This window comes from Nicotiana sylvestris, chromosome 7 (genome assembly GCF_000393655.2).
Source record: "Nicotiana sylvestris chromosome 7, ASM39365v2, whole genome shotgun sequence".
Classification (NCBI taxonomy): Eukaryota; Viridiplantae; Streptophyta; class Magnoliopsida; order Solanales; family Solanaceae; genus Nicotiana; species Nicotiana sylvestris.
In genome coordinates, this window is record NC_091063.1 from 17982841 (window position 1) to 18054929 (window position 72089).

A 72089-nucleotide genomic window follows, 5' to 3' on the forward strand; every position below is an offset into this window, starting at 1 on the left:
ATCTAAGGTAACCTTCCTGGCACCTCCGCGCTGCATCGTGTCTCTAAGGATGCACAAATGGGGATCATCATACTGCCGATTACGGATACGCTCCAATAAAGAAGAACAAGCGACCGTGCAAGCTAATACCCGACTAGGCTCAGAAATATCCAATCTCACGAACCGATTGGCCAAGGCCTGAACATCCAAGGCAAGCAGCCTCTCACCGACCGGAATATAAGAAAGGCTGCTCATACTGGCTGACTTCCTATTCAAGGCATCGGCCACCACATTAACCTTTCCCGGGTGATATAAGATAGTGATATCATAATCCTTCAACAACTCCAACCACCTCCTCTGCCTCAAATTCAACTCCTTTTGCTTGAACAAATACTGAAGACTCTTGTGATCCGTGAACACCTCACATGCCACGCCATACATGTAATGCCTCTAAATCTTCAATGCGTGAACTATGCCTGCTAACTCTAAATTATGAACTGGATAGTTCTTCTCATGAATCTTCAACTGCCGCGAAGCATATGCAATGACCTTGCCATCCTGCATCAACACTGCACCGAGCCCAATACGAGAAGCATCACAATAAAGTATATAAGGCCCTGAACATGTGGGCAAAACCAACACCGGTACCGTAGTCAGAGCTGTCTTGAACTTCTGAAAGCTCGCCTCACACTCATCTGACAATCTGAACTGAGCACCCTTCTGGGTCAACCTGGTCATCGGGGCTGCGATAGATGAGAACCCCTCCACGAACCGACAGTAGTAGCCTGCCAATCCCAATAAACTCTGAATCTCTGTAGCTGATGCTGGTCTAGACTAGTTCTTGACTGCCTCAATTTTCTTTGGATCAACCTGAATACCTTCTGCGGACACAACATGACCCAGGAATGCAACTGAACTCAACCAGAACTCACACTTCGAGAATTTAGCATATAACTGACTATCCCTCAAGGTCTAAAGAATCACTCTAAGATGCTGCTCGTGCTCCTCTCAGCTGCGGGAATATATCAAAATATCATCAATAAAGACTATCACGAACAAATCCAAATAAGGCCTGAACACTTGGTTCATCAAATCCATAAAAGCTACGGGGGGCATTTGTCAACCCCAATGACATAACCAAGAACTCATAATGCCCGTACCGAGTGCGGAAAGCTGTCTTAGGGACATCGGATGCCCTAATCCTCAACTGATGGTAGCCAGATCTCAAGTCAATTCTTCGAAAATACTCTGGTACCCTGAAGCTAATCAAACAAATCATCAATCCTCGGCAATGGATACTTATTCTTGATTGTAACTTTGTTCAATTGCCGATAATCAATACACATTCTCATCGATCCGTCCTTCTTCTTAACAAACAACACCGGCGCACCCCAAGGCGAAACACTTGGCCTAATGAAACCCTTCTCAAGCAAGTCTTGTAACTGCTCCTTCAACTCTTTTAACTCAGGTGGGGCCATACGATACGGCGGGATAGAAATGGGCTGAGTGCCCGGAGCCAAATCAATGCAAAAGTTAATATCCCTATCGGGTGGCATACCCGGCAGGTCTGAAGGGAAAACATTAGGAAACTCTCGAACAACGGGCACTGAATCAATAGAGGGAATCTCGACACTAGAATCACGAACATATGCCAAATAGGCCAAACACGCCTTCTCGACCTTACGCCGAGCCTTCACATAAGAGACAACACTATGGGTAGAATGACTAGGAGTCCCTCTCCACTCTAAACGAGGCATACCCGGTAAAGCTAAGGTCACAGTCATGGCATAACAGTCTAAGATACCAGTCCATCTCCAATATAACATCAAAATCAACCATGTCTAGAAGCAACAAATCCACACGAGTCTCAAGACCCCCAATCACCACAATACAAGAACGATGGACTCGATCTACCACAATAGAATCACCCACATGTGTAGACGCATAAACAGGAATACTCAATGAATCACAAGGCATGACCAGATACGGTGCAAAATAAGATGACACATATGAGTAGGTAGACCCTGGATCAAATAACACTAAAACATCTCTATCACAAACCAGAATAGTACCTATAATGACTGCATCTGAAGCCTCAGCCTCGGGCCTGGCTGGAAGGGCGTAACATCGGGGCTGGGCCCCACCACCCTGAACTACATCTCTGGGACGGCCTGCAGCTGGATGGCCTCCACCTATAGCGGCCTGAGCTCCACCTCTAAATCCTCTACCTCCACCTCTAGCACCTCTACCCCCACCCCTAGCTGGCTAGGCGGTCTGTGGAACACCTGGTGCCTGGACCATAGCACGGGAACCCTGCTGCTGTGACTGAGTACCCACCAACCTCAAACAAGCCCTCCTGATATGACCATACTCACCACACTCAAAACATCCACCTGAGTGTTGTGGCAGAGGAAACTGAGATTGACCCTGGCAACCCGAATGACCACCCCGAAAACTCTAAAGCGGCGGTGCACTGATAGGAGCTGGTGGTGCACTGTAGGACTGCTGATTGGAATACCGCATCTGCAGACCACGACTACCTGAAGTGCTGTGAGAGACCTGAAGAGCTGACTGAAAAGGCCTAAGAGGATGGCCTCTACCATATGAATCCCTGCCTCCAGACGAGGAACCACTAAATCTACCTGAATAATGGGGCCTCTTATCCAACCCATGACCACCTCCCTGCGACAGGACCATCTCCACTCTACAGGCCACATTGGATGCCTCCTGAAAAGTGATCTCACTCCCAGCCTCCCTAGCCATCTGAAGGCGAATCGGCTGAATAAGACCATCAATAAACCTCCTCACCCTCGCTCTCTCGGTAGGAAGTATGACAAGAGCATGGCTAGCTAAGTCGATGAACCTGGTCTCATATTGGGTAACAGTCATGGAACCCTGCTGGAGGTGCTCAAGCTGCCTCCGATAAGCCTCTCGCTGAGTAATGGGGAGAAACTTCTCTAGAAATAGCTGTGTGAACTGCTCCCAAATCAAGGCTGGCGATCTGGCTGGTCTAGCTAAGCAATAATCCCTCCACCAAGTCTTGGAGGATCCAGACAAGCGAAATGTAGCAAAATCAACCCCATTGGTCTCAACAATACCCATGTTCTTGAGAACCTCGTGGCAGCTATCTAGATAATCCTGGGGATCCTCAGTAGATGCACCGTTGAAAGTGGAAGTGAAGAGCTTGGTGAACCTATCCAGCCTCCACAAAGCATCGGTAGACATAGCCGCTCCATCACCGGTTTGAGCTACCACACCTGACTGAACTGCTCCAACTGGCTAAACCGTTGGAGTCTGAATCTCAGGAGCTACCTGCTCCGGAGTGCGAGTAGCAGGAGTCTGGGCCCCTCCTCCAGCCTGAGAGACGGTTGGTGCTACAGGAAGTAAGCATGCTCGGGTGACACTCTCCATGAGGCCCACTCATCGGACAAGAGTATCCTGAAGGACTGGGGTAGCAATAAACCCCTCTAGGACCTGAGTTGGGCCCACCGGAGCTGCTGGAGTCGGAACCTCATCATCAAAGTCAATTTGAGGCTCCGCTACTGGGGCTGCTGCTTGGGGCTGAGCTCTACCCCTACCTCGGCCTCTAGCACGGCCTCGGCCTCGCCCTTTGCCCCTCGTGGGAGCTACTGCTGGGGGCTCGTGCTGCTGAGCAGTAGATGAGGAAGCGCGTGTTCTCGCCATCTACGAAAGAACAGAGTAAAAGTTCAATTAGCATTGAGAAACGGAACCACACGACATGAAAGAACAAATGCGAAGTTTTTCCTAACTCTGTAGCCTCTAGGGGATAAATACAAACGGCTCTGTACCGATCCCTCAGACTCTATTGAGCTTGTCTGTGAATTGTGAGACCTATGTAACCTAAAGCTCTGATACCAACTTATCACGACCGGAATTCCCACCCTTGGGAGTCATGATGGCGCCTACTCGTAGAAGCTAGGCAAGCCACGAACTTAGAAATCTTTAACTCTTCTGTGTTAATCCTTTTTACAACTCATTTTAACAAGTGATAAACACCTACATGGCAGCGGAATATGAGATTTAAGAGGAAGTCTTAAATAAATATAAAACCAAAATATTTTGAAAGTCAACACATGCCTCTACCCAGAAACTGGTATCACAATATACATGGACTACTAAGAGTACTACTTACAACAGTTTGAAGGAAAAATAACGTTGTTTGTCTCGGATACATGAGATAACAGAACAAAATAAAAGATAGAGGAGACGCCGGGCCTACAGACGCATGCAAGGCTACCTCGGTGTTTCGGTGGATTGAAGGCTGGCTCCCCTACTGCTGCTAGTCAAGTGCCATTCCGGTATCTATACAGAGTGCAGAGTATAATATCAGCACAACCAACCCCATGTGCTGGTAAGTGTCTGGCCTAACCCTGGCGAGGTAGTGACGAGGCTAGGTCCATAGTCCAGATAAACTTGTGCAGTTATATAATATACAACAGAAATATAAACAGGTAATAACAGTTTGAAAGGGAGGGGGAAACATGCTTCGGGAAAACATGTCAATTCTATTAGAAACTTAATAAACTATGAAAGAACACTCGATGTCTACAATCAATACAATAACAATACTGTTGCGGCACGCAACCCATCCCTTATCATTTAACATTGTTGCGGCGTGCAACCCGATCCAATATAATATCTGTTGCGGCATGCAAGCCGATCCACATATATAACTGTTGCGGCGTGCAACCCGATCCAATATAATATCTAATAATATTGCGGTGTGCAACCCGTTCTAAATATACAATCCACAATAATCATAATTAACCGTCCCAGTAAGGGATCAACAATAGACTACACTATCCTGGCAAGGGAACTCCACAGTACAAGTATATACATCCCGGCGAGGGAGAAACAGCCATAGCCAAACTTGTTCCAACACCTAGCTTTCTCAACTATAACTCAACTAGTTTCAACATCTAACTACCTCATCTATAACTAAACTTGTTACAACACCTAACTACCCGGCTATAACCAAACTTGTTACAACACCTAACACGAAGAATCATCAACCTAAGGGTCAGTAATATCAATTAATAACACAATGCAAGGGAACCTCAACTCAACAATAGCCCGGCAAGGGGCAACCTAATGATCTCTTTTCTTTCTCACTTTTACTTCACAATTCACTTCACAACTCGAGCCAATGCTCTAGAGTTTCGATTATCACTTATACTTTCACAATTCGTTATACAACTGGAGCCAAGGCTCCTAAATGTTCATAGGTCACAATTCTTTCCACAACTTTACACTACAGATAGAAATCTTCACCAAGGCATGAATAATACAACGAGATCATGAAAATCACAAGATAAGACTCACGGTCATGCTTGACACCAACGCATAGATACTCGTCATCATGCCTATACGTCGTACTGAACAAGAAACAAATAGCAAATAGGACACAACTCCTAATCCCTCAAGCTAAGGTTAGACCAAACACTTACCTCGATGCAACGAACACAGTTCAAGCCTCAACTACCGCTTTACCTCTTGTTTCCACCACCAACACGCTTGTATCCAGCCACAATTTATTTAACGATATCAATAAATGCTAAATGAATCAATTCTAATGCATGAAAATAGGTTTTATAAGTTTTCCCCAAAAAGTCAAAAATCGACCCCAGGCCCGCTTGGTCCAAACCCGAAATTCGGATCTAAACCCGATTATCCATTCCCCCACGAGCTCAAATATGTAATTTGTTTTGAAATCGAACCTCAAATCGAGATCCAAATCCCCAATTTTTGAAAAAAAACCTAGGTTCTACCCAAAACACCCAATTTCCCCCATGAAATTAATTGATTTGAAGTTAAAATCATGTTAAAAGATGTTAATGATTGAAGAAAACTAGTTAAAAATGACTTACACTTGATTTGGAGAAGAAAGGTTATTTGAAAAATCACCTCTTATGTTTTTAGGGTTTTTGAAAAGTGAAAAATAACTAAAAAGTTCGTTTATATATACTACCCTCGCCAAAATAAATCAATAACAATGAATCAAACCTCAAAATCAGAAACTTTTTTTTCTCAAACTTCATCAAGCATCAAATTTAGCAATTTAGGTCTGAATCACGTCAAACGATGTCCGTTTTCAACCAAACTTTACAAAAATGACTTAAACCATATATAAGACCTGTACCAGACATCGGAACCAAAATACGGGCCTGATACCATCTCTTTCTAATCAAACTTCATTTCAAATTTCCTTAAAAAATTTCAGAAAACAATTTCCTTTAAAAATTCATTTCTCGGGCTCGGGACCTCGGAATTCGATTCTGGGCATACGCCCAAGTCCCATATATTTCTACGGACCCTCCGGGACCGTCAAATCACGGATCCGGGTCCGTTTACCCAGAATGTTAACCAAAGTCAAGTTTATTCATTTTACAGTCAAAATTTATCATTTTTCACAAAATTTCATATTTAAGCTTTTCAGCTACGCGCCCGGACTGTGCACACAAATCTAGGTAACTCTAAATGAGGTTTTCAAGGCCTCAAAATATGGAAGTTTTGTTTTAAAATAAGTGATGATCTTTTGGGTCATCACATACCGGGCCCAAACGGGCCGAACGACTACTTTTAAAAAAATCCAAATTTTTTTAGCCGTTGCAACATTTAAAAAATGGTTGTTGGCCAGCAAAAATAGTCGTTTGGGCTTTATAAAATAGCCATTTACCTCCCCCCCCTCCCCCAACTTTATTTTAACCCCAAACTTTTTATAATTACACTTTTTCCCTATTTTCAACTATAAATACTCCCTCATTTCTTTTATTTTCCTCACAAAATCATCAATCTCTCACTCAAATTGAAGTATTCAAGTCTTCACTCATCTCTCATTTCTCAAACTCAAATTCTTAATTCAAGTTAAATCATGCCCGGTGATTCTAGATTGCGCCTATTTATTTTGGAATACTTTAATGTAATAGAAGAAAATGAAGAAGTTTACATAATAAAATGCAAGAACTGTGGTCGAGTCTACACTCATCGTCCAAAGTTAAAGAGCACAGGTTGTTTAAGGAGGCATATAAAGAGTTGTCTTGCGCGTTCTCCAGGCATTCGTATTTAAGATTTTAAGTTGATTTGAGATAATTTGTATTATTTTAAAATTATTAAACGTATTATGTTTAATGTTTAGTTTGTTAGATTAGTTTGAAGTATTATGTTGAAGGCATTGAACTTTAATGTGAAGTATTAAATGTAAACTTTAATTTGCAACTTTAATACCGAGTTCATCTTAATACATACATACATACATACATACATACATACATACATACATACATACATACATACATACATACATACATACATACATACATATATATATATATATATATATATATATATATATATATATATATATATATATATATATAATCTTTTTACAATATTTTGTCTTTTAAATTTGAATTAAAAAATTTTAAGTCATAACTATATAATATAATTTACAAGAAATTGCTTTAGATAAAAAAAAATTTAAAAAAAACCCAGGCCCACTTAGCCCCCCCTCCCCCCCCCCCCAAAACAAACACACACACATATATATATATATAAGCAATGTATATAGTAGATATATTATATTGTAGATATAGATATAGTATATATAATATAAATAAGCTATATAATTTACAAGATATTGCCTTAGATAAAAAAAAAAGGCCATGCCCACTTAGGCCCGAGACCGACCCACTTAGCCCCGGATCATTAGTTCGTGATCCCAGTCCTGGTCTGGTTACCTCCAAAAGCCCACGAAGTTCGGGATCGTTTAAGCCCGGCCCGGTCCCGACTCATTTGCGAGCCTTATATCCATGTAATCTTGATGGAAGACATTACATTATGGACCTTTGGATACAGAAAGCATACCCGTGGATGGTCAACATTAAATTGTTGACCGACTGAAATTTCTTTCAAACAACCTAAGCTGAAATATTTGCACAAGGTTATTTTGTGTGATCCCTTCCCTCTTTTAAGTTCCTTTTGCGAATTGAAGAGCTCTTTTGCTTTAGCACAAGTGCTTCGAATCTAATTTGCGAATTACCAGCAATCACCCGATCAATTCATGCACCAAAAGAATTAGAAAATTAGAACAAAATAACTTGTATAAAATATACAAACTTTCTCTCTCCAATTTAATATACATGCCTTGGTTTATAACAAAACAAACTAAGGAATAATCAGTACTTGTACAACTTTAACCGGGGAAGATATTTGTTCTAGTCTAAGACATAAGATTTTAGAAGACTTCTTAGATTTATGTAAATGGAGTTTTCTTGATGCAAAAGTCTCTCGATTTAGGAAGAGCGGATTTGGAATTTCGCATAAGAAGTATAGCGAGAATACACCTAAAAACAGGTTGTTCCTTGAGTCCATTTAATGTTAGAATTTTTACCATATTCAAATAAGAAAAAATTTAATGTACAAAATCTAATTGATTTAGAACTCCTAAACATTAGGGAAAAGATTAAATGACAATTTTGCCTTAAGTGGAATCTATTATTTAAGGGTAAAAAAGGCGAACGACATTTCGCTAAAGGCCTTCGTGCTTTTAATATAACTAGTGTCTATGAACGTGCGTTGCACGTTAATAATGGCACGTGTAGCTTTACAGTTTCTGCTTTGGTCAATTTTGGATCTATTGATCGTACTTAACATAAATCACCTCCCAAACTATTACTTTTCTATCAAACGGTTCATCGATATCCAATATATCTCTAAAACTCTGGGCGATTGTTTCGATCGTCTGACGATTAGACAAAAACACTTCATCCCATATTATCACTTTTGCTTTTCTTATAAATTTAGTACTATTGATCTGATTTTATATATTTGTGATGGTTATTTCAGTTATTTGAAGAGGTATATTAAATCTAAAGTGAGTTGTACGACCTCATAATAAAATTATTGCTGGTACACCACTTGTTCTTATTGCTAACAATATCATGTCTCTTGATCTGACATTTGCAAGTAATGCATGACATAGGAATATTATTTTGATTCCGCCGGAGGCATCTACAAAGAATAATCGCACTATACTAGGATCGATTTTTTTATAATATAGTCTTGGAAGCTTATTCTTGTTTAGGATTTAGCTTTAATTGTGCTTCCTCAAATACTTGTATGGACCTTTTTAATATTATATTTTTTTTCAATTTGAAAAATAAATTTACTCATATAATGAATTTTAAAAAATAATTTAATTGGATTCTTTGCTAAATAATTAATTGAAAAATTTAATTATTTGATTTTATTTTCTGTTGATTTAGATTCCTAATATTAGTTAATCTCATATTTGAATATTTAACCATGATTATAATTTTATCCACCATAAATTTTATTTTCAAAGAGTAAAAAGATCGATGACATTTCACTTTTAGATCTTTATGTTTGCAAAATCATTAGTGGTATTGGCTCTTACCAACATTTTTCTTTCTTTTCTCACACATTTATATTCATAAAAAAAATTCTTAGTTGTTCTATAATAACTTGGTCTATTATTCTATATTACACAAAAATTAATAGCAAAAAAAAATTATTTGAGTATGAAAGCAGTTCAAATATAATATAATAATATATTATCGTGGGTATTTTTTCCTCAATTTCAGCGCTTTATGCAGTCCGTTTAGCATTACTTTTTTCGGTATTGAATATTTTAAAGTGGTAATGTATTACCGATATGGAGGATTCTTACGAAATTGATTTTATTAAAACTTCCTACATATTTTTAATAAGAATTCAATAGACAAGCTTGTATTAATTTTAAAATCTTAAATATTAAAAAATTAACATATAAGTTATTGTAGTCCAAAAAAATAAGTTATTATAGCTATGTCCTTTCCCTATGAGTTATTCTTTTTAATATTTTTGGGGTATTTCGGTCTATTAGTGTTATATTCGTGCTTTTATAATAATATGAGCTCTCCTGTTTCTAAATGAACTTGGACAATATAATACGTTTTCAAATTAAACTAATAATAATAATTTTTTAAGAAGTATATCTTAAAAGTAATAGTGTATGCGGCAAATTCAGAAGACTTGATTTCTCGCTGTCGGGGCATTTCGGAAGCATGCCTCGGGACCCCGAGGGCGGGAGGCCGTGACCAAGTTCCCGACCTCGAGGCTCGTCGGAGCCCGACTCAGAGGAAACGAAGACCGAAGCCAGGACGGATGAGGAAGCCCCCAAGGCACATGGCTACGTCTGACAGGCCCGACCTATCCAGAGCCTATGCTGAGGCATCACGTCAAACCATCCCATCTCCGTACTTTGTGTTTAATCTCCACATATTTGTACCATACCGTGTTCCCTCGCCTATATAAGGGGAACCCATACTACTTTGTAAAGGGCTGATGTTGCTCCATTTTCTCCACAAAAAGCAATAATATCTCTTTCTCCTATTTTGTTCGTTCTCATGGCTCGAGACCGCTTTAACATCTATTGTCTTCTTACTTATTGCATGCTATATTGCGCAACTTTGGCCGTAAAGAGTCTTGCTTGATCGTATCCTTAATTGTTATCCTATTCCCGGTTGCCCCCGATAGCTCGAGCTCGATTCGAGTCCCGACCCCGAGGTCCTTATCGACCGGCTTTGCATCCAGGCAACAGGCCCCTTCGGTTTGATTATTGTCTTGTTTTAGCTCGCATTTCATTGTTAAGCTTCACGTTCTTAGCATCAACTGCTCTAACAACTAGCTCGGGAATAGATCACGTATTTTTAGAATCCCATTTACAAATTTAATTGTTGTTACCATTTTCACGGTAAACAGTTTGGCGCCCACCGTGGGGCTAAAAATAATACTCCTTCCGTTTCATATTAAATGAGGTATTTTCCTTTTTAGTTTGTTCCAAAGCAAATGACATATTTCTAAATTTGAAAATAATTCAACTTTAAACTCTTTCATTTTACTCGTTTACCCTTAATGAGAAGCTTTTATAGCCACACAAATGTCATGGTCCCACAAACTTTTTACCCCTTAAGCTTTTAAGACTACAAGTTTCAAAAGTCTTCTTCTTTTTCTTAAACTCTATACCGAGTAAAACTACCTTATATAATATGAAACGGAGGGAGTAGTGATTATTTTCTTGCTAGTTTCATCACACAAACGCACATTATCTTTCACACTTTTTCTTGCCCAAGATCTTTTGATTTCAGGTTAATGTCCGGCTCGGTAAGCAAAATCGAGAATGACTACCCCGAAAACCACGGCAAAAATAGTATGGTTGCGCCAGGGGTTAGCGCGACACCGCAGGACCCCGATAACATATTTAGGTCGATTCAAGCGGACTTGGGCTTGCAAGGCGCGCAACAGGTCGACGAAGCCTCACGCGCCAATGATAGCATACGTCGCATTGACCAATAGGAAGCTCAAAAAACCCCGGCCTGGGTAGAATAGAAAGTCAGTCTTCATGTTATTTTTGAAGTGTTGCAGGCACGACAGTTGGCTATCGCTCAGCTGCAAAGTCGCCCGAAGACTCCCAACGCAGTAGCGCTGGAAACACCTCCTTACGCTGAGCTAGTACCCGAGAGATCAAGTAATGACGGATCGGTAACCGACCCTGCCGCAGTGAGGATGCTTGGGAATCTCTTCGAAAGGATCGAATCAGGTTCGTGGAAGCTCTTACAGCAACCGTCTTCTGAGGAAACTATCTCGGAACTTGCTTCACAGAAACCCGGAATGCCGAAACCCCCCAGGTGCGACAGGACCTTAGATCCCTACGGGCGCACCACCACTTACGCGTGCTCATTCAAAGGCAGCGACCTCCAAGATGATAAGTTCGGGCCCGTCTCATTGAGGAAGTTCGAATAAACTCTCTCGAAAGAAACCATAACGCAGCACCACCGCCTAGCACCTAACCTCACAGACTCGCCTACCATACCCCGCGGAAGCACGCGCCGATGCCATCAAAGCAGTACTGAAAGGGCCCGATACACCTGAGGCCAAATGAAGAAGAAATGAAATACCGTGGGAAGCCGCACCCCATTCCCTGATAGGACGAATGAGATCGCTCCCGGTTTCGGACGATCGGACGACACAGGCTTTCACCAGAGGCCTGAACGAAGCATGCCCCGCGACTCCAGGACATTTCAAGCGAAGCCTGATCAGATACCCAGCCGAAGTCTGGTTGGATGCCCACACCCGGCACCAGCCATGAATCGGGGCCGTGGACAACCGTCCGGGAACCTCCTCGGGTTCGGTATATCCAAGCAGACTCCCGCCAAAGGAGCTAATGCCAAACGGATGGAGGTATCATCCATGCGATGCGAATGGAAGGAACGACTCGAGATGCAACCCACCTCACAATAATAGGGAAATAGACCGAGGACAACACCCTCGAGGAACCCCCAATAGAACCAGATTCAACAAGGCACAGCTGGCAGGGAAATCCCGCCCAGCTGAGTACAATTTCAGCGTTACTATACCAAACATCGTGATCACCATAAGCGAAACCGGGAATTCCAGGCAGCTTAGACCTATTCGACCAAGACCCCTTCAAGAGAACAATGGCCCGGCGTAGGAACCGCAGGGCGCACGCGGTCACCGGCTCAAAAGAACGACAATTGTGTTATTCAATAGTGATCACTACCAAGTATCAACGAGCAGTCAGGCTCGGATCCAGATCCAAGGGAGGAAGGAGATCGGGAAAAATGAAGCTGACAAGCCACGTCGTATTGCCACGATAGTAAAGGGGCGGTGGCACCCTTCAAAGATCCACAAAATACAGAGTGAAAGTGCTTATCGCCGGAGAAAGACGGGTCCAAGGAATATACCTAAAGGATACCATTGCATCCAAGGAAAGGAACGCCGAGACTTTGCCTCGGCCTCGTATTAACACGATTGGTAACCCCCTCCCTCATTTGACCTATTTCAAATAAAACATATGTTCATGAGTGCTGATGGTTCGATCAATTATACCGACAATGTCAGGCCAAAGCTAATGGGGCGGTTCGGACTAACGAACCAAATCACTCCCACATCTCGAATCTTTGATGGATTCCAGACGCCAATCGCCACAACAAACAGGAAGGCCCCTCCCTCTATACAGCCCGCCTGAGCTCGGGCTGGAACGCCAAGCCTACGAAACACGGACATTTCATTCAAATGACAACGGGCACACCGTCCGGAGGCGACTTCGACCACACTCCACCAAAGGGATGAAACTCCACGACAGAGGTGGGACTAAAGTATTCGATAAGGAGCTACACGCGACGAGAGGAAATCCCTCACCATATGACCCATCGCCGGCATCAATGCCTCCGCCCTCGAAGGGATCAAAGGGTGAGCAGAACCACATCTTCGGCCAAGCCTGGTTGAACACAGCAGAAGGCTGTATTAAGGGCTCGCACCTCGAAAGGGCAGAAACATACCAGACCTCGAAACGTCGCCTACACATCCCGAATCAGGGAAGAAATACTCCGCTCTCTTGTTGTTTCTTTTCTTTTGCTAACCTATGTGCAGGCAGTTAGCCGAGGAATTCATAAGTTCTAACTCCACTCGGAGATCCGAGGCCTCTATGGGGACCGCCATGCTTTCTTCCATCAGCCGGACTTCCAACCTAAAGAGGGTCCCGCCAGTAAGATTATTAGCAGAGCAGAAGAGGATCCGACGAAATCGCGAGCCTTTCTTCTACAGTCAGACGACGTGCGATGGCCATCTCTTAAGAACACCGTCCCCTCGGAAGGGCCAATAAGTGGCAGGCCAAATTTCAAAACGGAATCATGTAAACGGATCAGATGATCAGAGGAGCCGCATCCACGCGGGCCGAGCTCACAGCAACGAGACGACATGTATTTACAGCCTATATTTACGCCAAGCAATAAAGAATATCTTTTCGGCATTTCATACTTCGAAAAAGGCTATTTCGGCATATTCGCAGCAAAGGCCTCTCCGTTCAATACGTCCCGAGATACTAGGAGACTTAAACGGTTCAACGCCCACACGGCCCCAGGGTCGAAACCCCAGGCCCACAAAGCCCTCACAATGCAACTCCGAGTTCGGGAGAAGCGGTGTCAATCTTAAACAAACTCGATGACTTGGAAACTATCGCCAATCGCCATACACTGGAAAATCCGAAACTGTAAGACCCCTAGCGGGCAGACTCGGCATAACCAGATCTATTCTACATCATACAAACTATAAGACCTCAATAGGCATGACAAACTGTAAGACCTTAATAGGCATGACAAACTGTAAGACCTCAACAGGCATGAAAACCCCAAAGTTTAGGCTATACATCGCATTCGTAAGAATCCCTAAAGGGCATACCCTCGGTGTAGACGCCTAAACTATTGCTTGGGATCAAAAATGGCTACGTCCAAATGCAGATGACTATGGTCAAAACGGCTGATACAGCCAAAATAATGCAACTCGGGGACACCCGACTGTCGCTAAAAATCGCAGGTCACTACTTCGAATATACTTCGGAAAGAACCGGTTAAAACAAGCTTCCCTCAACTGGCAAAAACGAGCTCCGACCACGTCAGCTCCAAACCATAAGAGCGTCGATCTACTCGACCTACGAGCTATGAACCTTACAAGGTGCTCAAAACATCGCCGACAACGACTTGAAATTGAGGTTCCTCTGGAACCGACGACGGGTCAGGCAAAAATACACTAAAAAGACATTAACGAGCGGAAACAAAGCCTACAAAAAATCCCACGAGCAAAAATAGTGTAAGAGCCATTGTCCTACGGGCCTCATATTGAAAAGTCTCTATGACCAAACAACGTAAGAGCCATTGTTTCCAGCTAAAAAATTTTGACAACTTGAGGATTAAAATGAGCTCGAATCGTAATCCGATTCGGAGACCGGATCCAAAATAGTTAACTATGCAAGCCTCCGGGCCATATACTGAAAGGTCTCAACGACCAAATGGCATAAGTGCCACTATCGCCGGATAAGAAATCGAGAAAATTTAAGGGTCGATTACAGCTCTCAGAGACTGGACTCGAAAACTGCAATATGCCTAAGGGCATGAGTGCCACTACCGCCGGCCAGGAAATCGAGGAAGTTTAAGGGTTGATTACAGCTCGAATTGCAATGTGACTCGGAGACTTGACCTGAAAACTGCAATACGCCTAAGGGCATGGCATAAGTGCCACTATCGCCGGTCGAGTAAACCACCGGGCCACGCTCCCGTAAGGTCACTTCGACCTAGAGCATAAAGGGCCATTATCATCCGCCCATGTAGGCAGGAAAGAGCTTGAGGATCAATTGAAGCTTGAGACACATTGCAACTTGAAGACTGGACCCAAAACAGTTGGAACGAAAAAATCCCCAAGGGCAAGAGATAAAAACGATTACTACCTTCCCGCACGGGAACACAAAATTCGAGGACAAGAAGGCTTGAGTCGGAGCCCAACTCGGAGACTAAGCCTAAACAGCCGGGCCAAGCACAGAGGCCCCAACACCTACTCGCGCCAAGGATCGCACTTAAGAGCTCCCGGGTCTGTCTGATCCGTTCTGGACCTATGAGGACCTCGCCAAACACCAAAACCAGCCTGCCCGATCAAAAGCAACAACAGAAAAAAAAGGTACAAAAGAAATAAAGCCTCAAGTTTCTTCTTATATATTACATTCGCAAAAAAAAAACGCATTCTCCATCTACAGGCATACCCTACGTATATCAGAGGAAAAGTGACAAAATGGCGAAATCTAAAGCGACAAAATGGCAAAATCTAGAGCAACAAAATGGCAAAGTCTACACTCTACGCTAAAGGCTACAGCTTGTCAAATTCGCCCTCAGCAACGTCAACAAGAAATAACCGAGCGTCATGCTTGTCCGCCCTTGCTCGAGCCAATTCCTCCGAGAGGACGAAGCCCCTTGCACCGACCTCCTCGAGTACCTCTCTTCGGGATCTACAACGAGCATATTCCTCGATCCTCTTCCCCGGTCGAGGGCTCACTTCAGCTCGGCTTGGGCATCAGTAGCATCCTTCATACGAATCGCCATCTCACGATCAGCCTTGGTTTGGCTTAATGCCGCTTCTGCCCGGGCATCAATTATCTCGGCTCTGACCTTCGAGAGATCAGATTCGAGTTTCCCAATCATATCTTCTTGAACTTTGGCGTTGTCATGAGTCAAACGGAGTTGGACCTCGATGGCAGGAACCTTAGCCGAGGCACTCATCTCCTCCAAAGTTCGAGCCTGCACTTGAGCTTTTAGCTCCGCGCAAGCAACTCTGACATGGTTGATGTCGCCTTTGAGGTACTCCAAGGCCTCCGCCTTTCTCTGCAACTAATAAGGCAAAAGGGGTTAGCCTTAAGGTTAGAAAGGAGCGAAGCACGTACTACAGAAAGTTACCTGCTCCATCAAACAACTCTCATAGTTTGAGCTCCGGTGCGCCTCATATCGCCAATGCTGCAGCTCAACTTCCTTCTCCTCGCTAAGGAGCCTAAGGGATTGGCCCTCATCTAGAATTTTCTGAAGCTTGGCCCCTTGACGGAGCAACTCAAACCTAAGCCTATCACAGGCCTGCACAAGGAAGGTTCAATAGAGGGAGGAGGGCACGGGGCATAGGGAAACTGTATATGAACTCATCACAAAGTGAAGCCGACGGACTTTCTCGAAGTCGGAACACACTCCTGTTGATCTTGCCCCTGCGGCCCCAGAAGAACCAACCTCAAGCATGGCGTATTCGCTGAAAGGAACCGCCGGCCAGGAAACAGGCGCTCCGGGAGCAGCGGACTCGGGCGATGCCCCTTCCTCGGAAATGTGAGCCCGACCAGCACCACTAAAAGCTCTATCACACCGAGGGCGCCCCATCCGAAGGAACCGCTTGATATTTGCAAACGGCAAATACAACACAAATGGAAGGGGAAAATATTACCTCGGGTATATGAAGGCAAGGCAAAGGCAACATACACACATACCTTGGTACTGCGCTCCCCTTCCGGTACGAAGTACAGCGCGCCACCTGCACTTGTCACAGGACGAATGGGTCACCAGCTTTCGGACCCAGCCGGGCAGATCATGGACTTCACCCGGCGTCCATGAAGTTGCTGTAACAAGGGAGACAATATTATTACTCAGCTAATTTTCGCTATAGGCGAAATCTGAAAAAGCTCCAAACGCCAAACGCCTCACTCACATGCATAATTCCACCCTTGAAGAGATGGCAAAAACTCCACAGGGATAACGTCGGTCGTCCGGACCCGGATAAACCAACTGGACCACTCTCGATCCCCGCTTTTGTCATCATCAAGAAAAAAGGGCGTGGATGAGCGACATCTCAGAGTTAGCAGGCCTCGATGATGAAAGGGCTGATATAGTCTGACAAGGTGATCAAGCGTGAATTCAAGCCCGACCTTCTCCACGAAGAACCTCATCATCAACATCGTTCGCCAAAACAACGGATGAATCTGTGCCAGGGTAACCCAATACTTCAAGCAAAAATCAAGCACGACCCTATCAGGGGGCCAAATGCGAAAAGGTATAGCTATACGCTCAAGAATCCATCGGTGGAGTCCGCAATGCCCTCATCTAGGGAAAGCACATGCAGTGTTATCCCCTCGCTCCACCCGCAGTATCTCCTCGCCATCTCTAGGTGTTCCTCTCTTATCAAGGACACTGTCTCCAGAGCGAACTCCCTCGGTTCCTGAGCACCAGGAGCAGCACCCCCCATCCCCTGCCGGATCGGCCCCGAAGTGGTTTCCATGACTATGGTGAAACTAACAGGTCAAAGCAAGCAAGCGCACCAACACTTTTTGCGCCTAAAGAGATGAAGTACCTCATGCCAAAGCAGAAAGGCGCCTGTCTAAAAATAGTGAAGTCTTGCAAAAAAACCGAAGTCGCCCCACATATATGCGAGAAGCAGCGACGACTCACTTGCCCGAGGCAAGCCTCGGGAAGCCAACAGCCTCGATACAGATCGATGGGTCAATACACGATCTAGAAAGGATCCTTCGATGAGAAGTCAAGACTCGAGGGGCCGTTCGTATTATCTCTGAGCTCAAGATAGCATTCTACGTCAAGAACCCCCGGCCCAAAGAAGTCAGACTTCGGGAAGCTTTTAAATGCCAACATTTGACGCAAGGCAAGTACCTGGTCTCTTGATCCCCTCTTTCTGAAAAGAGGAATAAACACAGGAAGCTCCGATCGCGAAAGCTCCACGAAGGTCCGAGGAAGCGCCCGAATACAGGCAAACTCCTCAGCAGAAGTCTATCCTATACATTCTAAAGGGGCTATCTACATCAAGATCAATAGGGCCCCCCAGGTACCCGAAGATGACCTTCATCCAGGGTAACATTCCCGAAGGCCCAGAATTCGACGCATGATCTCCATACAACTTGGAGGGCCTCGATAGCCCGAACCTATCAGATCAATCCAAGATTGTTCCGAAGTACGACGATGGGTTCGGATGAGAGCTATGCCGATCAGCAGAAGACCGGGACGGACGCCCGCGCCCAAGCCCGATATCAGTAGCCAGCAAACAAAAGAAAGCGTTCAAAGGGCCCTGAAGGAAATGAGAGCATACCGAAACAAAACAAAGGTCGAAAGCAAAAATCAACGGGGTATATTCTTATTCATAAAAGTTTCTGTACAAGCAGCCCTCGAGGGGTCGTTACATACAACTTGCAAAAGCCTACAGGAGTCTACGCCCAAAGCGAAGGAACGGAAGGATGTACATGCGATGAAACCCGGTGCCCGGTCCGCCCTCGAGAGTCCATCTCCGGTATCAGCATTCTCGGGCGCCGCGCCCTCGAGCACGTATCCTCGAGGGTGACTCCTTCGATCTCCACCTCTTATAGGTTCCCAGATCAATCCCCCGAAGGATCCCCGCCGGAGAAGATGAAAAAGAGGAAAAGGAGAGGAGACAGAGAAAAGAGACATGGCCCGCCGAAGCCAAAGGTTGAAGATTCAGCGGGCCCTAGCCTCAGCGGTCGGTAGTGCCACTTTATCCCTTGGGAAAGAAAAAGCCCTAGGGATGAAGTGCCACACCAGGCCCGGGTAGGAGAGTGAGCAGCGATGCATAATCCGAACAACTATCTACATAAGGGAGAAACCGACTCCCCATCCATCATCACCTCGGCCCAGCAGCAGCAACAAGAGCCAACATACCGATGACCGCAATAACAGCAGAATGACACGTTTATGTTCGAAGAAGGGAAGCCCCAGCAGAAGGCCACAACACAGTCTAAGGAAACTCCTCCAAATGGCCTTAAGGTCAAGAGCCGCTAGCATGATGTTCAGGGGTGAAAGAAGATGAAAAGAAGGGAAAGGCAAGCGAGCCAACAGAAGCAGTGGGATAGGAAAAGCAAAGCCAAGGCACCCCCATGTATAGGTAATTACTACACAGTCATCTAGGCTTTGGAAGGCTGACCGACGGATGCAATTAATGCATCCATGGAAAATCGAGCCGACGGCGGTACCTTCACCTTGAAAAACGAGAATCAGAAGTGCAATGAATGAAGTTGAAAAGCACGAGCCCGTGGATGTCCAATCACCGCGAAGCTCAGGCCAGGAGTTGCATCATCGGTACGTCGTCGCCGAAAGAAGCTCCAGGAGTCAAGTGTCAGAATCATTTCCCATCTCTTCATTATGGGAAACACGGAGACTATCTGTATGCAACGAAATCAGAAAACTTGATTTCTCGCGGTCGGGACATTTCGGAAGCATGCCTCGGGACCCTGAGGGCGGGAGGCCGCGACCAAGTTGCCGACCTTCTGGGCTCGTCGGAGCCCGACTCAGAGGAAACGAAGACCGAAGCTAGGACGGAGAGGGAAGCCCCCAAGGCACATGGCTACGTCTGACAGGCCCGGCCTATCCAGAGCCTATGCTGGGGCATCACGTCAAACCATCCCATCTCCGTACTTTGTGTTTAATCTCCACATATTTGTACCATACTGTGTTCCCTCGCCTATATAAGGGGAACCCATACCACTTTGTAAAGGCTGATGTTGCTCCATTTTCTCCACAAAAAGCAATAATATCTCTCTCTCATATTTTGTTCGTTCTCACTGGCTCGAGGCCGCTTTAACATCTATTGTCTTCTTACTTATTTCATGTTATATTGTGCAACTTTGGCCGTAAAGAGCCTTGCTTGATCGTATCCTTAATTGTTATCTTATTCCTGGTTGCCCCCGATAGCTCGAGCTCGATTCGAGTCCCGAACCCGAGGTCCTTATCAACCGGCTTTGCATCCAGGCAACAGGCCCCTTCGGTTTGATTACTGTCTTGTTTTAGCTCGCATTTCATCGTTAAGCTTCACGTTCTTAGCATCAACTGCTCTAACAACTAGCTCGGGAATAGATCACGTATTTTTAGAATCCCATTTACAAATTTAATTATTGTTACCATTTTCACGGTAAACAAATAGGATTACAAGGCTACTATCTATGCCCGAAAATAATTATTCTAATAGGATTCCTAAAGGTAATCATGTAGAATTCCTAACGTGTAGTATTATGTCCTAAAATTAATAGGATTACAAAACTAATGTCTAGAATTCCGATTATGCCATTTTATTGTGAGTTATTATGCTTAATATTTATAATCCAACATTTTATAATAATATAGATAGATAGATATAAACTAGTCTCTATGTATGTGCCTCGCACGTAATGCTTTAGGAACAAAATATTAAACTAAAGTGTAAATGTTATGTTACATCTCACTTGTTTGAGTTGGACAATATAATTATTAGTTTTTTAAACATTGCTTAATCTTTTTTTTAAAAAGTATCTCTTACAACCAACTATAAAGGGCATCAATCATCTCGCATTCATGCAAAAGTCCATCCCCGCTATTATGCAGTTAGCCTAATCTAATGCAAACATCAATAACATTATATTTTTCAGTTCCAACACGAAACCTATAGGTCACACACATACATGATCAACTTTTTTTGACCAAACACACATAATCAACTTTGCCATTACTTAGAAGCTCGCAACCAACTATATAAACATTAAATAAGTATTACTACAATACTTTTAGTTTAAACAGTTAGAATTTAATTTTAAACTTTTAGCATACAACGACATACTTTATTGCCCAAATCTGGGAATTTTGCCAATAATCTATCGCACTTATCTTTCCGATAGCCGGAGTTGTGAGACACTAGAGTGCAGTGACGACTGAGATCTCCACCTCTTAGTTCTACAAGCAAGCCAATTGAAGCTCTATTTTTCGAATTCGGAGCTCCAATTAGGAAATGGGTCGTTCTCGGGCCGTACATCAATCCGCCGATGATGATCCAAGTCAGAGGTCAGTTAAACTAAAATTTGCTTATTTAATTTGATTAACGATTTCTTTAAATTTTAGTGTGCTTTTATAGTATTTGCTAAATATTTAGGTATTTCGAGATAGTTCTGGTGTTTTGTGCATGATACTTGAACATGGTTAAGCTACAACTCCATTATTTATGTTACTATATTGAGCAACCTAAGAGTAGGATACTGACTAAGTGAAAAAGCAAAGAAGAAGGTTATCGTTGTTAGGTTATATAACAAGAGAAGAGTTGGAGATACAAAGGAAAATGAGAGATAGACTGGAAGTCTTAGTTTGAACTTTGAATAGGCTCGATTAATCAATGATGATATAGCATTGTTGAATTATACTATTAGATACTGATTTTATGAGGAGAAAAGAGAGGTTGAGTTGCAGGTCTTTGATATGGAATACGAGGGTCTTGTTTCTCAATCTCTGTTAATATGAGAAGGAGCTTACTCAAATTGTATAGGATGTAGTGGCATGTTCTAACTCAGTAGAAGAATCAAGTTTAAATTTCTTTAGCTCTAGCAGAACCGAATAAAAAGCTCCTTGAATGATAATTTAATATCTATTTTGAGGTTTTCCTTTTCCTTACATTGTTTGTTACTTTTGTAATAAAAGCGTGTATTAGCTGCTATTCGAATTGCGTTTTCTTGAGAGGATAGTCCCATGATTTGTTTGCCAATGTGTTTCCTAAAGAACAGCTATGTCTCAGCCCCAACCAAGTAGGGATCGACTATCTGAGGATAATCCTGACTGACCATGTTTCTCTATTTAAACTCATCTCATGCCATAATCATTCATAAAAGTAAAAGTAAAAAAATAAGTTAAATACATATAAATGATAGTAAAAAATAATATTAGAAGTTTTCTATATTTTTATTGGCATATAAACCTATGATAAAGATGCTTTTAGAAAAGCATCAAACCTAAATAATGTACTAACATGACTAATACATTTTCCTACTAGTTGCTATTAATTATACATGAATTCCAAGAAATTGTAAGTTTTTCGAAGTAACTTTCTTCCAAATGATTTTAGGTCTACCTCGTCCCATTTTAGCACCTTCACCCACCGTGATTTCACACCTAAATACTGATGCATCTAGAGGTTGACCCAGAACATGACCAGACCATTTCAAGCGACGTTATCTCATTTTAGCCTCAATATTTGCTACTTGCACCTTGCCAAAATGATCCTAGTTGTTAGAAAAAAGGAAATTGTTTTTAATGAGATACAATCCCTTCACTGAACCCCGCGCATAGCGGGAGCTTAGTGCACCGGGCTGCCCTTTTAGACATGTCATTCTCACTTGCATTAGTGTTTTGTTTCTTAACATCTCAGAGTTAAAAACTTTAAAAAGTTATCCAAGCTATTAAGTGCATTACTTTTTCTTTTGTTTTCCTTTTCTTCTCATGGGTCAAACTGACTAATTTTTTGTTTGAATTCGAACATAGAATTTTCAATCTTTTTGAAATAAAATTTACATACTTAGAAACTACATAAAAAATACTATAAGTCACAATAGTTAGTAGCTCAAAATATTTAAAAAGTATTTACAAAAACCATGGTCAAAGAAAATCTTGTTTGACTCCCGGGATCGTAATAGGTTCACATAAACTGAAATGGAGGGCGTATTACAGAGCAGCAGCTGTGATAGCTGATGCTTGGGCTCCGTTGCCAAATGGCTTACTTAACCTTTTGCTCGGATATAGATCCTTACCTTCTGGTCTAGAACATTGCTTTTCGCAAGTGCATAGACAGTTTAAATTTTCTTGCATTACATATCATGTACGGATATGTGTCTATGTAAACATAGTTCCGTACTTATCATTGCTTCATACAGAGCTGTATTTAATTTGATTCTATGTTTTATTGGCCTGATCTCATAACTTACTTTCTCTTACCCCCTTTAACTCTTTGATAGGTCAAAGAGAAAAAGGACAGTACCAAATGTGGAGAATTTTGATACTGCAGCTGCTGGTATGGTCTTTGAGATTATACATGGGTAATTAGCATCCTGGGGAATGAAAAATTTACAAAAGCAGGATCTCCCCTCAGTTTAAACAAACATGCATTTGACTTGTAAACTGGACACATTTGAACTATTTACTCCGTCTATCTAAAAAAGAAAGTCCTACTTTGAAGAGGAAAGTGTTGCGCCATTTTGTATGAAGCAAAAAACTTTCATAGAACCCCCTTTTCCCTTCCCGAGGAAAGTCTTGCAACATTTGTGTGTCACAAATTTTAATTCATGGGGAATTCCCGTTTTCTCTTTTCAATAAAACTTTTTGCTTTATTTTTCTCTCAAAGAAGCACAAGATTCAACATAAGACCAAACATGTTTCTGTAACGAACACTAAACTGTTTAAATTTTAACTGTTTATCATAAATAAATAATTAAGACTATAAATTTAATTCTTCTCATACTAAGGTGCCAAGTCAGATTCACATGGAGAGAAAGTACATAGTTCTTCATTCATCACAGTTTGTGGAACAAAATTTAATTTTTACCTTCTATTTCACGTTTCATATTTTTTAATCTTGTTCATGGCGGAACAGACCATATCAGAAATTGTTTTATTTCTTTTTCTTACTTGAAAAAAAAAAAAGAACAATTTATGAGTCTTCACTGTAAGTGTTCTCCCACGACATAGACATGCATTGTAACTACAATTTCTGGAACCTTGTTTGTTATGCCTGGTGTTCTACTCAGATGCTAATCACGAATTAATTCCCGTTTTAAGTTGAACCTTATAATTTGTCTTGTCTCTATATATGAAGGCCAAGTATTGAGCGACGGCAAAAAAGCTTTGTACCATTGCAATTATTGCAATAAAGACATCTCTGGAAGGATTCGAATTAAATGTGCTGTGTGCTCTGACTTTGATCTTTGTGTGGAATGCTTTTCTGTTGGAGCAGAAGTGCAACCTCACAAAAGCAATCATCTGTATAGGGTTATGGTTAGTGACTTCATCTAATTGAATTTCTCATCAAAATGGTGGACTACTTCAGTGAAGTACTTCTCTTATTGTGTTATTCGTATCTATCAACTGAACAGAAATAATCTAAGTCGGTGAAAATGTTTGAAGCAGTCTTAATTTGCAGCCCTAATTCGGAGTATATTTTGTTCAAAGCTCATGCTCCTCATTGATCTCACATTGCTGAAGCAGATGTCATCATTTTGTGTATATCCTAATTGCTTTAGACAAAGCTCTGGAAAATATTATGGAAGTTGTTGAAGCTGCTGAGTAGAGAACATCTTAAAGACCATTTTAAAAAGAAAAAGAAATTAAAAAGATTGTGCAAGGTGAACTCTATACCTGGTTTTATATCTGAAAGTTGACCACTCAGCTAATATGAAAGGGTTGTGCATTCTTCCTAGCTGCTTGATGGTCTTCATAGTCGTAAGAACTGTGTCTACAATCAATAGTTAATTATCTCCATGGTCATCTGCTAGCAAGATGGCTTTTGATCTAATCCTGTTTGTCAAAGTGTGCTGCTGTCTGTTGAAACACTATCATGATTTCATTACAAGCTTCTGGATATAATCCTTTACCTAGTTACCGATAGTGGGCTAAGTTGGATTCATAATGAGATGGAAAATAATAGATAGAAATGATTATGCTCATGAAAAGGTTGTTCTAACTGCAATAATGAGATGCTTACGTCCAGGAGACGATTTTCATGTGATGGAAGTAAGTTGGATGCTCATATTGATTTTTGATTCTATATTTAGAGAGGTAGAATTGAAGTTTACACCTTTTATGTGGATGCTAAGCAATAGAGATTGATATGGTTACTTTGTTGAACTTGTCAAACCTAAAAGCATGGGTTTTGCTAATATGCCCATTGTGCTCTCAAAATAGGAACAAGGTTCTTATGAAGTTGTTGCTCAAGAGTGAAATGCCAGCCTATAATCATACTTAATTACAAATAATGGGATCAGTAGGTGCCACTAGGTGGTTGTGTGTTCAGTGGATATCAACTTCCTGTCTTAACTGATCAATGATCTTAACCAAAGCAATTTTTCTCACACGTTTACTTTGTGGGAGGAGGTCCGGATCTTTTGTGCTTCTACTTTACATAGTTATATTCTCACCCTTTTTATAACATCTTATTTTCTATTGAAATATATGTCTGGGATATGTACTCAAGGCTTTCTTCTATCAACAGGATAACCTGTCATTTCCTCTTATATGTGCTGACTGGAATGCAGATGAGGAAATGTTACTTCTAGAGGTAGTTTTCTATCTTTCTGCTTGTGTTTAAACACTTCAATTATCATTTATTTCTCTACTCTATATTTTGTTTACAAGTTCTCTTAATGTATCTTAATGATCTTCACCTTATACATAATTTTGGAGGATTGCAGATCTCTTGCTTTTAGTTCATCACCTGTCCTCTTTTTCTTTTGCAGGGCATGGAAATGTACGGATTGGCAAACTGGGCTGAAGTTGCAGAACATGTTGGAACAAAAAGTAAATTGCAGTGTATTGACCATTATAATACCATATATATTAATTCTCCTTGTTTTCCGCTTCCGGTAAGTGATCCTCGTAACACAGTGCAGCATTACATCAAAGGCTTCAATATGAAAAGCTGAATCTACGTTCAATCTCTCTAGGACATGTCTCATGTTATGGGAAAGAGCAGAGAGGAACTTCTTGCCATGGCCAAGGATCAAGGTAAACTCAAGAGCTTTTTTTGTTTGAGATGGATAAACTCTAGAGCTTTTCTTTCTTGTATTTTCATTTTTCTTTTTATATCTCTTAGTCGAGGTATGCAGAAGCTGGCCGGACCCACCATCACTAAAAAAAGGTCTTAAGCTTAAAGTCAGATTGGGACTAACTTGAAAGAATGGAGCTAAGGGTGTTCGTCTCTTGGTTTAGTTCGGTTTTTAGACATTTTGGTTCGATGTTTTCGGTATTTGGTTTCTTAAAATGCTATACCAATACCATACCTGATTAAAATCGGTATGGTTCGGCTTTACTCCTTTTGGTTTCAGTTCGATAATTTCGGTTTGTTCAGCTTGGATAGAGGATTGTAACTCTGTCTTTTGTCTTTTAGAGGTAAAAAAATCATGGATAAAACAATAAATCAAAGAAAGTGTCTTCTACAACTTCCAATTTCTAGAGAGAGCGAGTCAGAAGAAAGGTATGTCTGATCTTATATGAACTTTTGAACTGGACTACCATCAGTTTGCTACCATCAGTTGTAAAATAAATATAGCCGGGAAACTGAAATTGCCGATTTCTGATTTCTAAAGCCTAGGTGGGAAAGCGGGAAATGTAAGTAGGTAAAAAAGGAAAAAGGGGGAAAGGTAAAAAAGTAAACCCTATAAGGATAACAACAACCCAGTAAAATCCCACAGGTAAAGGTAAGAGATCTGGGGGTGGGAGGTGGGAGGGTAGAGTGTACGCAGACCTTACCCCTACCCCGATGGAGTAGAGAGGCTGTTTCCGATTGACCCTCGGCTCAAGAAAACGAAAAAGGCAAACCCTATAAGGATAACGAAGTAAAATTTTAGGGCTTTTATATTTATATATAATCTAAAATATGTGTATTGTGTAAGTATGTATTTCATTATCGTATGAGTATTTTGGTATTTTTTTTCTAAATACCGAACACGATACAACAACAACAACAACAACGACCCAGTATAATCCCACAAGTGGGGTCTGGGGAGGGTAATATGTACGCAGACCTTACCCCTACCCCGAAGGGTAGAGAGGCTGTTTCCAGGAGACCCTCGGCTCAAAAAAGCAATAGGAGATGATATATTAGTACCATAAAAATGCGTAATAAAAATAACAACAATATATAAGAGATACGAAATATGAAATACAGGATACGAAATACGAAATACGAAATAGATGGCTGGTATAGTACAACTAGAAGGTAAAGCCCTGCATCAATAGACGACCACTGACATTCCTAGTCTAACTCCTAACTAGATAGTCTCTCTCACTTGTGCTGTAGAAATATTCACACTCTCCCCTAACCTACAACCTTAATGCTCGACCTCCATAATTCCCTATCAAGGGCCATGTCCTCAGTAATCCTAAGTCGCGCCATGTCCTGTCTGATCACCTCTCCCCAATACTTCTTAGGTCTCCCTCTACCTCTCCGCGTGCCCACTACAGCCAGTCGCTCACACCTCCTCACCGGTGCATCAGTGCTCCTCCTCTGAATGTGCCCAAACCATCTGAGTCTTACTTCCCGCATCTTGTCCTCCATGGGGGCCACACCCACCTTCTCTCGAATATCTGCATTCCTAATCTTATCCATACCAAATACAGAATTTTTTAAACACTTGAACCAAATACCATACCGGATACCGAAATTCGGTATATGCTAAATGATGCACACCCCTAGACGGGGCATTAACCCACTATAATGGTTTTGCCTCTTATTATCTGCTTCGTACGCTTTCTCTTTCTTGTCAGTGCATCAGTTTTGTGTTCACTGCATAACACAATCAAGCTGTGCTTTCCTCCTACCTCACGTCGGACAGGCTGATTTTTGCTTCAATTGGCTGGTTCGGCCATCAAGAGATTGTGTCTGTATTGGGTTATAAACAGAATTTTGGCAGGTTTTTCTGGGACCCTGAATTTTCCCTTTTCATTTGATGAATAAAAATTATATAGCAGACCAAGATCATTTGTATCCCCCCCCCCCCACGGCATCAGAAAAATAACAAAAGAGAGGGATAGCCAGAAATGTCTGGTTTCTGCATTCTTTCATAGGCCTGTCTGCTCATGCTCCATTTGTAGTCAACAGATATCATCATTTCTTGATAATGGAGTAATGATGCTTTAGAGGAAGTACAAGCATATCCACCATTCTCAGAATCACATTGTCTCTTACTAATTGAATGCTTATTCTTGTTAGGATATGCTGCTCCCCAGGAAGTGAATGTTAAAGAAGAGTCTCCATTCTCTGCAAGAATCAAGTATAGTCGGGTTTGTTCCAAATAAAAGCAAGTTTCATAGTTTTCTCTGTTCTCATACATTTGGACACGTATTTTCAGGATGGAAGATCAACGGGAAGAAAATTCAGCTGGACTTGCCTCAGGTAGTTTAGCTTCTGGCGCAAGTTGCTACCCTTATGATCATTCCCAACTCGGCTCCCATTAAAAAAAGAATAAAGTAGAAATAAATTTTCTCCCTATGTCCTGCAGAGGCAGTAATATATGTATAATGTGTGTGTGTGTGTGTGTATGGAGAGAGAGAGATGGGGAGAAAATTAGTATACCTTCGGTTTATGCTGGCATATGTTCACTTACTTTCTCTATCATATCGGATTTAGTTTCAGTTGGAGATTCTGCTTCTGGTGCATTGACAGGAGCTGGAAAGAGGACATCTGGCGTACTCCATAGTAAGGAGAATCACGATAGCATCAAAGTGGAAGGTATCAATCGCTCTAGCATTATAGCACAGAAAATAATGATGCTTACTGTTCGTGCACCATTGCTCCATCATGCATTAGGGTGTTCCCTTTAAGATTCGAATATCCATTTACTAGTCTTATAAAGTATGATTATTTAGTACTACTTCTTGTTGAGTGATGCTGTTCATAAATATTTTGAAAGCCAAATATGGGAAAGAACGTTATGCAAGTACATGCTTAGTCCAAATTTCTACTCGATTGTGAATGGGAGATTTCGTATCATTGCTGTAGTACTTAGATTTGATAATTTCTTTACAGTACACATGGTAACTTTTTTATCTGAGAGAAATGCTAAGTGGTTTTTGTTGTTCGACTTTAGGTTGTCCTGCAGACAGGAGTGTCGGAGAGAAAAAGCCTAGAACTGCAATGGATGAGGGGCCTTCTATGACAGAATTGAGTGGTTATAATTCCAAGAGAGAGGAGTTTGAAATTGAATACGATAATGATGCTGAGCAGATGCTGGCTGATATGGAATTTAAAGAGACAGATAGCAACGCTGAACGTGAACTGAAACTGCGGGTATTGCGTATATACTATAAAAGGTAAGTAATCCTCACAGAACTGTGATGTGGGTACTTATTTTCCTCCTCTTCCCCAGCATATGCAAAAAACTTAACATTAAATGCTAACTCTATCAGTTACCCTTTCCTTCCCCCCCTATTCCAAGTGCGAGAATCATTGCAGAAGAGAGGTATCTGATTCTAAAAGTATTAACTTTTTGTCACATCTGAAAATGTCAATTGGCCTCTTGACTTTAAGGTGGTTTTATTGAATGCTTCAGTTGACTGATGCTTGCTGGTAGAACCACCTATATTTTAGTTTTCTTGGGGATCTTGTGGATGAATAGTGGACTTCAACTTGCCTTGAGCAACATAGCAATTTTGTAAAAACTGTCCCCTTCTGTGATGCATCTCTCTTCTCTCTGAAAAAGTAGATTCCATTCGATGTAAGTTTCTATTGCCCGTATGCATTTTCAGTTGTCCTCAGATTGAAGGTAGTTCAATACCTTGTTGACATCTCACTGGGTCTGGTTGATAATCTTCCCGTGATTGTGGTTTTGGGGGGGGGGGGAATCCCTGTTAGGCTCTTCTGGTGCTTCATGTTGTCGATATGGATTTTTGACCTATGTATTCATGAAAATATGTATCTATTGAAGGCAATTATATAGTACAATCAGCAATTGTCTATGCTAGTTGCTCTGATGTGCTAATTAATGGCTCATGAGACCCTTAATTCGTGTTAGTTTGTGAAATTCTTCAATATGTTAATATTCTGCAGGCTTGATGAGAGGAAACGTAGGAAGGACTTTATTTTGGAAAGAAATCTACTTCATCCTGATCCTTTCGAGAAAGACCTCACCCCGGAGGAGAAGGACATCTGCCGTTGCTACAGGGTGTTCATGCGTTTTAATTCAAAAGAGGAGCATGAGGATTTCCTGAGGAGCATCATTGAGGAGCACCGGATGGTAAAACGAATTCAAGATCTTCAGGTTAGATGAAAAGCCTTGCTAATTGCATACCTCCAGGATGAAGATCCTCTTTTCTGGGCTCTTTGGAATCTCTTCGGAATGAATATAATACGTATACACATATTGGAACATTAATAACTCGTAATCATGTTTTGTTACACATTAAAACGTCATGTTTCAGTACTAATATATTGGGAATGTGAAAAACACAAACTCAATGATATGCAGAATTTTAAAAATAATGTTTTATTACTTTTAACACTTGATCTTATAATTTAACGATATACTCGGTAAGCATTTTGTATTAAAATTACAACTTATTTTCTCCTATTTTTGTTACTACCATGCATAAAATCTACAAGCAAGCTATTTTCCTCAACCATAGGTAGTGGTCTCTTTTCTTTTGTTCTTGTAACGGTGTTGTCCGGACCAGCTTGAACGCACTTCACCTTGTCATAGGATGCCTACTCCCATCAGCACAACTAGGTCACTTTGTCCATCAAAATTTAGGCAAGAAAGAATTTAGCATATTTTGCGTCTGTTGGGGTTTGAACCCTGGTCTCTTGTGATTTTCATCCCGCTTAAGTAACAGTTAGGGCACACCATTGGGTGCTGTAGGTAGTGGTTGTTGCATGGTATGCATTTCCAGTTCTTAAAGCAAATAAAATTTGGTGAAAATTAAAGACCCATAGGTTGGCTCAAGCACGTACTTCTGGCATATGTGACAAATTTAAACACTGTATGTAGTGTCTTGTTTATTAAGTTTTCAAGTTAGTGTTAATATTGAAATATTCAGTCCCTGCACCCAGGATGCCCGAGCTGCTGGTTGCCGAACTTCAGCTGAGGCTGAAAGATATATTGAACAAAAGAGAAAGCGAGAAACTGAAGAAAATTTGCTTAGACTAAAGGAGAACTCCCAGAGTGGCCCAAGTGGCAAATATTTGCAAAGAGCAGGTCACTTTAAAGTGGAGCATAACAGCAGCCCCAGAGGAGTTGCTACAGGCCCTGAAATACTGGATTCTTGTTACAAGGACTTATCATCAACCACTGCACCACATGGTGTTGGAAGTGCTTTAGACGTTTGGGACGTCAGTGGCTTTTTCGGGGCTGAGTTACTCTCAGAAGCTGTAAGAATCTTCTGTTTCTGCTCCCAGATCATTAACCATGCACTCGATTTCATATGACTTACTATATATACCAGAATGGGGATTGATGTGGCTATTCTGACAGTTTTAGTGCTCCCAGAAAGATGATAATTTTCGAAACTTTTTGTTATTAGTGTACGGCTGCATCCTTTTAATCTTAACCTGCATTTGTGGCAACTGCAAATGCAGGAAAAACAGCTTTGTGATGAGATCAGAATCCTGCCGGCTCATTATCTAAACATGTTGCAGACAATGTCTATGGGGATCTTGAATGGCAACATCACCAAGAAATCTGATGCTCATGGTCTGTTCAATGTTGATCCGAATAAGGTGGACAAAGTGTATGAGATGCTTGTTAAAAAGGGCATTGCTCAAGCATAATATTGCTACTTCTCAGGTTCAAGCATGATTTCACTACTTTGTACCAAAGTGGCAATGATGTAAGATTGCTGACCTCTTTGCTTGAATTCTTCTAAATTATCTAAAGTTTTAGGTTAGAATGAAGGTTACTGAAGACATTGCTGTTCAATGGTATCGCATACTTGTAACGGAAAGAAAAGCCATGCAGTAGAAATCCATTATAATGTTACCATTGTAGATGTGAGGGTCGTAACACTAGTTTTTTAGAGTGTTCCCTTAGCATTGTAGTTATTATGGCTTTGTAAGTATTTGTCCAGAAGAAAAGTAGTGTGTTGTTAATGTTGCTGTTGTTTGAGGCATGCGTATACGTAAAGTTAATACCTCAAATTAGATTTAAGAATAATTTGCTGGTTAAAAGCTAGTTTTAACAATTGTTTCTTTTGTATTATTTTTTCCTCAAAACAGGGCAGTTGGATTCAGTATCAATTTTATGCCGTGTTCCTCAAAAAGTGCATAGTATTGCACTTTGCACGCCATTATACTTGTTCTTAATTGGTTTCTACGTTTTGATTTTGTAACGCCCCGTTGCTTTTCTATATTCTATGACTTTAATGCTTACTATATTGAAAATAATGGTTAGAAAGTTAGTTTGGTAGTTTAAAAATGTGCATTATAGATTAAAATTCAAGTAAATTAAAGGAATTTGAATTCATGAGAAGTTTCTTGTTCTAAAGTTTCACGTCATTCATTTTTGTAAAAATAGCACGCCAGTTTTCGAACTGGGCATTCAAAAATAACCATCGTTTACCAAGTCAATGAAAAATAGCCACTATTTTGCTGCAATAAAGACTGGTCCAGCATAATATACTGGAGTTCGGTGCACCTGTGTATGAACTCCAGCATATTATGCTGGACCGGTATACTTTGCTGGCTCCAGTATAATATACTGGAGCATCGGTGCTTCAAACTTTAGTATATTATGCTGGACAGATATACTTGCTGGAACTCCAGTATATTATGCTGGAGTTCTAGTGTACTTATACTGGAACTCCATCATATTATGCTGGAGTTCCAGCATACTTATCCTGGAACTCCAGTATAATATGCTGGAGTTCAAGTATACTTATGCTGGAACTCGAGCATAATATACTGGCGTATTTTTTGAGTTTTGAACAATGTTTTCGCCAGATTTATTTTTACATGAAAAGTGGCTAAATTTCGATTACTTTTGAAACTGGGGTATTTTTGAATGACCAGTTGTAAATCTGGCTATTTTTGAATTTCTCCCCTCATTTTTTGGTAGAGGATAAATACGTAGAAATGGCATGGAGTAGCCACTATTTAATGTGATATTTATTTTTTTATCCAGCAATTCTAATGTTGAGCAAAAATAGTCACTACTCTATTAAAATAAATATGAAAAAACATTTTTACCCTTTCTTCCCTTGCTTTTCTTCCCAAACCCTCGCTTCTCTCTCTGCATCAAACACATTGGAAATACTGGACTGTATAATTAGCTAGTTTCTTTGGAGACAAAATTCAGGGGTTGTGAAGTGTGAGTTTGGAGAGGCTTGTCGCTAATATTGTAGTAAGCATATCAACCACATTCTTTTCATCGAAAATATCCTGGTTTTTTTTTTGGTCAATTTTGTGGGATATACATTAAGAGTTGAAATGACTGGATGTTGGACATTTAGCACTGTAATTTTCTAATTTATTAGTACTATTGGGTAAAGACTAATATAGAATGTACCATTCAGTATGGAGTAAGTTTTATTTTTCGTAATTGATTTTAATATTCTAGTATTATTACAAGTTAAAAATAAAAAAAATGAGTCAAGCATGACAACTAAGAACGACAAGCCTCTCCAAACGCACACTTGCATCCTGAACTTACAGTTACAAATTCAAAAGTTAAGGACAATAGGTTCTGAAGTCCTGAACTTAGACTAACAAGCTCTAAAGTTAAGGACAATAGGTCCTGAGTTTAGGCTAAGAAGCCCAAAAGTTAAGGACAATAGGTCCTGAACTTAGACTAACAAGCTCAAAAGTTAAGGACACTTGGTCCTGAATTTACAGTTACAAGTTTAAAAGTTAAGGACATGTAGTCCTAAAGTTAAAGTTCAAAAGTTAAGGACATGTAGTCCTGAACTTAGAGTTCCAAGTTCAAAAGTTAAGGACATGTAGTCCTGAAGTCCTGAAATCCTGAAGTTAAGTTCAAAAGTTAAGGACATGAGCAAAAAGGTATTTTCGTCAGGGAAGTTAAAGTATATTAAAGCAGTGGCTAAAGACTAAAGACATTTTAAACAGTGGCTTAAAAGTAAATACATGTGTTATTAGTGGCTAACCGTGCACTTCCCCCGATAAATATTGATTTTATTTACTCCTATTTAAGGTTGAGTTGGGGCAAGGTCTATAGTTGGGGTATTATCACTTTTGGCCCGTGCCAGAAACTATTTACATCTCATAGCCGAAAATGTGTATAAAATTTGTATAATTTTTGTATATATATATATATATATATATATACCCAAAAATTTTATACATTGTTTCGCCTATTATTTTTACAGCGGCTATACAATATATATATATACACACACACACACACACACATTGTTTTATATATATATATATAACAATATATATATTTTTATACATTGTTTCGACTTTTATTTATACAGCGGCTATACGATATATATGTGTGTATATATATACCCCCAAAATATTTATACATTTTTTTGGCTATTATTTTTACAGAGACTATATAATGTCATTTTTCCGTATCAATTGTACTAATAGCCGCACATATTTTGAGCGAGGCTTAAATAGAGCGATATCAACAACTAAAATCATATAGCTTACCAAATTTTACTTGGATATTTGAGGGATTGTTGTTGGTGTTGTAATAGTTGCACATTTTTACACAAATAAATGAATGAATATGGATCAGTCTGTGAATTAAGGGGTATTATTGCTTTTAGTCTGTGCCAAAAACTATTTACATTTGGTAGCCAAAAACTATTTACATTTGGTAATCAAAAAAGTGTATAAAATTTATATAATTTTTGTATATAACATACATATTGTTATAAGAGTAAAAAGTGTACTAAGTAACTAATTATAGGACTAAAGTGTAAATAAGTTGTTATTTAATTAGAGGCGGTTAGTGATGTATAAAGGGGACCACTCTATTGTAATAAATCGATTTTGCTCTTCTTCTTCTTCTTCTTCTTCATCTTCATCTCATCTCTGTATCTCTCATTTCCTCTCTACTTCTCCTTCTATATTACTGCTTGCATGTGTGATTTCTCTAACAATTAGTGTAGATTTCATCATGGTATCAGAGCGGCGATCACGAATTCATCAGAATTAGGAAGAAATTTGTAGAATCGAAGCTTGACTGAAGCTCGACGGAACTCTGATCTATTCTGCCATGGCCGGAAATGAAGTTGCTTCTCTGGATAATAATCATCCGCTACTTTGCAACCCTCAGATGCTCCTAGACTTGTCCTAATACCGCTCAAGCTCATAGGGCCTGACAATTACGCATTGTGGAGTAGGGCAGTGAAATTGGCACTCCGAGAAAAGAGTAAACTAGGTTTTGTAGACAGAACCTGTGTGAAGAATGTCATACCTCCTTTTTACCTACACCCCGGAAGAGGTATAAATGGAGTTTTTTCAAATTAAAGGACAATCGAAACGAGATTATATTTATTGAAAGATTCAGAGTCGCCACTCGGGATAATTATGTTGTCCCAAGTCACTGGTTCAAATCCTGAGTCGAGGAAAAGGTTGACTCTGTATTACAGTCCACGAACCAGAAATTCGGGTAAGGAATTCTATTAACCCGGGAGAAGGTGTTAGGCATTCCCGAGTTCCGTAGTTCTAGCACGGTCGCTCAACTGTTATAGTTAGCTTAACTATCTGATTTTAAATACTTTTGAACCTATGTGCATTTTTACTCTTAAAACCGCTTCTATTCATTTTTTAGGAAGATTGCAACGTTATTTAAAATATATTTTGAACCGCGTCGCATAAATGCACCCGTAGTCCGCAATATATTTTATCTAACGTTGAGATTTGTATTTGGGTCACATAAATGCGCACCCAAGTTTAGGAAGGTAAATTATTAAAATGATGCGCCTAAAGCAACTACACGTTTGCAACTTCGCGAGGGCCATGGAAATTCAATTAGATGGCACGCCTCGAATTCTAAGGATTAAAACAAAATTAATTAAGCGAGGGCCATGCAATTGTCATTTTTTGTTTGACATGGTGCACCTCGAATTATTCTAACCAAGTTTCTAAATTAACTCATGAGGGCCATAAATTGTTATGTATTAAGTGATACGGCTCACCTCAACTATTTAAAGCACTTAACTATTTAAAACACTAAGGGTGTTAGGATTCATCTTATCTTAGGAAATTGGGAACTTAGTTATGGTAATCAATGTTAACAATGAATGGTCTGCGTCTAATAACAAAACCCAGAATTAAACAGACCTATTCTTGGACGCCCACTTTGACAGGCTCGGTAGGCTGAATAACTGGGCTCCCAGTGAAGTCCAATTTGGTCGCCTGACCGTGGAGGAGATGTAGTGGCAATTGGGCAAAGACGATAGCCCAACACATGATTAATCAGGTACGATTGCACGAACTATATTACTTAAGGAAATCTGGAATTGAGCCATTACTGAGAAAATTTTAATTCAAATGCATTTAAAACCATAATTTCACACATGAATTATAAGACAGCCCTATTTGCAATAACACCTTTTCAGAAATTATCCACCACTTAGTATCAAAAGAATTCGAGAATTACAATTCAAACTAAGTCCTGACCAACACACTCGAATAAAGTCATACGATTCAAGCTTTAGAGGAAAATCATGTGAGGAATCAAGCTAACTTTGAGAAATTAATCAGAGATGAACAAACAAGCTCAAATTCCATTTGATATTCCACTACTTTTCCAAAAGGCTCAGTACACTCTGGAAAGCAAAAATAATGTAAGATTAAGAACTTTATTAATACAGATTCTAAGCCATACAGGGGCAGATTTAAACTTGACCATTGTCTTAAACTAAAATCAACAAACCCCCGATTAAGAGTTAACATGCGTTTGAACATACAACTATGAAATCACAGACCATAAACCAAACGGTTTTAACTAATTAAATCAAACCACAACCCTTATCTATTACTGGTGCCACTAAGTCTAAACCACTCTAGAATCATTCATATCCCAACAGAACCTAATTTTAGCATTTGAAAAGGCTGACAATAGCTTCAATTAAGATTTAAAGCAAAGGGGATACAAGATATATCCAAACTTAACTAAATTAATGTTTAACAACCTCCATAAGAGTTCAGAATCATGAAAGAGATTCAATTATACAGTACCATACTTTAACTATGAGACATTGAACAGGACATCTAAACTTTAACTCATGATTTCATAGAAAGGTAAATCTATACTACAATAGAAGAAACATGCTGATATTATGCTACAAACCTCCAGATTTCCATATCAAACATGAAGCAGACTTTACATAGGTGGAATTAAGGAATATACCTGAGAAATAGGGGAAAACAAGAAGAAAATGAAGGTCAGTAGACACAGAACAACAGATCAACAAACAGACTTCAATATAACAGTGACCCAGTAGGCCAACTAGCTTCCAAACCCAGTTCTTACTCCAAATTCAAACCATTTCAGCTTCAGATGAATCAAAGATGGTTTCAGAAATTGAAAAATCCCAAAAGTCACAGAAAAGAACTTAATGGAATAGTGATTTTACTGAAGTTTTTGCAGCCGTTCTTATTTTCTCTGATTTTTCTCCTTCAATTCTCTGCCTTGAAAGGCAAGGAAATGTGCCTTTATATGCAAGAAAATAGGGAAGCAACTAGGAATTAGTTTTTGCACTCTAGTCCCTCTCTAATTCTTATTTTAGCTTAGGTGTCCCTATTTTGATTTTTCAGCATTCAAAACAAACCCATCCCCACTTCCTAGAAACTTCTATTTCAGTTACAATAAGATTCCCCTATCTAATTACCCCAAATTTCCCTTTTACCTACTGTTATTTACCCTCCCCTAACCCAAACTTGGGCCCCAAGCAGAGACGGGCTTCTAATGCCCTAAGTCTAACTTAACATAGGCCCTAAAACTAATCTCAAATCAGCCCAGTAATGAATCAAGCAAGGGTTGATAAAAGCTCAAAAATAATTAACAAGTCTGATTTAAACCAAGCAGAAATCCAAAATCAAGCAAAGACAAAATCCAATAAGGTGCTAATCCTAATTACACGATTTTTTAAAAGCTGAAACCACTAATTCTAATTAAACTAAACTGATTCGAATCACAAGAAAATACGAGAACCAGAAAAAGAAAACAAGCAAAGGATAAGAAGAAAAGAATGAAAGAAGGATAGTACTTATGCAATCCACCATGGATCGATGAAGACGATGAACTTGGCCAAATGTTCTTGGTCCGGTTCGGGACGAACAAATCTCGACACGAGCTAAAATTGTCGTTAATCGATTATTCTAAGTAAGAATAATCGCTTAACGAAAGTTCTGAGTCAAGTTGAGTCTTGAAAGCATGGGAATCGAAACGTTATTTCTTTTTCTAATTTTCAAACACAGACTTGAAGTTAAGATGTGGGGATTTTAGGGAGGTTGGCACCGGATTATTGTTTGAAGGAGTATGGGGAATGGATGGTGAGAATTTAGGGGTAGTTTGGAGCTGGAATACCGTGGCAAGGCCGGATTAGGGTTTCCAGTTGGAGAAGGCGAAGTACAAGGATGTTTGGATGAAATGAAGGTCTCTGAAGTTTCAGACCTTATTATGTGAAAGGGGGGGGGGGGTTCTTGGCCGTTGGATTGGAACGAGATCAAGGGCTGAGATTCAACCAACATTAAACATGGTCGTTTAGTGTTACTAGGGTGACCGGACTGGGTTTGGCTTGGGGCTGGGGCGGATTTTGGTGGGTTTGGACGGGTATTGGGGAAAATGGATTGGGCATGAGGAACAAACACATGTAATAGCCCAAACTCCTATTTCTTCATTTCCCTTTCTTCTTTTTCCCAATTAATTCTTTTTAAATCCTTTTCCTTCTTTTTCCCTTTTTTATTTTTTTGAAATAATGAATAATGAACCTATACTAATTCCTAAATTAAATTAATCCTAACACTCAAATTAATTAATTACCACAATTAAAACAAAACCAAATTAAAGGAAAACTATCAAAATTCAAAGCTAGAATTAAAAAGTGAAAATAATTTTTTTTTTGAATTTTCCATTTGTGTAAAAACAACTAATTTGCTACTTGGCCTGATAAATGTGAAATTAAACCCTAAATGCAAATGCAACGTATTTTTATATTTTTCATTAGTTAAACAAAGTAAACATGCACAGACAATATGCAAACAATACAGAAAATGCCACAAACATCCACAAAATTGCAAATAATAATAAAAAAAAAACTATTTTGTTTTGAATTTATGGGAGTAATTCATATAGGGCAAAAATCACGTGCTCACAGTTGCCCCTCTTTGCTCGAAAACACACAGAGTTTTCGGGCAAAGATAAAGTGAGTGGATACGATCGATTTTTAACCGTTTAAATACTCCGTGGGAAGCTTTTTTTAAAGATTTGACCGCATCCTGCTTTTGAGGTTGCCTACATATCCTTGGCTAAAAAGGAATCAGGTAAGTGTAGTTCAGGAATGTTTGGTAGCTGGGACTACCATGAAGCTGTGATTTCACTGTTGTTGCTGCTGCTACTGCTACTGAACCCCCTTATTACACCATGTCAAAAATAAAAGAAGCTAGACTTGACTATGATCTATGCATTACAAAAAATCCTATCTATATCTTCAAACATTGATCTTGCAGTTCCTGTTTCCTTTTGACTTGTGTTCCCCGGGTGAAGTTCCCTTGTTGCCGACTTGAATTGTAATCTGAGATACTTTCCCTTTTCTCCAGGTGGATGCCTGATTGCTGAACTTTGAACTGTATTCTCGTGCTCTCCAGGTGGGCGCCTGACTGCCGAACTTGAACTGTATTCCCGTACTCTCTAGATGGGCGCCTAACTACTGACCTTGAATTGTATTCCCGTGCTCTCCAGGTGGGCGCCTGACTGCTGAACTTGAATTGTATCCCGTGCTATCCAGGTGGGCCTGACTGCTGCACTTGAATTGTATTCCCGTGCTCTCCAGGTGGGCGCCTGACTGCTGAGCTTGAATTGTATTCCCGTGCTCTCCAGGTAGGCGCCTGACTGCTGAACTTGAATTGTATTCCCGTTCTCTCCAGGTGGGCGCCTGACTGCTGAACTTGAATTGTATTCCCGTTCTCTCCAGGTGGGTACCTGATTTCGACAAAAATAGACAAAACAAGGAAAATATCTGCCCCAATTTGGTAGCTGGGCACATATGTGAGTGTTAAACTGAATCATATTACCAAATATTACTAAGAGTTTGAAAGTTAGATCCCATTATCCAAGGGGAGGGGGTCCTGACAACTCTTAATTAAACGACAAATCTAAATCTAAGTTATATCTTCTAAAGGTGTGACTTCCGCTACATCTTGTTATCTAAGAGGGTCTTAACTACTCCCCATTATCCAGGAGGGTTCTGAAAATAAAAAATCAAGTATTATCTTAAAAGTGACAATTTTTACTTCTGAATTGCACTACCCTACAACAGAGCTTACGCTAAATCTTGTTATCTAAAGGAAATCTTAAAGCTAAGTCCCATTATTCAGGAGAGTCTTGAAAACTCTTAATTGCATCCTATCTCAAACATGAAAACTTTGAAGCCTCTTATGTTCCTTTGAGGTATATTTATATTAGATGTTGCTACTCATGATTGTTTTGAATTTTAAATTAGGTCCCATTATCCAGGAGGGTCCTGCAAACTTCAAATGAAATCCCATTATCTAGGGGGGTCCTGAAAACTTCAAATGAAATCCCATTATCCAGGCGGGTCCTGAAAACTTCAAATGAAATCTCATTATCTAGGCGGGTCCTAAGAGTTTACGGTCAAACCTGTTTGGTGCTCGCCTTTATTTACGGAGGGTTTCTCCGAAACAAACGAAACTTTCTGCTCCTATTTCAATCAAAAGAAATCTTGTCAGTTTAAAATGTGGTGGTTAGTTTATGGCATTCTTGGTGAAGGTCTCTCCGCTGCCGTGTTTTGTTTTGCCTGGCTTCCTTGAACTGGCCCTGAACCGCTTGACTTTCTAACTGACTTTCAAACCCCCATGACCTTGGATAAACCGAGTGTTCTATACACGTTGTTTTACATCTCTGACCCCTTTATCTGAATCTTTGCATCTCCCATGAAATTACCAAATCATTCCACCGATGAAACTTCCGGTGACTCCTTATATCCCACTTTACATCACGCTATCTTTGGTATGTCCTGGCCATGCTGTGCTTTCCAATTTTTGAAGTTAGTAGTGAGCTTTGAAATCCTTTCTTATTTTCTTTGAACAAGACTGACATTGAAACATCTTAGAGAAATAAACCTACTTTGAGAGTTAAGGATAAAGAAAATCCAAAACTGGATGACTTGCTAAAAGGAAAAGAAGAGAGACTTATCTGAGTGGAACAACTAGTACCAATGGTCACGACATGCATTTAGGATTAATCGGCCCAATATGTCCAACCAATCAACTTTCAGTTCCCATACTTTGCTTTCCCGGAATTTTATAACCCGATTTCTTCACCCAAAACTTGACCTTGTTCATCCTGCGGTGCCCTGAAAGGTTTTCACCAACAAACCTCTCTCATTTGTTCATCTATCACCTCACTTTCACCTCAAAGTGCCCGTGAAGGCTTTCTCCAATAAGACTCTCTCATTTTATTTCTCTCAGCTCTCGTCGCCTTACGGTGCCCGTGAGGGTTTTCACCAATAAGACTCTCTCATTTTCATTATTTTTTTGGACCAGAGTGCTGCCCCTGATATGAATCACCCCTACCTGCTCGACTTGGCATTTCTCGAAGACTGATCAGAAAGTCTTTCTTTGGACCGTAACGTGGGCTTTTGGACAGGGTTAGAAAGAAAGGGTATAAAAGGCTCTAAACAATTCAAATGGGTTAAAAGTTACAACTTTCGAAATCAGGTCGAACGTAGTTCATGACGTAGAAATTGCTTTGTTGTTGTGATTCTTTCTTTTCTGTTCTTCCTCTCTCTCTTCTTTCTTTTCTTTCTTCCTTTTCTCTTTTTGTTGTTTTGTTATTTTGTTGTTTTTCTTTCTTTTTTTTCTTTTTTTTTCTTTCTCCTTTCTTTTTTTTCTTTCTCTTTTCACTCTTTTCTTTTCTCTTTTTCCTTTACTTATCTTTCGTGCTTGCGCTACTAATCTTTGCTACTGATTCCAAAAGAGGGATATGAAAGGAAATAAATAAGGATAAAAAAAAGGGGGTAACAATGGATAAAGTGTTTAGATAGCAGAACAAAATACCTTCATCATTCCAATCTTCAAAATATGCCAAGTACAAACAAATACAATTTAACCCAAAGAAAATCATATATAATATCTCTTGACCGCATCAGAATTGATGGCCATTTCTACACACTTGCCTTCTATGTCTGTTAAATACAAAGCACTATTGGACAATACTCTAGTTACGATGTACGACCCCTGCTAGTTTTGGGCGAACTTGCCTCTTGCTTTAGCTTGATGAGGAAGGATACGTTTCAATACTAACTGACCCACTTCAAACCTCTATGGACACACCTTCTTATTATATGCTCTTGTCATTCTCTGTTGATACAACTGGCCATGACACACTGCTGCTAATCTTTTCTCATCAATTAAACTCAACTGTTCCAAGCGAGTTTTGACCCATTCATTGTCATCAATTTTGGCCTCAGCGACAATCTGAAGGGACGGGATTTCAATTTCCGCAGGTATCACCGCCTCAATGCCATATACCAACAAATAAGGAGTTGCCCCTACTGAAGTGTGAATAGTAGTGCGATAACCCAACAATGCAAAAGGCAGCTTCTCATGCCATTTCCTGGAACCTTCCACTATTTTCCGAAGTATCTTCTTTATATTCTTGTTGGCCGCCTCAACTTCTCCGTTTTCCTTGGGGCGGTAAGGGGTGGAACTGCGATGCGTAATCTTGAATTGCTGGCATACCTCTTTCATTAGATGACTATTGAGATTAGCCTCATTGTCTGTAATGATCACCTTTGGTATCGCAAACCGACAAATGATATTTGAGTGCACAAAATCAACCACCGCTTTCTTGGTTATGGACTTGAACGTTTTAGCCTCTACCCACTTGGTGAAATAGTCGATGGCCACTAGAATGAACCTGTGCCCGTTTGATTCCGATGGCTCAATTGTCCCAATGACATCCATGCCCCACACGACAAAAGGCCATGGTGCAGACATTGTGTGCAATTCAGATGGTGGAGAATGAATCAAATCTCCATGCACTTGGCACTTATGACACTTGCACACGAAACTGATACAATCTCGGTCCATAGTGAGCCAATAATAACCTGCTCGGAGGATCTTCTTTTCCAACACGTACCCACTCATATGCGGTCCACAGACTCCAGAATGTACTTCGGTCATGATAGTTGTGGCCTGTCTAGCATCTATGCATCTCAACAATCCAAGATACAGAGTCCTTTTGTACAAAACCCCTCCGCTGAAGAAAAATCCGCTAGCTAACCGCCGAATTGTTCTCTTTTGATCACCTGTGGCTTGTACCGGATACACCCCCATCCTGATATATTCCTCGATATCATGAAACCAGGGCTCACCATCAAGTTCTTATTCTACCACATTACAGTAAACATGCTGATCATGGACCTGAATATGCAACGGTTCAACATAAGCCTTATCCGGATGATGTAGCATTGACGCCAAGGTATCCAAAGCATCAGCAACTTCGTTATGGATCCTTGGAATGTGCCTGAACTCTACTGATCAAAACCGTTAACAATGATCATGCAAACATTGACGGTATGGTATGAGTTTTAGATCTTGTATTTCCCATTCCCCTTGAATCTGATGCACCAGAAGATCCGAGTCCCCTAAGACCAAAAATTCCTGGACACCCATGTCTATAGCTAACCTCAAACCCAAAATGCATGCCTCGTATTCAAACATGTTATTAGTATAATAGAAGCAAAGCTGAGCTGTAAGAGGGTAGTGATGTCCTGTTTCAGAAATCAACACCGCTCATATCCCAACGCCTTTCATATTAGCAGCTCCATCAAAGAAGAGTTTCCAACCTGGCTCTCCAACTTGTTCCAATTTATCAATATGAATTACCCCTTCATCAGGGAAGTAAGTCTTGAAAGGCTCATATTCTTCATCTACTAGGTTCTCAGTCAAATGATCAGCCAACGCCTGGGCTTTCATCGCGGTCTTGGTCACATAGACGATGTCAAATTCTGTGAGCAAGATCTGCCATTGCGAGCCTTCCTGTAGGCATAGGCTTCTGAAAGATATACTTTAATGGATCCAAGCGAGAGATGAGGTAAGTAGTATAAGATGACAAATAGTGCTTCAACTTCTATGCTACCCAAGTTAGGGCGCAACATGTCCTCTCAAGGTGAGTGTACTTAACCTCGTAAGATGTGAACTTTTTGCTGAGATAATAGATGAACTACTCTTTCCTGCCGGTGATATCATGCTGGCCCAACACACAACCAAACGAACTATCCAAAACTGTCAAATACAGAATCAAAGGTCTCCCTGGTTCTGGTGGCACCAACACAGGTTGGTTTGACAAATACCCTTTTATCTTATCAAATGCTTCTTGACACTCATCTGTCCATTTGACCACAACATCTTTCTTCAACAGTTTGAAGATAGGCTCACAAGTTGTCGTAAGATGAGCAATAAACCTGCTGATATAATTCAACCTCCCTAATAAACTCATCACCTCAGTCTTGTTCCTTAGAGGTGGCAATTCTTGGATAACTTTGATCTTTTACGGGTCTAATTCAATACCTCAGCGGCTGACTATGAATCCCAACAATTTTTCGGATGGCACATCGAATGTGCATTTTGCAGGATTGAGCTTAAGATTGTACCTACGAAGCCTTTAGAAGAATTTCCTCAGATCTCTGACGTGATCAGACTACTTTCTAGACTTTATGATTACATCATCTACATAAACCTCGATCTCCTTGTGTATCATGTCGTGAAATATTGTTGTCATTGCCCTCATGTAAGTTACCCCAGCATTTTTCAACCCGAAAGGCATGATCATATAGCAGTATGTTCCCTATGGTGTGATGAACGTCGTCTTCTCCGCATCTTCCTCATCCATTAAGATCTGATGATAACCCGCATAACAGTCCACAAAAGACTCAAGCTCATGTTTGGTGCAATTGTTAATAAGAATGTGGATATTTGGCAGTGGAAAGTTGTCCTTGGGGCTCGCATTGTTGAGATCACGGTAATCAACACACACCCTGGTCTTGCCATCCTTCTTTGGCACAGGTACTACATTGGCTAACCAAGTGGGATACCGAGTGACCCGAATGACTTTGGCATCAAACTGCTTGGTGACCTCTTCTTTGATCTTCACACTCATATCAGTCTTAAATTTCCTCAGCTTCTGCTTGATAGGAGGGAATGCCGGGTCAGTGGGAAATTTGTGAACCACCAAGTCAGTGCTTAAACCTGGCATGTCATCATATGACCATGCAAAGACGTCTTTGTACTCAAGTAACACTTTAATTATCTCTTCCCTGAGTTGAGGTTCAAGATGGACACTTATCTTAGTTTCTCTGATATTATATGGGTCTCCTAAATTGATTGCTTCTGTATCACTCAGGTTAGGCTTGGGTTTTTCTTCAAAATATCTTAGTTCTTTACTAATCTCTTCAAAGACCTCATCCTCATCATATTCTGATTCGTCATCACACTCTATTTCTTGAATTACTATTTCAGAATTATACTGGCTTTTAAGACTGGACCGAAGATTCCTCATGCATGTCATGTCATGGAAACCAACATAAAAATAACTGTACAAGAAAGAAAAGAAAACAAAAATAAAACTGTTAGGAATGAGGAAAAAGGGAAATTGCATTTCATTGAAATTGAAAGAAAACAGGGTTTATACATCCAAACGGACGGAACATAGAATCTGAATTACAACCCTGGAATAATTCAGATAAACTGAAAGATAATCAAAGCAAACTACCAAAACTCTTTCCTGGTGGGAAGAGGAGTAGTTTCCCAAATGTTAATCTTTGCACTTGTCCCAAAAAATTGCACATCCGCCTTGCTAGAACCCTCTCCAACTTCCACCATGTTCACCTCGTCGAATAATTTCTCAAACCTTTCAAGCAACTCCTTATCAGGACCAACCATAGAACTGGGAACTGTTGTTGTTGTGCGTTTCTTGGTGCCGGGCCTGACAAATGATCTGGAGAGACGTGGGATGGGCTTTGGGAGGACCCATGCCCTCTGTTTCAACTTTCTAGCTCTTTTATGTCCGCAACTATGGGCTTGAACCCAAAACCAAACGTATCCAAGTTTTTGGGGAGAGACACCGGTTGTACGATACCTTGCAGAGATGCACCCAAACCCTTACCTGGTACAAAATCATTTTTCAACATTTTAACGGCTACCATGACTGATGCGGCAACTACCCTCGGAGTGGGAACGCACTTCCCTTCTGGAATTTTCTCTACCGATACCGTGTCAAAAACCTGATAAACCCATGGCCCCTTGCCGTCTTCAAACTCTATCAACGGAACAATGGCATCACTGTGGGCACACAAATTATCCTCACCGTGCACAACAATTTCCTGTCTATCTCATTCAAACTTGACCATTTGATGTAGAGTACACGGGACCACTTTTGCAGCATGAATCCATTGTCGACCTAATATCATATTGTAAGAAACAGCCACATCGAGCACCTGGAACTCCATGGTAAATTCAACTGGCCCTATTGTAAGCTCAAGCACTATGTCCCCGACTGAATCTTTCCCTCCACCGTCGAATCCCCGAATGCAGATACTGTTCTTGTGAATTCTTTCATCATCCACCTTCAACTTGTTCAGAGTGGAGAGAGGGCAAATGTTCGCACTGGAACCATTGTCGACCAGTACCCGGGTAACCACAGAATCTTTGCATTTCACTGTGAGATAGAGGGCTCTATTGTGCTCAGTACCCTCCACGGGTAACTCATCATCAGAAAAAGTGACTCTATTTACCTCAAATATCTTGTTACCTATATTTTCCAAGTGGTTTACTGAGATTTTGTCAGGAACGTGGGCCTCATTCAGGATCTTCATCAAAGCCCGACGGTGCTCGTCTAAATAGATCAATAATGACTAGTGAAATCTGAGCCGGTGCCTTCCTCAACTTCTCCAAAATGGAATAGTCCTGCACTTTCATCTTTCTCAAGAATTTCTATGCTTCTTTCTCGGTCATAGCTTTCTTCGCTAGCACCGGGTTGTCTTTGGAGCTCTTAGATTTTCTCAACTCTTCGGGGGCAAAGCATCTCCCCGATCGAGTCAAACCATGGGTCTCACAAACTTCTTTTTTAACCTCTTTCCCCTTGTAAGTCACTATCACTCGTTCATAATTCCACGGGACCGCCTTGCTGTTGACTATCGGTAATTGAGTTACCGGCTTGATAATGACAGGGTCTATGCGGGCATCCTCCACTATTACAACAGGCTTGTTCGCCACTTCTGGCACAACCACTTTGGCTACTTTTTGCTTTATTGCCACATCACTTGGGGTCCCCTTTTTAACTACTACAGATGGTTCACTGTTTGCCCCACTCAATCGAATCACTGATTTCTCACTTGTTGGCTTTTCAACTGGCCTAACTTCACTGGACCGAATCATCATGATGGTCTGTGAAGGCTTCTTGGGCTCCCCTCCCCTATGTATTATCTCGATCATAGTTGTCTCAAGAAAGGCCGACAATAGATTCTGATTGATATTGGGTGCCTCCGGAGCTTGGACCTTAGTTCGATTAGTATCAATGAGCTCTTGAATAGCTGTTTTCAATTGCCAACACTTCTCTATATCGTGCCACGGAGCACTAGAACAATATTCGCAACTCACAGAGTGATCAAGGTTCCTCGGGGGAGGATTTGGCAGTTTTGGCTCGATCGGACTCAGCATACCCAATTGTCGCAACCTGTGGAACAAACTGGTATAGGATTCTTCCAATGGAGTGAAGGTTTTCTTCTTTTGCAACCTCTCATTCTTAAATGCTTGGTTGGGCCGGAAACCTGATCCAGGAGGGTTCCGGTAGGCTCTTAGGGGTGGATAGGCATTTTGTAGAGCTGGGTATGTATTTTGTGGGACTGGCGCATTCCATTGTGCGTGGGCCGGAGGTTGGCTGTATGTTTAAGTATGGTAGATAGAAAAATAGGGGTCTGGTGGTGGGTAGTAGTGTTGGGGTGGATTATACGGGGTATGGGGGTAGGTTTAGTGATAAGGACGAGGCTGATGATAGTGGTGCGGTGAACCCCTGGGTCCAAACCAAGCTCCTGAATCAATCGTTGCTACATCATCTTTCTTCTTCTTCCCAATCACTCCCCCAATTCCGCTTTGAATAGCCTGGGTGGTTGCATTAATAGTCGAATAACTCATGATTTTGTTTGTCTTGAGCCCTTCTTCTACCATACTGCCCATCTTTACCACTTCATTGAAGGACTTGCCTATAGCTGATACCAGATGACCGTAATAAGTAGGTTCTAAGGCCTGCAGAAAATAATCCACCATTTTACTTTCTTTCATTGGAGGGTCAACCCTTGCTGCCTGTTCTCTCCACCTAAAACCATACTCCCTGAAAATCTCATTGTGCTTTTTCTCAAGTTTCGTCAAAGACAGACGATCCGGAATAATCTCGAGGTTATACTGGAAGTGACAAGCAAATGCCTGGGCTAGATCATCCCATATGTACCATCTTTCGTGATCCTGCCGAGTATACCATTCTAGCACTGATCCACTCAGAATCTGACTGAAATACGCCATTAACATCTTGTCTTTCCCGCCAACTCCCCTCATTTTGCTATAAAAACCTCTCAAATGTGCTACTGGATCAACATGCCCATCATACAAATCCAACTTGGGCATCTTAAACCCTGCAAGTTGCACATCCGGAAATAGACATAGATCTTTGTAAGCCACACTTACTTGACCTCCCAACCCCTGCATGTCTCTGAATGACTATTCCAGGCTTTTAACTTTCCTGAACATCTCTTTCTGTTCGGGATTTTAAAATGGTTTTTTAGTTTTCGCAGAGAGATCGAAGTGAGGAGTGTAGGAATAGGGCTCAGGAACGTTGAAAGTGGGCTCCGGGGGTTAATACTGGTTGTCGTGAGTCTGGAACAGAGGCTCGCTGGACGATCGGTGTAATGTCGCAGGTGGGGGTGCCACAAAAAACATGAGTGGCTGGTGGAGGAGGGTACGAGACTTGTTTGGGTGGTGGAGCTTGTGATGTATAGGAAGTAGTGCCATAGCATTGTTGGTAGAGGGGAAAGGCCGGAGATGAGTTCACAGTGGGTGGTTCCTGAGTTTGAGCCAATGGTGGGATAAAAACGGGGTTGGCGGGGTAAACTGGCGGTGGATGCCCTTTTGCCCACGCTTGGTACATTTCAGCCATCTGCTGCTTCAGCTTATACAACTTATCTTTCAGATTAATCTCTGATTCTTCCACCTCTTTTGACGGATCGACAATACTTGCCTCCAGTTCCTGGTTGGCCATGTTCAACTTGTTTTTGGACCAGGTGTTGTAGGAGTGAGTTGCCAGAATGCCAATCAAACTAACCACCTGCCTGGACTATAATTTCATCAATAACAAACTTGTTAGCGGTTAGGGCTTTAACAGATAAGCAACCGCACATTTGAGGAGTGAATGCACCTAAGCAGTTAACCGTTTCTATTATGCATTTGATCGGCTGCTTGCGTCATCCCGGCTTTTCCTTATTTCCGTTTGAAAATTCTCTTTTCTCCCTCTCTTTTCTTTTATTCTTGCCTTTCCTTGCTCTTTCTTTGTTTTATTCTCTCGTACTTCTCTCTCTTGTTTTGCCATTGCTCTTTTTCCACAGTTTCTTATTTTCTTTATCTTTTCTTTTCTTTTTTCCCTCTTGTTTTTCTCTCTTTTTCTTTTCCTCTTTTTTATCACTCTTTTTCTTTCTTTTGGTTATGGTCGAATCCTATGGAGATTGCCTACGTATCATGGCCCCGCATGAATCAGACCGAGCGTAGTTCTGGGAGATAAATGTAAAAGTAAACAAAAATATTTTTGGGATTTTCAAATATTTTCCCATAAAATAAAACAGTTTTGATTACAACGACTCATCCTACCAGATTATAAAACTAAAAACTCGAAAAGGGAGACTAACAGACTCTGACGGACTCAAAACAGACTAATGGTCCCTAGCAGAAAGATGAGAACCCAGACTGGAAAACAAACTAATAGACTCCAATAAAAGAAAATACAGACTCGCAAACAGACTAACAGACTTCAATGAAAATCATGAATATATTAATGCCTCAACTGCTCCTGGGGCCCGTGGGACATCGTTCGGTCTCGCCACGGGCCTACGCGCTAAATACCTTTTGAGGTGGTAGAGATCTTCCATTATCTGGCGGAAAAAGGTCATCACAGTGGCAAAGAACATGGATCTAGTCATATCCTCACAACTATTGCACTTCATTGCGATGTAGTCGACGATCCTTCTGACTCTCTCTCTTCTGACACCCTTTTCTTGCAACAAACGCCCAATCTGCTGGGCCCTGGCTTCTAAAGTTTGTTCGGCTACATGATTCTGTTCTCAAAACTGTTGCAAATCTCTCTCTAAATGTGCCATTGCTGCGTAACAGTGTTCCCTTTCTGCCTTAAAGTCTTTTGCCTGCTTGATTATTTTGTTCTCAAAGATGGTGACCCTTTTCTTCAACCTCACAACCTCATTATCATATTTCTCTTTTAATTGCTTAACCAAGCGCTCTCGTTCCTCCATATTTTTAGCTAGCTTTGTTCGAGTCCTTGCTAATTCGCCCTCTGCCTTGTTCAAATCGAAGCCATACTCACTCACCTTCTGCCTAAGGTTCTTTATAAGCTTTTCATTTTTTGCACTTCTGGTGGGATTTTCAGCTGCTATTTTCATTTCCCGAATTTGAAGGGCCTCATTTTCTTTGGCTAGCCTTTTCTTTTCACCCTCATCCGGCGCGGCTTGCAAACCATTCTCGAATTGGAGATCCCTGACTTCCTTTTCCAGTTTTCCTATCGTGGCCCTGTACTCATTCTCCTTGGCCAACCAAACCCACTGTTCTTGCGATGCCTCAACGAATCCCTGGTTGTGAGGCTTCTTGGCAGGCCTTTCAGGTTTAGCCCTTGATGCATTCTTCTTTCTATACCAGGAAAGATAGGCGGGTGAGACCTCGCCTCTAAATAGGTCACGCACTCGAGTGTTCGTTTTCAAATACTGGCATTCGTTCCAAATAGAACGAATTGTTTCTTCATGAAATTGGCCGTCAGAGCTAACCTCGACCGCATAAACACTAAGATCTTCATCTGGGTGCATCACCTGACACCTTCACAACTGTCTCATCACCCAGTATGGATCATAAGGCTGAATTCCTCGAAGACCCATTAGGAGGAAGTAAGGACCGGTGGCGGGCATATACACAATTTCTTCAACAGGAAGCCAACCTAGTGTCCATTCTATTTGCCCCGCAGTGATGGAGCAAAGGCGGGATACCCAATCTCCAAACCCCTCTGGGAACTTTAACCCTGAAATCCTTGTGTCGAACTCTTCAATGTAACTTTTCTCTACGGACCCATAACTCATATACTGAGGGTGATGACATAGGTGTTCGATCATCCATATTTGTAGTAGCAAATTGCATCCCCCGAAGAAATCTGCCCCAGCTTTACAAGCTGTGAGAGCTCGGTATATCTCAGATACTATCATAGGGACAATGGTGCTCTTGGCATTGGTAATCAAGACTTTGATGACTCCAGCCACCTGCAGATCGATATTCCCATCTTTGCGGGGAAACACCACGAGGCCTAAGAAAGCTACTATGAAAGCGAAACGCCTATGCTCATCCCATTTTGCTCGGTTCCCTTTGCTACAAACCCCGCTTTCTAGGTTGTTGAATCCTCCTACATGTCCATACCTCTGGTATATAAAACGTAGGGTGGAAAAACCATCCTCCAACTCGGAGTACGGGACTCACTTGCTTATTTTTAGCAAATCCATGAATTTGTGAGAGTTAACGGCTCTTGGAGCGATCAAATACTTATGCCTCAGACCTTCAGTATTTTCCATATAACCTGCTATCTCTTCCAAGGTGGCGTGAGTTCAAAATCCGAGAAATGCAAGACGTTGTGAGATGGTTCCAGAACGTAACCAACGCCTTTATGATATCTTCTCTAGGCCTTATCTTCAACAACCCGGTGAGGCCTCCCAAATGTAGATTGACCTTATCTTGCTCTGATTTACCCAAATCCTCCCACCACATATGCAACTCTAAAGGGACCTTGTTCATGACTGTTATTGGCAAACTTTGACTCGTGCTCATTTTGCACATTTATTAGGGTGGTTAAGCAAAATCAAGACTCATTTGACTCAAAAACAAAGTTAACACTATTTTTTCTCTCTTTTCTTTTCAAATTTTCATTTCAAAATAAAACTCAGTTTTGCAAATACGACCTTTCAGCATTTTCCGGGGGGAAGATTTTAAGGCTGTGCTTGCTAACCGGCCAAAATGTCAAAAAAGAGACCAAAGCGGCAGTTCTTGCGAAACAGCCTTTCGGTGTCCTTTTGGGGACATTCGGCTATTTCCGACAAGAATGGCTTCACCTTACTTATTTCCAACAAAGTAAGAAAATTTTGATGCCTTTTGGGCTATTTTTGCAAAAAGGAAGTTGGACCCGATGGGGGTTGCCTACGTATCCCACATCCGGTGAGAATCAAACTGGCGTAGTTCGGGCAATTTTGACAAAACAAAAACCAACGCTATTTTTTTCTTTTTTTTCAAAACAAAAAAATTTCTTTTTTTCAAAATTTCGGCAGTATCTCACTTAGCCCTCACACTGCTAATATTTTTTTTTCAAATTTCTCCTATTATTCAAAAGCCGGTCAGCATGCAAATCCGAAGCAAATGAATGAACAAGTATCAAGTAAGGTGCATCAGGATAGTCTTTTCATTTCAGGTACACCTCTCTTAGACAGACTCAACCCCGGTGTTGAGTCTCCAAAGTCAAATGCACATGATGCAGATAAGCGTTCCTACTAGGGATCCGATATGAGGATGAGTTATTCTAGGTTAAAAACCTGGGTGTATTGTTCTAGACCTGGCTTACCCGAGCAGATAACTCGAGCCGAGGGGGGCTGCGTACCGGTAACCAAAAGATCATTCAACTTTGCAACTTGTCCGAACCTCTTTCTATTTGGGATATGACACTAACAGAAAGAAGTCACGACCAGTGTGCACTCCACGGGAGAGAGAAGAGAGGGGTTTCGTAGCAGTTTATATACAGTTCAAATAATATCATAGCGGTAAAAGCAACATTTAGCACATTAGATCCAAACATGTAATAAAATCAGATAATAAATAAAGCCAAATATAACAATTCACCTAAGCTCGAATTTTGAACCCTGAACCAGAGATTCTAGGTTCAATCCCCAGTAGAGTCGCCAGAGCTGTCACACCTCCTTTTTACATACACCCGGAAAAGGTATAAAGGGAGTTTTTTCCAATTAAAGGACAATCAGAACGAGATTATATTTATTGAAAGATTCAGAGTCGCCACTCGAGATAATTATGGTGTCCTAAGTCACCGGTTCAAATCCCGAGTCGAGAAAAAGGTTGACTTTGTATTACAGTCTGCGAACTAGAAATCCGGGTAAGGAATTCTGTTAACCCGGGAGAAGGTGTTAGGCATTACCGAGTTCCATGGTTCTAGCACGGTCTCTCAATTGTTATAATTAGCTCAACTATCTGATTTTAAATACTTTTGAACCTATGTGCATTTTTACTCTTAAAACCGCTTTTATTCATCTTTTAGGAAGATTGCAATGTTATTTTAAATATATTTCGAACCGCGTCGCATAAATGCACCCGCAGTCCGCAACACGTTTTATCTAATGCTGAGATTTGGATTTGGGTCACATAAATGCGCACCTAAGTTTAGGAAGGTAAATTATTAAAATGACGCGCCTAAAGCAACTATGCGTTTGCAACTTCGCGATGGCCATGGAAATTCAATTAGATGGCACGCCTCGAATTCTAAGGATTAAAACAAAATTAATTAAGCGAGGGCCATGCAATTGTCATTTTTGTTTGACATGGCGCATCTCGAATTATTTTAACCAAGTTTCTAAATTAACTCATGAAGGCCATAAATTGTTATGTATTAAGTGATACGGCTCACCTCAACTATTTAAAGCACTTAACTATTTAAAAACACTAAGGGTGTTAGGATTCTTCTTATCTTAGGAAATTAGGAACTTAGTTATGGTAATCAATGTTAACAATGAATAGTTTGCGTCTAATAACAAAACCCAAAATTTAACACACCTATGCTTGGACGCCCACTTTGACAGGCTCGGTAGGCTGAATAACTGGGCTCCCAGTGAAGTCCAATTTGGTCGCCTGACCGTGGAGGAGATGTAGTGGCAATTGGGTAAAGACGATAGCCCAACACATGATTAATCAGGTACGATTGCACGAACTATATTACTTAAGGAAATCTGGAATTGAGCCATTACTGAGAAAATTTTAATTCAAATGCATTTAAAACCATAATTTCACACATGATATATAAGACAACTCTATTTGCAATAACACCTTTTCAGAAATTATCCACCACTTAGTATCAAAAGAATTCGAGAATTACAATTCAAACTAAGTCCTGACCAACACACTCGAATAAAGTCATACGATTCAAGCTTTAGAGGAAAATCACGTGAGGAATCAAACTAACTTTGAGAAATTAACCAGAGATGAACAAACAAGTTCAAATTCCATTTGATATTCCACTACTTTTTCAAAAGGTTCAGTATACTCTGGAAAGCAAAACTAATGTAAGATTAAGAACTTTATTAACAAAGATTCTAAGCCATACAAGGGCAGATTTAAACATGACCATTGTCTTAAACTAAAATCAACAAACCCACGATTTAGAGTTAACATGCGTTTGAACACACAACTATGAAATCACAGACCACAAACCAAACGGTTCTAACTAATTAAATCAAACCAGAACCCTTATCTATTACTGGTGCCACCAAGTCTAAACCACTCTAGAATCATTCATATCCCAACAGAACCCAATTTCAGCATTTGAAAGGCTGACAATAGCTTCAATTAAGATTCAAAGCAAAGGGGATACAAGATATATCCAAACTTAACTAAATTAATGTTTAACAACATCCATAAGAGTTCAGAATGATGAAAAAGATTCAATTAACAATACCATACTTTAACTATGAGATATTGAATAGGATATCTAAACTTTAACTCATGATTTCATAGAAAGGTAAAGTTATACTACAATAGAAGAAACATGCTGATATTATGCTCCAAACCTCCAGATTTCCATATCAAACATGAAGCAAACTTTACATAGGTAGAATTAAGGAATATACCTGAGAAATAGGGAAAACAAGAATAAAATGAAGGTCAGTAGACACAGCACAACAGATCAACAAACAGACTCCAATAGAACAGTGACCAGTAGGTCAACTAGCTTCCTAACCCAGCTCTTACTCCAGATAAATCAAAGATGGTTTCAGAAATTGAAAAATCCCAAAAGTCACAAAAAAGAACTTAATGGAATAGTGATTTTACTGAAGTTTTTGCAGCCGTTCTTATTTTCTCTGATTTTTCTCCTTCAATTTTCTGCCTTGAAAAGCAAGGAAATGTGCCTTTATAGGCAAGGGAGTAGGGCAACAACTATGAATTAGTTTTTGCACTCTAGTCCCTCTCTAATTCTTATTTTAGCTTAGGTGTCCCTATTTTGATTTTCCAGCATTCAAAACAAACCCATCCCCACTTCCTAGAAACTTCTATTTCAGTTACATTAAGATTCCCCTATCTAATTATCCCAAATTGCCCTTTTTACCTACTATTATTATACCCTCCCCTAACCCGAACTTGGGCCCCAAGCAGAGACGGGCTTCTAATGCCCCAAGTCTAACTTAACATAGGCCCTAAACCTAATCTCAAATCAGCCCAGTAACGAATTATGCAAGGGTTGACAAAAGCTCAAAAATAATTAACAAGTCCGATTTAAACCAAGCATAAATCCAAAATCAAGCAAAGACAAAATCCAATAAGGTACTAATCCTAATTACACAATTTTTTAAAAGCTGAAACCACTAATTCTAATTAAACTAAACTGATTCGAATCACAAGCAAATATGAGAACAAGAAAAAGAAAACAAGCAAAGGAGAAGAAGAAAAGAATGAAAGAAGGAAAGTATTGATGCAATCCGCCATGGATCGATGAAAACGATGAACTTGGCCAAATGTTCTTGGTCGGTTCGGGACGAACAAATCTCGACACGAGCTAAAATTGTCGTTAATCGATTATTCTAAGCAAGAACAATCGCTTAACGAAAGTTCTGAGTCAAGTCGAGTCTTGAAAGCATGGGAATCGAAACATTATTTCTTTTTCTAATTTTCAAACCTAGACTTGAAGTTAAGATGTGGGGATTTTAGGGAGATTGGCACCGAATTATTGTTTGAAGGAGTATGGGGAATGGATGGTGAGAATTTGGGGGTAGTTTAGAGCTGGAATACCGTGGCAAGGGCGGATTAGGGTTTCTAGTTGGAGAAGGCGAAGTACAAGGATGTTTGGATGAACTGAAGGTCTCTGAAGTTTCGGACCTTATTATGTGAAAATGGGGGGAGGGGGGTTTCTTGGCCGTTGGATTGGAACGAGATCAAGGGCTGGGATTCAACCAACATTAAACGTGGTCGTTTGGTGTTACTGGGGTGACCAGACTGGGTTTGGCTTGGGGCTGGGGCGGATTTTGGTGGGTTTGGCCGGGTATTGGGAAAAATGGATTGGGCCTGAGGAACAAACAAATGTAATATCCCAAACTCCTATTTCTTCATTTCCCTTTCTTCTTTATCCCAATTAATTCTTTTTAAATCTTTTTCCTTTTGTTTCCCTTTTTTATATTTTTGAAATAATGAAAAATGAACCCATACTAATTCCTAAATTAAATTAATCCTAACATTCAAATTAATTAATTACCACAATTAAAACAAAACCAAATTAAAGGAAAACTACCAAAATTCAAAGCTAGAATTAAAAAGTGAAAATAATTTATTTATTTTTGAATTTTCCATTTGTGTAAAAACAACTAATTTGCTACTTGGCCTGACAAATGTGAAATTAAACCCTAAATGCAAAGGCAACGTATTTTTGTGTTTTTCATTAGTTAAACAAAGTAAACATGCACAGACAATATGCAAACAATACAAAAAATGCCACAAACATCCACAAAATTGCAAATAATAATAATAATAATAAAATTATTTTATTTTGAATTTATGGGAGTAATTCATATAGGGCAAAAATCATGTGCTCACAAAGAACACGTATAGAGGTGAATTGGCAAAGCAATGGAAAAAATGCAATGCAATTATTTTGTCGTGGATCAGAAGCACTGTATCGAATGAGCTGATGCCAAGCATTGTCTATGCTTCAAATGCGAGAAACGTTTGGAGTGATTTCCAGGAGAGGTTTGATAGATCGGATCTAACTAGAATCTATCACCTTTGGATAGCTATAGCGACATTGAGACAAGTTACCGACTCTGTAACATCATATAATTCTAAAATGAAGGATCTGTGGGTCGAATTAGATGTATTAGTGCCTCTATCTTCATGTGATTGTGAGGAGACTAGACCTTTAGTTGAACATTTAAGGTCACAATATTTACTGCAGTTTCTTATGGGATTAAATGAAACCTATAGTAATATAAGGAGTAATGTACTGGCAAAAAGACTCGTTTTGACTATTAATGAAGCTTATGCAATAGTTACTCAGGAATAAAGTCAAAGAACCTTAGGAGTGGTTGATACACATAAAGAACCACTCACTATGTTAGCAGTAAATGGCCAAGATTTTAGAGGTAAAAGGCCAGGAATCATTTGTGAGCATTGTGGATACAAAAGTCACCTTAAGGAAAATTGTTTTAAGATAATTGGTTATCCAGCTGATTTCAAGAGTAAGAGAAAAAATCAGACTGGATGAGGAATGGTCTATACCAACAATGTGAATGTTAGCAATGAGGAAAACAAGGCAGCAGTTGTTCAAGTGTAGGGGAATGTACAATTTTTCACAAAAGAACAGTACAAACAACTTTGTCAAACTTTTGTCAAAACCAACAACACCAGAATGCTCTATTAACATGACATGTATAATTTTCTTACTAGCAAATGCAGGTATGTGTGATTCTGATTGGGTAATAGACACATGAGCAACTCATCATGTAACATATTCTAATGATATTCTGAGTAATATCAGAAGAACTGATGATCAAGGAAGGAGTGAAGTGCAATTACCCACAGTTTTAAATAAAGCACAAGTAACACACACTGGAGAAGCATCTATACTGGGAAATAAGACAGTTAAAAATGTCTTATATGTACCAGATTTTAAATTCAATATGTTGTCTATATCAATGCTCACCAAAGATCTCAGTTGCTCAGCCATATTCTTTCCTGATTTCTGTATGTTTCAGGATTTTTATAGTGGCAGGGCAATGGGGATTGGTAGAGAACACAATAGATTGTATCTGCTGAAGGAGAATATAACGTAGCTGCAACAGGTTTCTTAGGGAACAAAGGAGCTGAAAGTGAACTCTAGCACCTGAGGTTAGATCATGCATCACCGAGGTCAATGCAACATATCCCAGAATTAAGGAATAAAGTGGACATGCAAGTGCAAGAAAATTGTAATGTGTGTCCATTGGCTAGGTAGTGTAGGTTAAAGTTTCCTTCAAGTAATACTAGCTCAGATAGTTTTTTCAACTCATTCACCTAGATGTTTGGGGACCTCATAGGGTGCCCACATATGATGGAAAATATTACTTTGTTACCATTGTGGATGATTACAGTAGATATACCTCGGTATGTTTGATTTAATCAGAGTGTGAAGTGCTGGTTGTAATAAAAAAATTTCCCGTTATGATAAAAAAAATAGTTTGGTATAAATGTGAAAGTGTTGAGGTATGATAATGGTAGTGAATTTTTTAATTCTCAATGCAATGAGTTATTGACATCTCTAGGAATCATACATCAGAGTAGCTGTCCATATACACCTCAACAAAATGGCACAGTAGAGAGGAAACACAGACATATCCTAGAAATTGCAAGGGCACTAATGTTCCAAAGCTCAATGCCAATGAGATTCTGGGGTGATTGTGTAAGTACATCAGCATACTTAATTAACAAACTGCCCACAAGTGTGCTGCAAGGGAAATGTCCATATGAAATGCTACATAACAAATCAGCAAAGATAGAGCACTTAAGGGGGGTGGTTGTTTGTGTTTTGAAAGTAACTTTCCAGGTGGTGACAAGTTCACACAAAGAGCAAGAAAGTCAGTCCTTATAGGGTAATCAGAAACACAAAATGTGTACAAATTGTTTGACTTAGATGCCAGAAAAGTGTTCATTAATAGAGATGTTTCATTCAGAGAACAAGTGTTTCCTTTTAAGGAAGGAACTCAAATCACTGAAGACATATTTCCAAGTAAGCCTCCTATGCCAAATGATTCTCGGCCTGAACAATTACTGCAAAGTTCTTCTCGTGAGGTACATGCCACCACTGAGGAATCAAACTCCTCCACAGCACATGATCAAGTTGAAGCTGCCCAACCACCAACCATGGAATCAACAGCTACAGCAGACACTCAGACACTAGAATTAATTGAAGATATAGTGGACTCAATTAACATTACTGGCCCTATAGAGCAAGTTGAAGTGCAACCAATCACAAATCCAACCACAAGCCAATCACTCACAGAACAGGTAGTTACTGAAACAGCTAGTGTCATAAAATCTAGCCGAACTACAAGGCCCTCCATATGGCTGAAAAATTATGTTACAGGCTCAAACACTCAAAATCATCCTCATTGTATTTCAAACAGTGTATCCTACTCTCATTTGTCGGCACATTAACAAGCCTACTTGGGAGTGTTATCTGCAGCAGTTGAACCAAAGAGCTTTAAGGAAGCTTGTCAGGATCAATACTGGGTAGAAGCTATGTCACAAGAGATTAAATCTCTTGAAGACAATTCAACATGGAGCATTGTTGACTTACCTGCAGGAAAAAAGGCTATAGGATCCAAGTGGGTGTTTAAGATAAAATATAAAGCCAATGGGGAAATAGAAAGATACAAGGCTTGGTTAGTAGCAAAAGGTTACACACTCAAGAAGGGTTGGACTATCATGAGACTTTTTCTCCTGTAGCCAAAATGGTTACTGTTAGAACAGTCATTAGTATAGCAGCCTCTAGAGGATGGGATCTATTTCAAATGGATGTAAATAATGCTTTCTTGCAAGTAGATCTCTATGAAGATGTCTACATGGAACTGTCACAGGGTATCTAGAGACAAGGGCAGTATAAGGTCTGCAAACTACTTAAATCACTATATGGTCTTAAGCAGGCTTTAAGACAATGGAATATTAAGTTGACTGAGGCTTTGGTGAAGGCAGGATATCATTAGAGTGCTTCTGATCACTCACTCTTCACTAAGAACACAACATCAGACATTATTGTTATCTTAGTGTATGTGGATGACTTGCTTATCATTGGGAGCAGTGCAGAGCTGATAAAAGAAGCCAAGCAGACATTACAAAATTCCTTTAAATTTAAGGATCTAGGGGAGCTAAGATACTTCCTTGGCATTGAGGTTTTAAGATAAAAAGGAGGGATTCTACTCACACAAAGAAAGTATGGACTTCAGTTGATATCAGAAGTTGGGCTTGCAGGAGCTAAAACCATCTCCACCCCAATAGAGCTCAATCAGAAGTTGACCACTATTGAATATGACAAGCATGTATGGGTAAATGGAGATGAAGAACTTGAGGACATAGGGAGCTATCAAAAGCTTATTGGTAAATTGCTTTACTTGACCATCACTAGACTAGACCTGAGTTTTGCAGTACAGGTACTCAGTCAGTTCATGCAGCAGCCAAAGCAATCTCATTGGGATGCAATATTGTGAGTGGTGAGATATATAAAGGCAGCACCAGGCCTTGGTATTCTGCTTTGGACAGGACCTATTGATACATTGTCTGCCTATTGTGATTCAGACTCGGCCTCCTATCCTAATACCAGGAGATCTGTCACAGGGTATGTCATCAAATTGGGGGATTCTTTACTCCCGTGGAAGTCAAATAAGCAACAAACTGTCAGTCGAAGCTCAGCAGAAGCAGAGTACAGGAGTTTAGCAGCAACAGCTGCAGAAATCACATGGTTCCTAGGGTTGCTTAAGGAACTACAGGTTCAGATTCAGCAGCCAGTGTCTCTGCATTGTGATAGCAAAACAGCCCTGCAAATAGCTGTTAATCCTATATTCCACAAACGTACTAAACATATCGAGATCGATTTCCACTTTGTAAGAAAAAAGATCAAGAATGGGCGGTTGACACCACAGTATATCTCTACCAACTTGCAATTAGCTGACCTCATGACCAAAGGATTGGGTTCATCTCAGCATCACTTTCTTCTGTCCAAGTTTGGGGGTGCTGAATGTGTTTCAACCCCCAGCTTGAAGGGGAGTATTGTTATAAGATCTAAAAGTGTACTTAGTAACTAATTAGAGGACTAAAGTATAAATAAGTTGTTAGTTAGTTAGAGGTGGTTAGTGATGTATAGAGGGGACCACTCTATTGTAATAAATAGATTTTGCTCTCTTCTTCTTCTTCTTCTTCTTCTTCTTCTTCTTCTTCTTCTTCTTCTTCTTCTTCTTCTTCTCATCTCTTTATCTCTCATTTCCTCTCTACTTCTCCTTCTACATTATTGCTTGCATGTGTGATTTCTCTAACAATTAGTGTAGATTTCATCAATACAGAATGTACATATATATATATAAAAAATATAAATTTTATACATTTTTTCGACTATTATTTTTACAGTGACTATACAGTGTCATTTTTCCACGAATTAATCATATCTTTTTTTTGGGATCAAATTATCGGTTTTATATATCAGAATTGTAATATTTACAGCTCCAAATAACTACGTAAGAAAACAGCAGTAGCCTGAGCATGCAAGCTCCAGAACTACCTCCCTCAAGTTCATTTAATTCCTTCATCTACATCAATTAGATTTCTTGTAAACACAGTCTATATAGGATAATAATTCAACTTCCTTGTGTAATCTCCCACTTTTATTGCTTGCTCTAAAGTAGACCTCCTGCACTATCAGTCGAATCATATTTTCTGCTGGCCTCATTTGCTTTTGAAATATTCTATTGTTCTTTTCTTGCCACACATAGTACACTGTTACTGCCAATGTAATACGATAAACATTTGCTCCTGCACTTCTTCCTTTGCACGTATTGAAGAAGATAAAATAAACTAAAGTTTGTGGATAGTTGAAGAAGAGTCCATCACTCATCCAAGTTAGTCGTAATTAAAACACAATCTTATAAAAGATAGACAGGAGGTGAAAATCAAAAAGAGAGTATAATATGTTGGTAGTTTAAGCTAACTCAAAATGGCATTGAAATGACATCCCTTGCAACACCACGTAGTAAAAGGGGTACCAAAAAGGGTGTAGGGTCTATATATATGATACTCCCCTTTATATCCTATTTTAAGATACACTTTCCTTTTTCGGTCTATTCCAAATGTTGGATATAAGGTTTGGGTCGTGGGTCGCCCATGTGGACTGACCCGGCCTATTTTAAAAAGAGATAAAAAAAAGAAATAAAACATAAGGAGGTTACACGTAGGTTTTTACTCCCAAAAAACTACCGCACGTTTTCTTTTGAGAGACGTGAGAACATGGAGTAGGAGTTATCATCGGTAGTTCTCCCTATCTCCTCTTCTCTATGTACTTCTCTTCAGTACAGAGATTCTGGTGTGCAAAAATTAAAGAAATGAAGAACACAGTGAACTTTAGGCATTTAGTTTGTGAACAAAAACTCTGTTTCCAAGAGATTCAGAATACGATTTGGAGCAATTCTTTTGGTGGTGAGTTCAACGGTTTCCGCTGCATCAATAAGGTACACAATTCGTTGTTCTCTCCCCTCGGTTTGATCTAACAATGGTATCAGAGTCATCGCTGTGTATTCTCTTGATATGAATACACTGTTAGAACTTAATCTGTGTTAATTTCTGTTACACCATTGAGTTCGAAAGGACATGGTGTTTGCAATTTGTGTGAAAAGTTGAGTTTGCCGTTAATTCAAAGCATCTATGATGTCCCCTGATTAGTTGGGTTTTCTTCGTTAAACCTGAGAGGCAAAAAACTTATTGGAAAAGTTTAATTTTATGGCTTTAATTGGAAATTAGACGTTGTTAGAATATGAAAATAATTATGTATTTGACATTTGTTAAGTACTATTGTTTGGAACAAACTATATTAAATTTGGTTTTAACAAGAATAGTGATTGGCACTTTGAAACAAACATTATATTTCTTCTGGAGGACGTGGCTTTACAATGGCCAATAATGTTATGTGCTTTCAATTCCAGTAGATAAAGATAAAGATTTTCAATGGGCTAAGGTTATCTACGTTAACTATATCTTCTCCTGTTGTGAATTTTATTTTATGATTATTTTGAACTCCCTTGTATCTATAACAAGATGATACAGTAAACTACATTTAAGTTTGTAAAGAACGGTGGGTAGTATAGTGAAGTGCAATCAGCAATTCTAATGGGCTGTTACACTTTTAAATCTCATTTTATTTTTCAATATGAACAATTGTATCTCCATGGATCACTGCCTTGACTCTAGCTTCTATCATGTTCAATAAGACAAGGTGTATGTGGAGATTTTGACAAATATATATGTGCCCATCTGTTTTCATGTGAGGAGCGAGATACAGGACTCAAAAGTGAGGTTATTCCATTCTGGAATGCTGGTTCATAAGCATTCTGTTCTCATTATATGCTTTTACTTGTAGAAACTAGAAAATGGTGGCTGTGGACCAACACAATTTTAGTTTCACTAAGTCAAGGTCTTTATCACACTTGTTTATTCATGATATCATGTGATTGCTAGAAATTGAGCCTTAATTAAACTCACTATCTTCTTAATATAGAAAATTAGTTTAGCCTTTATCCCTTGTATTGATATATTTCTATAAGTAATTGTGATATATGTTGTTACATTGGACGGTTGTAGCCATTCTTATTATTTTCTTGGTCCTATTTCAGATATGGCTGAACAGGGACAAGTTAGAATTACTCCAAGTGAGAGTTCTCGAAGTCAAGGAAGGGAACAACGTAGAAGGGTACGTCGTCGCAAGACTTATTTCTATAATGATTCAGACTCGGAGCCTGAAGTCATTAAAAATGTCCCAAGGGCAAGACAAAATCAGCTAAGGGATCGAAGGGTTGTACGAAGGGAAAGAGAAAAGAAATTTAGGGAGTCTAAGGAATTTAAGATGGGCCCTGGTGTTTCTGTTCCTGAACATGTACACCTCTTTAAGATAAAAAAGAGCTGAATTGGCTAATTACGTAGAAATTACTGATTGGGAAGCATTAGCTATTTTAGCGGACTTTCTTCGAGAGCCTTGGAGTGAAATTTTAACTGAGATTTATCATGATGTTTGGCCTAGTGCACCTTTTAGCGTATATGAGCAAGAGTTAGTATTCGATTGGTATATGGATGTCCTAGCAAACATGTAAATTATTATTATGTGTTTTATTTAAATGAAATTTATATTATATTTTTTTTGTCTCACTAGTTACATACATTGTTTATTATATCCTTTTTGTAATGGATTGAGACATAAAATATGTACGCACTAAGAAGTGATCTTAATATTAATTAAAAATATTTAGATATAGATGATGAATGGAAACGTAGTGATCGTTCGATTCTATATTAAATGTAAAATATATTATAATTAATTTTCCTGAGTATGTAATCACATGCATAAATTAGCTGAAGTATAAATTGATGAGTTAAACTTGTAATATTGTCTCTAATAATAGACATGACATCAAAAAGTATCATTGCTGACTTGAACAAGGGTGACAAGCTGAATGGTGAAAATTACGATATCTGGAGTCGTAAGGTGTGGTATATACTCGAAGAGCAAGATGCTCTTGAAAGTACTAACCACGTTATGAGTCACCCAGAGGAGGGTAACACTGCCCAACACAGGAGGGATCTGGAAACTTACAATGTTTGGAAAAAGAAAAATTCCATTGCACGTGAAATTATTGTAAGTTCAGTTGTTGATGATCTCATCCACAAACGTGAGTGATATCCTACTGCTCAATCCATGTGGGCACATTTAAGGGAGGCATATGGGGGTACGACTATGACTCATCTTTGTCAGCTGACAATCAAGTTTGACAAGTACAAAAAGTGTCATGATCACGATGTCAAGCAACATATAAGGGTGATGTCAAATATGATTGCTCAACTCAAAAGTGTTGGCCATGTTCTCTATGATGAGCAGCAGGTTCAGGCAGTGATTCGGTCTCTTCCCAATAATTGGGAACATTTGAAGGTTAACTTGACCCACAATGATAGCATCTTTGCTGATGTTGCCCGTCATGTGGAGCTTGAAGACGAGCGGCTTGGTTCTGCTAAAACTATACCTAATGCCTTTGTGGCAGAATCAAGTGGTACAAAGAAATCAAGCTTCAAGCGCAAGAGAAACTGAAAAAATGACGGAAAGGGTAAGGAGACCGGAGAAGGACCCTCCAAGAAAAGAAACAAGCCAAATTCCAAAGAAAGGAAAACGGTTCTATAAGAAGAAAGAAAAGAGCAAGATGAAGTGTTATAATTGCCAAGTTCCAGGGCACTTTTCTCATGAGTGCACTGAGCCGAAAAAGGTAGCATTTCAAAATGCATCTCTTAGTGCTATATATGTTTCTATCACTGTTTTACTAACTGAATTTTATCCTGTGTGGATTGTAGACTCAGGGTCCACCGACCATGTGAGCCGCAATAGAGAAGTGTTTATAGAGTTTCGTCGAGTTCCACCTGGATCAAAGCATGCATATGTGGGAAATAATGCAAAGCTTGAAGTCAAATGGATAGGCACTTGCAGAATGGACATGTGTGGTGGCCGATCTTTGATGTTGCATGACGTCCTATTTGTTCCAGAGATTCGACGAAACTTAGTATCTGTGACTGTTCTTCAAGATTTAGATTTCAATTTGAACTTTTGTCGCAGTAGTCTTAGAATTACTCAAGACAATATTTTTTATGGTTTTGGACATCGTTATGATGGTTTTATTGTGTTAGATTGTAATCCTTCTACGTATAACTATTATGTTGACCGTTGTATTATGGCACGTTATTCTAGTAACAATGATGTTGATGTTATTACATGGTATGCAAGATTAGGTCACATAGGGCAGGATCGAATGAATATATTGGATAAGGAAGGACATCTAGGTCCTTTCTCTAAAATTGAAATGTCAACTTGTGAAAATTGTCTTGCCGGAAAGATTACACGTAAACTGTCACACCTCCTTTTTCGCCCCGCGAAGAGGTGAAGGAGTTTTTTCCAATAAAAGGACAATCGAACGGGATTTGTTTATTTATTTCAGAGTCGCCACTTGGGAGTTTTAGGGTGTCCCAAGTCACCGGTTTTAATCCCGAATCGAGGAAAAGAATGACTCTAAATTACAGTCTGCATACCAGAAATCTGGATAAGGAATTTTGTTAACCCGGGAGAAAGTGTTAGGCATTCCTGAGTTCCGTGGTTCTAGCACGGTCGCTCAACTGTTATATTCGGCTTATTTATCTGATTTTAACAATTATGTACTCAGTGCGAATTATGACTTTTTTACCGCTTTTATTATTATTATTGTTATTTTTAGCAAAGAATTGCAACGTCGTCAAAACGTATCTCGGACCTCATCACAATCAATGTACTCGTGGTTATAGACACGTTTCGACTCCATTGAGATTTAGATTTGGGTTGCATAAATGCACACCCGTACTTAAAGAAGTAATTTTATTAAAGACGCGCCCTAAGCGACTAGCGTAGCGTTATTTTGGGCAAGGCCGTGAAATTTTGCTAAACGGCCCGTCCCGGAGTCTAAGCTACTTTACAAACACGTATAGAGGGCCCCGCAGCTTGTGATTTACTTGGCGAGGCACGCCTCATTTTTTGTTTTAAAAGGATATCCTAAAGCAACTATGTTTTTTTTTTATTTTTCCATTTTTCGTCCGTCTCTAAAAATGAAAGAAGAAAAGGTCCTACTTTATTTGCATGCTTACGAGTTAATTATAGTTGGGTTCCAAATATGATTCGTAAAATCTGAAAATGATGCAATCAGGGCAGTCCGTTGCCAACGTGGGCCCAGGCACAACGTGTATGGTACAAAACTGGACCTGGGCCATCTCATTCACGTGTTACTACCTAGTTATATTATACTACACATGCTCACAGTTTGCCAAATTAAAGAACTTGGCAATCTAATTTTAATCCAAAACCATTTACATGCTAAAATTAACCAATAGTATCTAGCTAAACAATATTCCTACAAGTTCCGAAACGGGCTATTTGTTTAATGAGCTAACTGTTGAATGTTTAAGAATAGTCTAAATCAGCTAACATGCTTTTTGAGACATGATAATCATCAAACAATAACGAACTAACTTAATAGAGCTACCACACCATTAGTCTTTTTAACTAGCATACATGGACAGTTCGTCCACTAAGCTACTGTCAGATTGTTCCATTATATATATATATATCAAACAACTACACGATTCTAATTAGAGGAAGCTAAATAATGTACATATATAACTAACATTCAGAATATAACTAAGATAAATTCAGAACTTCAACTCTTCATTTCATGTTCATGCTTCAGTTTCCATTCTACAAGAACCAGTGTATCAATTTGTGTACCTGGTATTTGGAAAGTGAAGAAGAGGAAAATCAGTAGAAGTAGTAGTAGCACACACACAACAACACAGCAGGTTCAGCACCACAGCAAAACTAGTGAAACCAGTAATAACAGTAGTAGAAATACCAAGAGCAAATTAAAAACAAGAGAAGAGCCCAGTAGCTCAATAAAACAATGCTTGAAAACCAACAGAAATCCCAGGAAATACCAAATTCAAACCAAGCAGTACCAAAAAGCAATTACAGTCAAAGCAAAAGAGAGGCAGATGCAAGAAAACTGCGTCTTTCCGATCGTGAACCCTCAAAGAAGAAAACAAGCTGAAGCTTTTTGATGTAAAGCTTAGCCTTAAACATTTACTCTGTCCCTGACTTAGTAAGATAATAGCACAGCCTATATGCACTCTATTTCTCCAGATTTTTCCTTCTCCCTCTTTTTCCAGCCTCAACACCCTCTTATACAAGTCTGCCCTCTCTCAAACCTACTGCCCGACCCCCTTTTTCCACTAAATCTGAAATTTTCCACTTAATATCCACTAAGGAAACTTTTCCTTATTTTCAGCCCCCATTCCTTTTTGTTCCCCATTACCAAATTAATTAATATCCCACTAACAAAACACTAACACTAAAATATTATCCTAACTGTTTCATTCCTAAATCACCCCTGAAACTCTACTGTTATCACTTCATTACCCTAAGCTTTACAAGTCTGAAGTTACATTTATGTAAGTTCAAACTTGAAACTCATTTGGTTAAACACCTAAATAACTACAGCTATATCCAATTCACAATCCTATTCAGACACAAAGATTTAGGGCAGAAGAGCAGAAGAAAATCGAAATGGTATTAATCAGGGCAATGAGATAAACGAGTAACAAGACTGAAAACAAAAGGTTCAATTCATTATACATTTAACACAGAAGACAAAAGAAATGGTAAACCTATTGGAAAACAAACAGGAACTACTATCCTGTTTTCTCTAATTTTTCAAGCAAATTACTTGACGACACTTGATTAATCGATTAACATGCCATAATGTACAACAATTATCGACAATCATTCAGAAAAAAAACATGTGATTCGAGTAGCATTTAACAGAAATAGTGAGTTGTAATACAACCAACTAATCGACGAAACTAATCATATAAATTATACAAATTATAACACATAACAATTATAGCAAACAGAAGCAAATGATAGAATTGGACCAAATAAAAGGTCTACTAAAGATGAACAGAATTAATTAAAAGCAAAGTAGAAAAATCACACAAACTACTAAAACATGCAAAGAGATACAAATATAACACATGATCAGAAGGAAGGAAAGGAAAAATACCTCTGTATCTTAAGAACAAAAATGACCCAGTCTCGAACCGGACTCGACCTCTTTGAGGTTGAACGGACTTTAATCGAAGTGTTCTCAACTGAGAACACCTCGATTAAGGTCTATTAGACCCCAACCCTTCGTTTAATAAGACAGACCCCAAGGTTCTGGATTTTTACGGTTCATACAGTCGATTTGGGGCTTGAAGGTTTCTGGTTAGATTTGAACCAAACCAAGCTTGGTTTGGTTACAAGTGAGGTTAGAGGAGTAACTGGTATGAATTTGGGGTGGTTTGGCATAGATTGGATTTTGGATCGAATCTTCAAATGAAGATTCGAGAAGATGGGGATTGATTCGAGCCAAGGGAGTAGTGGATTCGTAACCAGGGTGTTAAGGTGGATCTATGGTGTTAAGGAGGTGGCCGGCGGCGTAGTTGCTGCCGGGTTTCAGGTGAAGGGGAGCTATGGCGGCTAGGGTTTGACCTAGGTTCCGTGAGAGAGACAAAGTGAGGAAGGGGGTGCGTCTGGCTATGGGGGCGTGGGGTGAGAGATGGGGGCTTATATACGAAGGGGAGGGATGGATCCTGGCCGATGGATCAGGTGAGATTGATGGCCAGGATCTCTTCACTTAAGGGAACGGTGCCATTTTGATTGAGTGGGGATTGGGTCGGTCTCAGACGGGAGTGGGTCGGGTCATGAGGGAAAGCCTGGGAGTCGTTAGATCAAAAGCAATGAACGGTCCCGATCAAATACGACCATACGGCATCGTTTGGTTTAATGAAATAACTGAACTGGACCGTTAGATCTGTTTGATCAGCGGTCCAGATGGAAAGTGCCAAAACGGCGTCGTTTCCTTCGTCTGAGAGACCAGCTAACCGGACTGGGTCAAATGAGTTGATTTGGGCCTGGCTTTTTTGTCTCAATTTTAAGCCCACATCTAAATTCCTTCATTTTTTTGAACTCTTTTTCTTTTCCTTCTTTAATTTCTAATTTAAACACAATTCCTAATTAAATTGTAAAATCAAAAATAAAACTACACAAATATTAATTAACACTTACAACAATTAACACACAAATTAAAACCTTAAAATAAAATCACACAATGACAACAAATAGAGTAAAATGCATATTTTTGTGATTTTCCTTTTAGAGCCAAATGATGGTTTAATTAATTCCTAAATGCATAATTAAATCCTAAATATGCATGCAACATGTATTTTTGTATTTTTCAATTAACTACAACAAGGTAAACATTTACGGACAAAAATAATTACCAAAAATGTCACGCAAATTCTCAAAATTGTACCCGAATGCAACTTGCTTTATTTCTCGATTTCTTTTGGAGTAATTTCCATGAAGCAAAAATCACGTGCTCACATAAACCATTTGGAAAGGCTAAGAGAGCTCATTTTCCATTGCAATTAATCCATTCTGATATTTGTGGTCCAATGAATGTGAGTGCTAGGTCTGGTGCTTTATATTTCATTATGTTCATTGATGATTTCACACTCTTTGGTTATGTTTATCTGATCTCTCGTAAATCTAAAGCATTTGAATGCTTTAAGAAATATGTGAATGAAGTTTAGAATCAATTAGACAAAAGGATTAAAACCTTAAGAACCGATAGAGGGTGTGAATATCTTTTAAAAGAATTTGAAGGATTGTGCAATGAAAAGGGAATCACCAGACAGTTAACTATTCCATACACACCTCAACAAAATGGTGTAGCAGAAAGGAGGAATAGAGCACTACTGGACATGATAAGGTCCATGATGGCGCATGCAAATTTACCTATCTCCTTTTGGGGAGATACGTTATTGACTGCAACTTATATATTGAACAAAGTGCATTCTAAATCAGTTTCTTCCACTCCTTATGAGCTATGGATTGGTCATAAACCAAAATTAAAGGATTTACGACCTTAGGGTTGTGCTACATATGTAAAAGATTCTTTTAGAAAGTTTGGTAAATTAGGTCCAAAAGGCAAGAAATGTATTTTTATAAGATATTCAGAACACTCCAAGGGCATGTGTTCATTGGTGAATTAGAGGATGGAAGTGTTATTTAGATTGAATCGCGAGATGTCACTTTTTTGGAAAATGATTTTCCAAAGAAGGGCGAAGTGAAGAATGGAGAGCCTATTTATGAAATGTTGAACTCAGATAGTCAGCAAGTGTCTTCTGACACAGTTGATAATCAAATTGATCAAGATCTTATTCTTGATCCGAGTGGGAGTGGGAGTGGGAACTCTCAATCCCGAAATCCTTCTGACGAACCTGAATTTCAACTACGAAAGAGTGCCAGGAAAAATATACCCAAACGTACTTATGAAATTAAAGATTATATTTTCTTGGTATCTCCCACAGAAATGGATGAGCCAAAGTCTGTGACTGAGGCTTTATCGAGCCCTAGAAAAAATGAATGGATGAAAGAAATGAAAGAAGAATTAAAGTCCATGAAAACCAACAAAGTCTGGGATCTAGTTGATCTTCCGCCTGGGCGTAGAGACATTGGGAAAAATGGTTTCTCAAAGTTAAACACAAAGCGGATGAGTCAATAGAAAGATACAATGCATGATTGGTGGCAAAAGGCTTTACTCAAGAAGCTGGAATAGATTATGAGGAAACATTTTCACCAGTTGTGAGGTTTATCTCAATTCGCTTACTTTTGGCTATTGTTGCATGTTTGGATTTGGAATTACATCAAATGGACGTGAAGACAACTTTTCTCAATGGAGAACTAAATGAAGAGATCTACATGGAATAACTTGTAGGCTTCATCGTTAAAGGCCAAGACAAAAAGGTCTGTAAATTGAAAAGATCTATTTATGGCCTGAAGCAATCTTCAAGGCAATGGTATTTGATATTTCACAAGGAGGTGATCTCATATGATTTCACGATGATCAATAAAGACTATTGCATTTATGTGAAGAAGTCCAATGGGATGTTTGTAATTCTTTCTCTTTATGTGGACGATATTTTATTGGCCGGAAATAATTTGGAGTATTTGAAAACTATCAAGTCATGGATTTCAAAGTCATTTGACATGAAAGATATGGGCGAGGCGGACTATATCCTTGGAGTTAAGA

General features: G+C 39.8%; 1 protein-coding gene across 2 annotated transcripts; it reads left to right on the forward strand.

The window, feature by feature from the left end:
* Nucleotides 1-20925: 20925 nt before the first annotated feature.
* On the forward strand, nucleotides 20926-31994 carry LOC104248984 (transcriptional adapter ADA2-like). 2 transcript variants are annotated; one of them, XM_009805345.2, is made up of 13 exons: nucleotides 20926-21203; nucleotides 23138-23193; nucleotides 23995-24173; nucleotides 25387-25452; nucleotides 25631-25756; nucleotides 25838-25898; nucleotides 28105-28165; nucleotides 28244-28287; nucleotides 28522-28623; nucleotides 28982-29204; nucleotides 29941-30151; nucleotides 30940-31257; nucleotides 31465-31994. In XM_009805345.2, exons 1-13 carry the CDS (start codon nucleotides 21151-21153, stop codon nucleotides 31654-31656), a joined length of 1692 nt encoding a protein of 563 aa, XP_009803647.1. In that variant the 5' UTR covers nucleotides 20926-21150; the 3' UTR covers nucleotides 31657-31994. The 2 variants fall into 2 exon arrangements, with proteins under 2 accessions (XP_009803647.1, XP_009803649.1); XM_009805347.2 differs by having other exon boundaries at nucleotides 28558-28623.
* Nucleotides 31995-72089: the final 40095 nt, after the last annotated feature.

Excerpts from the sequence above, each read along its gene's own strand:
- LOC104248984 (XM_009805345.2), top strand. The coding sequence starts at position 21,151 with ATGGGTCGTTCTCGGGCCGTACATCAATCCGCCGATGATGATCCAAGT. Across the intron at positions 30,152-30,939 it reads AACGAATTCAAGATCTTCAG|GATGCCCGAGCTGCTGGTTG; the intron begins GTTAGATGAAAA and ends CCCTGCACCCAG. Across the intron at positions 31,258-31,464 it reads CTGAGTTACTCTCAGAAGCT|GAAAAACAGCTTTGTGATGA; the intron begins GTAAGAATCTTC and ends CTGCAAATGCAG.